The 71,597-nt window shown below is 39.4% G+C and overlaps 3 protein-coding genes and 1 long non-coding RNA gene across 7 annotated transcripts in view; 3 read left to right on the top strand and 1 right to left on the bottom strand.

The window, feature by feature from the left end:
- The window catches only part of KIF6 (kinesin family member 6), a 170,137-nt gene extending 150,498 nt beyond the window's left edge, over positions 1-19,639 (top strand). For 3 of the 4 annotated variants that reach the window (XM_035323279.1, XM_035323277.1, XM_035323276.1), the window contains 6 exons: positions 2,279-2,363; positions 3,142-3,277; positions 5,119-5,213; positions 13,400-13,489; positions 15,551-15,657; positions 19,101-19,639. In XM_035323279.1, coding sequence (XP_035179170.1) covers positions 2,279-2,363; positions 3,142-3,277; positions 5,119-5,213; positions 13,400-13,489; positions 15,551-15,657; positions 19,101-19,117 — 530 coding nt within the window. In that variant the 3' untranslated portion in view covers positions 19,118-19,639. Of the gene's footprint in view, positions 1-2,278; positions 2,364-3,139; positions 3,278-5,118; positions 5,214-13,399; positions 13,490-15,550; positions 15,658-19,100 lie in introns of those variants that run through there. The other variant, XM_035323278.1, reaches the window with a different exon arrangement.
- Positions 4,820-21,982, bottom strand: LOC118165289. Its single transcript, XR_004749964.1, has 3 exons — positions 21,970-21,982; positions 19,515-19,753; positions 4,820-4,829 (listed from the first exon to the last, which is right to left on the bottom strand). It is a non-coding gene; the product is annotated as an uncharacterized LOC118165289 (long non-coding RNA).
- A 4,851-nt stretch (positions 21,983-26,833) lies between these two features.
- On the top strand, positions 26,834-39,659 carry LOC118164808 (potassium channel subfamily K member 16-like). Its single transcript, XM_035322563.1, has 5 exons — positions 26,834-27,298; positions 31,324-31,438; positions 31,977-32,143; positions 34,430-34,595; positions 35,997-39,659. Exons 1-5 carry the CDS (start codon positions 27,086-27,088, stop codon positions 36,218-36,220), a joined length of 885 nt encoding a protein of 294 aa, XP_035178454.1. The 5' UTR covers positions 26,834-27,085; the 3' UTR covers positions 36,221-39,659.
- A 631-nt stretch (positions 39,660-40,290) lies between these two features.
- On the top strand, positions 40,291-64,245 carry LOC118164807 (potassium channel subfamily K member 17-like). The gene is made up of 5 exons (XM_035322562.1): positions 40,291-40,629; positions 51,272-51,386; positions 59,702-59,868; positions 60,453-60,621; positions 63,181-64,245. The coding sequence occupies exons 1-5, from the start codon at positions 40,420-40,422 to the stop codon at positions 63,474-63,476; spliced, it is 957 nt and encodes a 318-aa protein (XP_035178453.1). The 5' UTR covers positions 40,291-40,419; the 3' UTR covers positions 63,477-64,245.
- The last annotated feature ends 7,352 nt before the right edge of the window (positions 64,246-71,597 follow it).

Raw genomic sequence — 71,597 nt, 5'->3', positions numbered from 1 at the left:
ATTCTGCCTGAGGCTGCCCTTTGAGATCCAGTACAAAAATATTTCTCCAAGTACTCGATGTTACGCGTGCTGAGCCCTGCTTTCCTGGAAGCAGCTGAACACCTGCCTGCTGATGGGAAGTAGCAAATGGATTCCTTGTTTTGCTTTGCTTGGGCACGTAGCTTTGCTTTGCTTTACCTAGTGAGCTGTCTTTATCTCAACCCATGAATTCTTGCACTTCTACTTTTCCAATTCTCTCCAGCATGACACCTGGGGAGAGTGAGCAAGGGGCTGTTAGCTGCATGTTGCGGTTAAACCATAACAATGTTCAAATAAATCAGGGAGGGAAAGCCACAATATTATGGTCCTGCATTGCTCTGTAATAACTAGCAGAATTTGCTGATGTTTTCAGGTAGGGAAGTTCATCCTTCAAAAACAGCATTGACATTTTAAGTTGCTTCTGTCTTCCACACTAAATTATCTCTCTTCATTATAAGGGGGTTTCACCTCCTGAACTCAGACACCCTGGCAGACTTTGTGAATAAGCAAAATGCATTTCAACATGCCCAGGAGAGTCCCTTTCAACTGCTGCTCAAGCTCAGCCTGGCTGGCTTCACACTGGAATGCATTAAGGATGCTCACATGGTCTGTGAGCATGGCTCATCTGGGAGGCAGTAACTCCCTAAATCAATTTTGGCTTGTTCCATGAGAGCACATTTCTCTCAAGCCTGGATGCTGTGTGTTCATGAAGGGCAGACCAAATGTCAGCCCTCAGGAGCTCTGCAGGGCTTGTCTTCCCTCGAGCATCTTGTGTAGCTCTGTGCTTTGCTGCTTTACGCATTCTTCCTGAGGATGACAAATCAGAAAATACCAATGCCCTGAAATCACTGGTAGGTTTACTGCTTTCCTTGAAGTTTCTGGCATGATTATTAAGGCCTTCTCATCAACTATTGTATTCAGTTATACTATATGATACAATGCCTTTTTTCTAGCATGTCCTCTGCCATGTTGTTTGTACCTCCTGACTTCTGTATTCATTTTAACATTCCAGATTATTTTTTAATCTTCTGTGGGTACCATCTCTACCAAAATGTCTTCTCCCTGTAGTTCTTTTGTAGTCTGCACATCCAGCAAAGCCTTTAGATGTATGAAACAAGAAGTGTGCATGGACTTTGTCCATCCTGGCTGTCTGTATTAACATGCTTGACCTGAGTACTCTAAATGAAATAAAACGCTTTTCAGTTTCATTTGTACTAGGCTACAGGGTGCTACAACAAAAGATTAATGGCTATAGCTGGCGTGCTGACAGGCAGAGAGGGGTCATTGCTGCCCTCTTGTTCCAGACAGATTCCATTCCTCGAAGAAAGGCTGCACTCCTTAGGCCTAATGACAGGTTGACATAGAATTTATTTTCTTGGCAGAAATAGCAGTTGGGATGGAAACGTGCATGTTTTGTACAGCAAATCTTTTGTTTCTTTCATTTTTCTTCAGTTAAAAAGGTTAAACGTTTTCTTGGGAACCTTAAACTATTCTCATTCATTCTAGAAAAAGAAACTGTTGTAATACTAGTAGGTAACTATACATTTCCTTTCACTGCTGAAATAAACCCAGTTCATACAATGCACGATGGAAAGGCTGTTTTGCCGTCTCTCAGAAGAACCATGTTGTGTTTTGCATGCTAACTAGATCTGTTACGGGACAGGGAAATCCTGAGCAGCTTTCTTAGATTAACTTTGGCTAAATTATCTTGGAGTATTTATGCAGTTCTTCTCTGCCTTGAAAAATTTCTCAGACACAGTTTCAGGCTATTTTCCTTATTCATATAAATTGTCTGAATTTATTGTTCGTCAAAATTACTTCATTTATTGTTTACCAAAGTTACATCTTCAGTGTTTGTCTTTTACTCTTCTTTATGTTTCTCTGTTTCCAGGCACTAGCACAGCTACTGTTGAATCTTCCTACTTGTCTGCATAGACAAAACTATCAGGTTAAATGCATTTATTTAGGGTTTTATGTCAAATAAAAACTTTTTAAATGGACTGGCAAAATCATTTTTGTTCATACCTAAAATAAATATTCCAAAAAAATCGAAACAATGTAAATCACTGAAGTTAATTGAGTCTTTCTTATATTAAGTAAGGCCTAAACAAAGAATTTGAAAAAACACTTCCAGAAGAGAAAAACTGCTATAGACCTCTATTTCATTACCTACCTCTTAAAAACAGCTTGTATTCTAATTTAAAGTTGTTTCTTTACAAATCAAATGCTCATTGCTTACATCTGTTCATTTCTCCTCTAGCTGTGTCTAAGCCTTCTGAAGAGCAAAATACGCTTGATCCACTGGAAGAGAAACTTCGAACCCAAATAGAGGAAGAGAAAAAAAGGTATTATTTCTGCTTAAAATCATCCTTCAGAAGATAAAGTATACCAATATTATATTACAGTTTTATACATACAGTTAACCTCAAGGTTTTCTCTGACATCTTATAAAATGTTAACTTTGTGGTTCACAGATAGTTCTTAAATTTGTGTATGTGCTCTTGGTTTGTCTGTAAGATGCCACAGTAAGTGAGTGGGAAACCTTTATGATAGGGCTAATGGTCAAAAATCAATAAAAATGACTTTATGTCCCCCTTGAGGATTAGTATTAAAACTTTGTTCTTTGAATCCAAATGTACTGTGAAACATCTTTGTAGATTCATGAATGTCTCGCCTTCCTTGACCTAAGGAAAATCTTTTGTCTATACAGGACTAAGTGTAAATAATATACAGAATATGAATTAGTCAACCAATCCTTCTGTTTGTTTTAATGTGGCTGTAGCTAAGAGGATAAAAGGAAAATAGATGCAAGGATATCATTTCTAAGTAATTTGCTATCGGTTATATTAGCTGTGACCTGTGAGGAAGCTTCTGGCTGTTTCATGCTACAGCAAATATTTGACTACACATTAGTTTCTGTTTGGAAGGGTAATCAAGGCATAGCTTGACATATTTGAACCTGTATTTAATTGTTGATCAGTATTGGTCACACTAGAACTTCAGTAACTTTTTCAATGAAATCAAATTTTTCAAGATAAGTTTCTTTTACCTACTGTCTAGTGAAGTTGTCATAAAATATAAGAAGTGTTGGAAAATCTTTAATAACCTTTCTTCTTAAATTAGTTATAAAACAATGTACAATCGCTTGAAAGGGCTGAAAGTAGAGATTGAACACCTACAGCTTCTCATGGAAAAAGCAAAGGTGAAGCTGCAAAAAGACTTTGAAGTCTGGTGGTCTGAAGAGGCGACAAATCTACAGGTATAAAGTCACTCTGTATTTCTTCTATTTTCACATAATTGTAACATCTTCAATCATTTCTTAAAGAAGTACTTAATTCACTAGATAGAAAGCAATGGCTGCAAGATAGAGCACAGGAAGTTCTGCACCAACATACGAAAGACCTTCTTCATGGTGAGGGTGACGGAGCACTGGAACAGGCTGCCCAGGGAGGTTGTGGAGTCTCCTTCTCTGGAGATATTCAAGGCCCGTCTGGACGCCTACCTGGGCAGCCTGCTCTGAGGAACCTGCTTTGGCAGGGGGGTTGGACCTGATGATCTTTCAAAGTCCCTTCCAACCCCTACAATTCTGTGATTCTGTGAAAGCAGTATGAAGGATGGGATTTGGGTTCTGATTCACCTCTGCTCATTCCAATGTAAACCAGACAAAACTAATGTGAATTATGCGTGTATGAAGCTTATAGAAACAAAGCAAAATCCTTGCTTTCTGTTCTATTTTCTGTTTTGACATCCTCCCAGACAACTTGAATAAAAGCCAAGAATGGTCCCCAAAATGCCAAAGAGTATGAAGGAACATAGAATGAATAGAAGAGATTGGAAAATAGAACCTTCTCACTCCTAGCAAAACTATGATTTCATCAGGTTTATGACGGGTATATTAGAAAATGGCAGTCATACCCGTAATGTGGACAAAACCCAACAAATGTATTATTTTTTTAAGCAATATTTCAAAGTCTCTTGTAACCTTTCAGCTTTAAGTTCCCAAATCACTAACTCTCAGCACAGAGCATATGTGCTCTTGCCCTCTAACTGAGCCCCACCACGACCATGATTGCCTGTTTAAGAACCCAGCAGAAACTGTGGTCTACTTTAATCAATTCTGTAAGAGATGTCATAGCAAGTGGTGTATGTGAAGTTCATAACACGGTGACACAGCAACACGGTTTCACAAACACAGGGGACAGTACAGAGGGTCCAGAGGGGGAAGAACCGAAACAACATAGCTTTCTTATGAGCTCCCCTTTTGACACTTTTTTTAATGACTTCCAAGCAGTGACATGGCATCTCACAGGACAGCATTGCCGTGAAATGCACATCAGCCTAATGAAAAAGACTGTTAAGGGCAATCCATCCAAATCACATTATTAACTGGAAGAAAATATTTACTCCTGGGTGAAAAGTTGTTATAAACAAATAAGTGTTTAGTCAGTATTTTATTTAATTTCATTGAGTAAAAATGGAAACTACTTTTAAGAAAATAGTCTAAAATAAATACTGAACTTAACATGAGGAACTTCATTATCCATAAAGCACCACCAAACTAGCTTAAATTCAAGCTAACATTACAAAGTACTTTTCAAATTAAAATCCCCAACCATATTAGTGGTGAAGAGAATAATGTTTTAGTGACCCTCCTGTCTAAAAATTTAGATTTTGAAAATTGCTGCAAGTAATAATTTTGAACCCACTGGAACACAATGTCCACTGTCCTTTAACAGGGGAGGTCCAGGATTTAGCTTCTCATGATTTACCAGTAGCGGATTAAAAAACTGGGGAAAAAATGGGATTGATATCTTGGATCTTGACCTATCTATACATCTGAGTTAGCTAAGAAACTCAAATCAGTGAGCATGTGCTGTTATATATTAAAAACCTGTAACTTGAGCTTAAAAATACTTGAATCAATCCTAAACAGTTTATTCTTTGTTCAGAAGTGTTTGTCCAAGTGAAGAAAATGCTGTGTGATTCAGTCTGTGTTTTTTAAATGAGTCATTGACCTGTGTTGTTATTGCTGAGACCTGTAGGCCAATATTAAGTGCTCTAAAATAATCCTGTCCTACATAATTTTGTTTTTCGATCTAGGTCCATCAGGAAAAAACAGAGTTGGTCAGCGCACTGAATAGTACAACAGTTTATCCTGAGTTTATCAAATCTTCACAGCCTCTACCAACTAACAGGTAAATTGGTTGTTTTTCTCTTCCTTACTTACTTGTAAGAAAATGTAGTTTTATTAAAACCACTGTACACCAGAATGCTTTGTTAAAATCACACTCAGAAACTATATTTCCTGCTACAAGAAAAATGACTGTGTACAAAATGAATTTTTATCATTCAGTTGCTTTGCAGTCATATTTAAGGTAGCTTATTGTAACTGAGTCCTTTTGAGTTGTTGGTCTTGGGACCCTGGAAACCTATCACCAAGGATCCCATTGGCAGATTACTAGGAAAATAAAGACTGTTATTAGTCAATTTTGCTGCACAAGGAGGCTATATGTCCTTTGAAAGGTATACAGGAGTCTGCAAATCAAAATTAATTAATTGACTTTATATATAGCCTAAATTTGTTCTTGAAAAGATGTCCTGGTGCTACACTTATGCAGCATATTGTTCCACAATGATATTGCAAAATTTACAAAAAAATTACAAAAATGTAATTGTCAGTTGTTTTGTCATCAATAGCTTCTGATTTCAAACTATCTAATTTAAATTTTCAGTAACAGATCTTTCATAGCCTTCAAGCAAGGCAGAGTATGAGAAAATGCATACCAGAATATGCAGGTTTCTATGTTCATGGACAATCTCCTTCCTTTTCACTTTCTGCCTCTCTCTCCCTCCTTCTCATCATATTGTTAATCTTTCTCTGATGTGTAGCTTTACCTATATTTTTATAACAATGCTCTACTTAAATGGTGTTTCCTGCTTTGCTAAAAACATAATATATCCTACATGCCATGAAATAATGAATACTTTTTGGTTTGCCCAAAACTAAAATACATTCTAATTTTTATCGTAAACTGTATATCTACAGTAATTTCCCCATAATCAGTGCAGAGAGAGAATGTAACAAATAATCCTCCAAGGATGTCCAAGAAGGCATTTTCAAACATCTCGAGGTGATGACAACCAACTCTAGTCTTTTCTACTGCGCTTCAATTCTTCTTCTGCGTTCTCTAAAGATTTAGACGCTATTTGCTTTGCAAATGGCTGACATGGTTTAAGACCTAATTTGAGCTGTTCATTTCTGGTTTTAGGCTGAAGGTTTCTAGTCCCACAGCAAAGCTAATGGAACATAATGTGAGAGCATTTTAAGTCTAGCTCAGCACAAAGCCAGCCAAGTTAGCTCAAACAATCCATGACTGTCATTTGAACTACTCTCTTTAACTTCATAATGAATTCAACTAAGGACTTCTTGCACAACCTCTTTGCCTTGTTGTTCTTGGGAACAACAACTTCTCATTGGTGTACTGCTGCATTGCTCAGGTCAGTGATACCTTCCGCAGTTTAAGCTAGAACTAAAAAAAAGCATATGATAATGCCTCAGGAGCTTTTCAGTGCAATGGAAGACTGGCTTCCATGAGTGGAGGTTTCTTCTTCCCACATCCTCACTCAATCTCAGACACAAAATTGCATAATTGGTTCTTGTATAATTTTGTTTTAAACTTTTCCTTCAAATGCCTTTATCGTTTGTTTTTATTACTGGGGGACAGATCTCAGAAAAGGGTATCTGGTATTTGGTATAGAATGGGGGAAGATGTCTCGTGTCTTTAAACTGCCAAGCTTATTTCAGAGTCCTGTACTGTCCCACATGGTCTCTTAGAAAAACTCTCATGTTCTTTAAGCAGTTTTTCTGTGTTTAAGTAATAGAAGAGTTCAGTGATACCAACTGACTGATCCTTACATAGGCATTACAGACCCAGAGCATTCATCTTCTTGAACTGAAATTGTAGAAGGAGTCAGGAAGTATATAGTTTTGTTTTCCCATATCTAATACAATTTTTATCAGCGTTCTTGCAATGATCCTTCAAAGCTAACTGATCTTCCCTTCTTACAGTTCCAGAGAACCAATCTTATTTTATTATTTTAAACATATTTTACAAGGATATATTTCCAATTATGATGTATATGGAATTAGAAATACTATTTCTGCTTTTTGTGAGGCAGAGCTGCAGGCTTAACATCCCACTGTGCACGAAATTTTACTTTTCCCCCTACTTGAGGCAATAACAGAGTAGTAGTTTCCAATTTCACAGGCTCTAAGTGTATAAAACAGTAAAATATTTATTTTCCAAGGATTTCTTTGACCCCAGTTGACACAGAAACTTTACTTACCAGCTCCCATGATTATGTAGGATGAGTCTAGGCTACAATTTCTCCTCTCTGTTACAAAGTCCCAAGACACAAATGGTTCTTTGTTTCTAATTCACCTTAAATCAACAGTCTCTTTCTGAAATGATATTGCTATCTTCACCTAGCAGAATATCTGATCACAAAAGCAGAGACCAACATAAATTATATACAATATATATGTAAATAAAACCTATTTCCAAGAAGGAATTTAGTTCACAGGTGTGTTCAATAGATACAAGATCTAAAACTTAGTGGGCGGCATGTCAGAAATCTAGGATTGCTGTTGACAGAATAAGTATGCAGTAAAACTATTCAGACACACTCCTTAGTTTGAATGGATATAAATACAGACTTTAGGATTAGAAGTAATAAATTGTCTATTTCAGCACATCAAGGATACAAGTATATGTCATAATCTTTCTTGAGATTTATGTCTGTTTGAACAAAATCTTTTGATCACCTTCTAGTGCATAATTCATGTGGATTGTTATTGTATGACACACCTTGGTTATGTTAGTAAGCCTTGAGAAGGGAATGTGATAGCCTCAAATTATATTTTACATTAAATCAATTTATAACTAAAATAACAGAGAAGGGAAGCTAGTAATCCTTGTGAAGCTTAATAAGGATACACACATATGAAAGGCATTCAATGCATGCCCAAACTTGTCTCTTTTTCATTTGAGAAAAAAAAAAAAAAAAGGCTGAATTGTTAAGTGTCTAAATGAGTTTGTTATAAAAGAGTTAAACAGTGAGTATTTCTGCCTTGGTAAGCTTTGAAAGCCCTTGGATTGATCCTACTCCCACTCGAGTAAGAAGTAAAACTTCACTGATTGCAGTGACCTCAGTGCTGAAGTAGTGGGTAGGGTGACATCAGTGGGTTTTTGGATGAGAAAAAACATGGCTGCATAAGAAAGGACATTTATTGAACAGGTTAATCCTGTTACTAAATCTGATATACTTAAAATAACTGAAACCAACAGTTAGTATATATGTATAGAGGCTAATAGGCTCGTGTTCATTAACCTGTTGAGTAGATTAAACAGATTTCCAGATTATATTTATCTTTGCATATACTTCATATGAAGGTTGTAGAAATATTAAAGCTCATCTTTTCTGAAAATATTACTTTAAAAGGAGAATGACTGTGTAAAGTGGAGAAAGAATAACCGATCTTTATATTCCACACAGAAAAGTGTCTAACCAGCAATCCCAGAGTCACAGTACAAAGAGAAATGAAGAGGAATAAAATAATCAAGAATGTTGTCCAAAAGGAACACCTTTGAACCTGAAAAAGAATAGAATCATAGAATCATTAAGGTTGGAAAAGGCTTCCAAAATCATCTGATCCAACCATCCCCCTACCACCAATATCACCCACTAAACTATGTCCCTAAGTACCAGGTCCAACATTTCCTTAAACAACCCCAGCAATGGTTCACTCTGCCACCTCCCTGGGCAACCCACTCCAAATATACCCTACTTATCCATGTTATCTCTACCATCTCTACCGTAAAGCTGTGGTATTAACTGCAACTCACACTGTATATATATTTATGTCTCTTAGTGGCTTCCTGTCAAGTCTGCAAAAAGTCTTTGTTCATCCTTGTTAGCATTAGGTCAGAGGTTGGACTTGGTGATCTTGGAGGTCTCTTCCAACCTAGACTATTCTGTGATTCTGTGATTCTGTGATCCTTGTACATTATTCTCACATGTTGGCTTTCATTTAAGTGTATCAGAACCTCTTCTGTTCAAGTTACTTTTCTTGCTGAACGTTTGATTTCACTAGTGTTGAACTGTTCTTGTACTTCCCTTCAATCAAGCATCTGTTGGATACTTACTCAAATCTAAAAAATTTGGATTGTTTCCTTCTCTCAAAAGGAATCCATTCCTTTTCAATTCACTGAGATTCTAACCTCAGTCGTTCCCTTTTACTGGATCTCATTTATTCTGTTCCAGCAAACCCCATAGCATGTTCAATCTCAGACTACATGTGTCTCTTCTTCTAAAGAATCTTCACGTCACTTTAGATTCTCTTGAAGATATTTTCAGACAACGCTTAACATTCTTTGGTGACTTTTAGCATCAGTTGTTTTAGTATTATTGTCCTGGGTTGCAAAATTTACTCCCTACATTAGTGCTATGTGAAAAAATAGGAACATTTACATTTTTTTGCAGCAGTTTCTATCTTGTTTGTTTTTCATTCTTGCCAATTTTCTGCAGTGTTACATGAAGATAAAATATAATGTGGGAATAACATGTTTGATTAATGACATTTCAAAGGTTTTCAAATGTTGGTAACAATTTAGCTCAAATAATTTATCTAAGAATTTCCAAGTGAAGCCAAATTTGATTTTGTAACCAAATACAGAAGTGCTCAGATTTTAACCAGCTTTAATCTTGCTGAATATATTTTGTCTGCTTTTAAACAGAACATCTGTTCCCTTCACTTCCAAGGCTCAGATGACAGGAGAACTGCAGCTGATTTGTTTTTAACAATGCAGAGGTTGCACATCTTTGAAGTTTACGCTCATTCTCCATTTTATTCAGTGCTGTACTGGCAAATCAAGCATTCATATGGTGACACATATCGTCTTTCCAGCTTCTCCACCCTGAGTGCTAGATGGAGTTGATCAGCTCAGAGGACAGCTGCCTCTGGCTCTTAGGATCCCACAGCAAGGGAAACACTACAGCAGCATTGTGTACATCTCTCCAGCTGCTGCCCCATGCCCAATCCAGACATATGCCCCCCAACAGATGACCCAAACAGGAAAAGCAAGTCACTCACTGGGTGAAACTTCATCCACTGAGATTAAAAAATAAATAATAATAAAATAATAATAATAGTAATAATAATAAAAAGAATTGAGAAGCCTGTCAGCTATCTGTAATCTTCAGAAAAAGCATGGTTTTTACTGAAACAGTCAGGAAATGGGGATTTGAGACAACTTGAATTCAAGAAAAAAATTAAAAATATATATATTCAGAATGAAAATTGAAATTAACATTATCAAAAGAACCTGAATAATGTTAGAGATTAGGAGCCAGATAGAGAGACTGCATTTCTACAGCTCATATGTCCATCTAAATCCAAAACTGTGAGTCAGGAGTGCCAAGTTACACATTACAGAAACATTAGTTGAAAGGCACCTCTAGAGATCTCTACACCAACCTCTTGCTTGAAGGACTATTATCACACTAAATTAGGTCACCTATGGTTTTCTCTGGCTTTGTCGAGCACCCAGACTCAAGAAGTGCTGACTGCATTTGAAAATTGAGTCACCAAACACTTCTTACTTTCAGTTTTCCCTAACACCTTCAGTTTCACCACTCTGCCAATGCAAAATTTTCTCAGATTTAGCAGCTAGAAAAGTAGTTTTCATGCAAAGACATCAACGCCTGAGACTCCCGTGATGCCAAGTCCTTCAGGTTTAACGCATTGCCCCCACCCAAACCTCTCATAATGGCTTTCCATTCAATTTGGAGCAGTATTAGCAAAATTTCCCCTTTTCTCATCACTGGAAAAGCATCTAACACTCAGATTAAAGAGGAGAGTAGTGGCTTCTGAAAAGAGATTAGGAGGAAGTTGCACACCCTAAATGTTAATGAATCTGAGCATAAAAACTACTGTACAAGAAAATTGCGCTCTTTCATCCCCTTTTGATTCAACCTATCTTGCAATGCCATGGAAAAATTATCACAGCTTCAGTAGGAAGGATGCAGATTATCCCCATACAGACCATCCCTCTAACCTAAGGCTTAGAGCAATCTCTCTGATATGTAAAGAAGGCTTTGAGTTCTGCCAAGCTGAAAGACTCATTTGTTAGATTAGTACTCTTATCATTAACCTCTTACATGGAAGCAACAACTCAAGTCATTAAAAAGCTTCCTTAACTTGCAGGATAGGAGTTTGGATCCTACAGACAAATGTCTGTCTGTAACCACTCCCTAGACAGAGTAGCAGGACCATCTCTGAACACAGTAATATTAATTTCCTGATTCTGGGCATCACCTCAATCAAATTTATATATTTATATATATTTAGTTTAGTTTTTAAAAATCAGCTTCCGTGGGTGCCTTGTTCTCCCAGAGCTCTTTAAGGCAAATTTTGGTATATTGTCCTGGGTCCAGGAGTCCAATCAAAAGAAAGTGAAATCCTTAGAGGTTAAACCTTGTCAGAATTTAGTGTCTTTTTTTATTATTATTTTTTTTAATTATCCCTTTAAAAAAGTGATTTAACAATTTTGGAGAATAATTTTCATTGAAACTTAATGAATTCAGTGAATGAGACATGAGTTCAGACATATAAATAACTGCAACATAAAAATTACTTACATCAGCTGACTCACAGTATTTATAAACTTATACATTCCATTCATGGCAAATAAAAAGCAAAGAAGCTTATGGCAACAAAAAAGAATCACACTAAGTCACATTACCTTACATTTGTTGCAAGCAAAGAACACAATCATGGATGGTTACTATGGTTCAGATCATAGAATCACAGAATGGTTTGGATTGGAAGGGACCTTAAAAGATCATCTAGTTCCAACCTTTCTGCCATGGGCAGGGAAACCTCCCAATCCAACTTGGCATTGAACACTTCCAGGGATGGGGCAACCATGGCTTCTCTGGGCAACCTGTTCCATTGCCTCAGAGTAAAAAATTTCCTCCTTATATCTAATCTAAACCTACCCTCTTTCAGTTTAAAGCCATTACTCCTTGTCTTAACACTACATTCCATGACAAAGATGATGTGTGAAGATTTATTAAACCATCATACATAGGTATCTCAAGGCACAGACATAGAGCCCTTATAGAAAGTGGAATGTAAGCCCCTAGATCACTTCATTTTTAAGAACTGCCAAATCAGTGGGAAAAAAAAAAAATCAGGAAATCCTAAAGCAGAACTACGATCTGGATTTCCCAGATATTGTTAAACCACATAGTAGGTAGTAACATCACACATCCTCCTGAGCTCTTGTAATATGTAGGTATAATAAAGTCTGGAATGTTATTAACATTAAATATGATATTGCTTTACTTGAATTAGACTGAGTCTTGATGTTATTTAATCCACTTAGGCAGGTGTGAATGGTATGGGACTTGAGGAGTTAAAGAGAAACATTCAGTAAACCTAAAGCTGATCATTTGAAAATGACTTACACTCTTGGGCGCAATATCTTCTGCAAAAGTGAACCTGGCACAGTGTAATACAGTAAAATTTTAGTAATAAATTTCTTTCCTTTTTCAAGTTCTGTGCCAGAAATATCAATTCATCCACCAACAATGAACAAACTACTGCAGAGTTTGAAAAGCAAGAACTTGCCAATCCTGCCATCTACTGGAAAAATCCTAAAACTGAATAATTCAATGTTTCCACTCAGGATTGTCACCATATACAGCAGTACTTGCAAACACCCAGAGAGAGGAGAGTGTCCGTAGACATCCCATGGCAGAAGTCTGCCTTCCTAGTTGAGAGATTTCCTTGATAATGGTATCTGCAGGGACAAGAATGCACAACAACCGTTTGCAATATATTTGGCTATCATCAGCAAGTCCTCACTGAGTTTTTATCCAGTCTCCCACTGATTTCAGTAATAGTTTTGCCTGACTAAAGAAAGAATGGAAAATGAGCTAAGGCTTCACTTGGCTTATAGTCAGTTTGAGAACTAAATATATCTCTACAAACTGTATCTCCATCAGTCACATCAAAGTGCTTTACAAGCCCTGCTTAGAAAGCAAATGCTAAAAGCAAAATCTTTAAGATTTTATGTGTCATTCCTTAGTAGTCATATTCCCTACATAAACCTAATCATCCCATGGCTTCAACTGAAAGCACTCTTTCTTCCAGTAAAAAAGTCTTTTATATAGAAAAAAATATAGAGACACACACACACACACAAAATAAAATAAAATAAAAGAGGCTTGAAAAACACTTTGTGGTTACTTAGCATGTACTAACATTCCCTCTACAAGAATTATATTCTACCCTTCATTTCTGCTCTCATTACAGCTTTTCAGAGACCACAAGTGCCAGCTGTAATGAAGAGACATCTGGGAAAAACAATTCAAATAATTTTAATAACTCAACTTCAAAAACAAGGTAAGAAGTGTTATTCAGAGGAAAATGCAAGCCAGTAATACAACATCTGGATAAGCCTCTATCAGTCTCCATAAAAACAGTCTCTTTAAATCACACACACAAAAAGGTGGAAATGGCAGGTTTTCCTCCAACTTCCAAAACAACACAGGCTGTTCCACAGCTTTACACACATAGCTGCATTATCAATAGGAAAGAAGTGGGTTCTTTTTGGCCTGGGGTATTCATCCCTATGAGATCATGAATCCTCATGACTGTTTCTTCTCTTGCAAGAGAGACTGAAAGAGTAAATATAAACATTTGAAAGAAAGGGAGATCAGAGTATATTACTATCACAAAATGAAAGGTCTGTGTAGAAAATTTTAATTCTCATGATTTCGTCGTTTTGACATTTTTGTAAAATTTTGGATAAGTTTTCTTGTGTGTCCTTAAAATATTTTGACTTTCCCTCCTAGAAATTATTCTAGTATAATGAAATTACAGCAGCAGCCTCCGTGTGTCAGGCTTGGCAAAAGTTACTTGCCATGTTTTTTCAAACGACATACCGCTTTGTGAAAGCTTAGCAATTAAGCAGAAACTACTCTCTCTCTCTCTCTTTTTTTTTTTTCTTTGACAGCTCTTAGTTTTTTCAAACATGCTCATTTCCATGTTCTTTTCTCCCACCAAAACATCATACCAAATCAGTATATTTCCAGAAGTTACATTCTTATTTTGCACAGCTGTTCTGACTATTAATGCCCTTAGGAAAATATGGATAAGTTACTATTTTTCCAACTGCAGAAGTAGGAACAAACAACAAGGTGTTTTTGTTTTCTTTCATTTTCCAAAACAACACCAAAAATATGGAAGATTTCTTCCCCCAAAAAATAACATTTTAAAATTGCCTTTATGTTTAAGAAAAACAGAAGAAAGGAAGTTAAAATGGAATTTAGACAGCGCCTTCTCATATACACTGTATATTTTTTTATTTCTGTATTATTGCTAATCAAATGAACATCAATAAGATAGTACTCCTTTGTTGGTAGTTTGAGTTCTCCTTTTACATTACATAAGAGATATTTTATTGAGTTCATTTATTATTTCCACATTTTTTCCATTTTGGTTAACAAATTCAGTGACTGAGGACTTAATAGCACAAAGACAAAGATGTCAGACTTCTGTTTTGTGCTAGGCACAATTACTTTTTACTGCAATAAACAGTAAGAAACATCAGAAATAACTATAATTATAAAGGTAGGAGATATGAAAATAATTTTTCTCCCTTTAATTCCACTTGTGCTTCCATAGCACAAGTAGTTTTTATCACTGTATTTCTGATACTAACATTGATGGTTAAATTGATTGATTACATAAGGCTACATGTAATTACATGTACTATGTAATACATTGATTACATAAGGCTAAAGACACAGGACCAAATTCTTAGCTGATTAAAATAGCTTCCTTGTACTACATCATCTTATACCACCAGAGGGTCTATCCAAAAGCAGGTGTAAATCAATGATTTAACTGCATGGATACAAAGTCTCAGTCTGGACTGGAGACTTAACAGCACAAAGAAGTTGCCTCTTTCAGCAAATGTCATGAATATGTCAGCAAATGTGATTGTTTACTGCCATGTATGTATGAAAACTTAATTCCCTTACAGTAGGCAAAAATACTAATGATCTGTTCAAATAAATAGTTGCCTTTTTTTCCTGGAACAAACAAACATATGGCATGGCATGGTCGTATCATTTCTTTGGTAAACTCACTATGCAAGGCCTTTCCACTTGGTGGTAAGTCTCTAACTAAGCAGTAAAGTATTTTTAATCCTTTGTGAGAGTTTTTATAAGTGATCAGCATGTAGCCCTAGCAAATTAAAAAGCTATTAACTGATCTTAGGAGCCTACACAAGATCATTTAGATGTCCTGACTTTGACTTTACTTTGAACCATGCCCTCTCTAACATCTATACATCTCTAGTTGGAAGACAAAGTCTTCCATGTTGAAGAAGAGAGGAGATAAAGTGACAGAAAAATAACTTTACTCAGTTGGGTCCACAAATACTCTTTCTCATTTCAGGACCTCACCAAGTTCAAACACATCTATTCCTCTAACTGGAGACAGCCAGACTGATGCTGACATCCTAGCTTTTATTAAAGCAAGACAGAACATCCTGCAAAAGAAAGGTAAATCCTGCCAAAAAAATAGGAGGCCAAACAAAAATCTCCAGTAGAGCATTTAAAAGCCAAAATAGCTTTAGTCCACATTTACAGTGACACAAGTGAGAACTGATTCTGGCTTAAGTTATATATTACGTTACATTCTCAGCCATTCTAAACCCTTCAGATTCTTCACATGTATTTATTTTAGTAGCTCCATGCTGCAACCTAAAACTATGAAGGCTGCCTGTTTTAACCAACCACCATCATGCGCGTCTGTGCAGCCAGCACGGTGTATTTATTTACACTTGAAAATGCACATGAATGTGGTTTCTCAATAATTTAAATGTCTCCAAATCTTTGTTTACTATCTGGCCTGGTTTTCAGCTGTTACTAATTTAACTGTAATAATTAACAACAAATAAATATTATGCAAATGATTACATTGCACCCTACCTCATCAAGCAGACTAGCCCACTGTGTCTAACAGACTATGTTATTAATGGGTATTTCATTATATCAAGGTTTAGTAAAACTTTCTATAGATATTTGTCACCAAATCAGTTACTGAGAGGAATTGTAGCTAGGCAATAATGTTAGTTCACTCTACAGTGTGATTAGTAAAATTGGCAGGAAGCAGAAAGCACTAAATACACAATAGTGGTGCTGCAAGGTAGCCTGAAAGGAATTCATCATGATAAAGAAAAGCGATCTGTGATTTTCTTTTCCTTTTTTTTTTTTCTTTTTTTTTTTTTGGAATAATAGTTTTTAGTTGCAGCAACCAATTAGACAGAAAATGAAAGCAATAGTGGCTAGTGAAGCAATAACTTTCCATCAGCACTTGAACGCTGATGACAGCATTATTCAGCAAGCTATCAGCACCTGGCAGATGGTGTTAGCACTGTCACAAAGTGGGGTTTTGTTATCACACTGCTTATCAGGTAAAACTGTCAGGTAAACACACAGTGGCTGAAAAAACAGCCCCCTTACACTCATCCAAAGCAAACACTTAACACACTTAGGCTTAGGGTTCCCTTTTGTCTTTATTTAGAAAAGCTGTTGTCAAGTTTCTTCTGCAAATGAAATTAAGTTGAATTTATAGGCAGCTCACCAGAAGTAGGATAGAGATAAGTGTCTTACAACAAACATTTCAGGCCTTTAGAGTGTCCAGATCTGATCCATTTTGTATACAGTAATCTATCAAGCACATCTTGTCCTGTGATCATCTATCTCCTAAATCATACCATATCAGGAACATCTCTCCCAAATGCCTTTTCCATCCTGCTTGCTTTTCAACCACAAACTATTACCTAGCATCATACATCAGTTTCAAAAGGGACTAGGCATTATCAACATTGACAACTATCTGGCCTGAAGTCATGAATAGTATTCTTGCAGAACAAAGGAGGGTCAACACTTTTTAAATCCTTCTGAAGTTCATTTAGACAAGGTGGGCTACATCCTAGCCTAAGTAGCTGACAATGAATGGAGTAGCATTTGCACAGTGCTTATTCTGGTAATCCTGGTAGTGCAGAGCTGAATGGCTCAACCAGTCACTAAGCAGGGGGGAAAGAGTAAAGAGGATTCATAAACATGACCTGCATATTACAAATGCTTGGGGACCTGATATGTCATAGATATGAAACAGCTCAGTAGCAAGATCTGAGAAGGATTTGGAGTCAACCTGGCAGATTAAAGGCTTATTTTCCTGGACTAAGAGAAAGGAAAACTTTCCAGATCTGAAAGATGGAGCAGGAGCCATTGATCAAAAAGTTTGTTAATTCTGATGTAGCAAGATGAAGGGACCAGGACTGCTAAGGAAGTACTTTGCTGTTCAGCACCATGATGGAACCTGAGGATATTTATGAAGTGCTGAGGTAGATTTTCTAACTGGGAGAAGAAAATGGTCTAAGTGACTGCCTCCACTACTCCAATATTTCTAATAGTGGTACATGTTCCCTTCTCCTGTGTGCACAGCCTGGCACAATATACGGAGTAAAGAACACAACTGGGTAGAGCCACAAGGTTTCAGACTACTCACCACTTTCTCCTCTGATCTTCTATGAAATTAAAGGGACAAAAGGTTTCACATGCGGTGTATTTAACCACAAGACTTCTTGCTTCATCTCAAGCAAGCTTCTGAGCTTGTCTCAAATACTGCTTAATAGCCTCTTCTCAGCTATTCTTCTGTCCGCCATCACTTCACTCTTCCTTGACCTGTTTCTAGACTCCTAGGCTAAAAGGAGAAGAGAGTCACACTAACTTCTGTAGGGTTATATACTACAAGAAATTTCCAATAATAGTTGCATCCAAAGCAAATGAGAACTTGAGGGTCGTACTTCTTTTTTTTCTTTTTCTTTTTTTTTTTTTTTCCAGTGAGGTGGGGATGGGGACTTGGTTTTTTACTATCAGAGGTAAAGTACAGATAAGTAGGGGGGAAGAGTAGAGGAAGAGTGAATAAAGTGGGGGGGGGAGTAAATAAATAAATAAATAAAAGTATTATTGGTCTCAAACAGAACCTTTTCTCAATAAATCTCAAACATCTACAAGATAAAAGATAAAAGAGAAAGAAATTGTGCCAGAGCCACTGAGTTGAGTCAGACAGCTTTGTATAGAAGCTGTGTGCTGACTCCCAGTCCAGTGCTCTATTGTCTCCTTCCCAAACTCGATTCAGCTGAGCTGTTCAATTTCTGCATTAATATGCAAATATATGTACTCCTTTCATGATTATTACACACAGAGTGCCATGTAGGAAACAGAGTGTGAAGGCATAAGTTCAGCCAAACCAAAGTCCACTAGGTCTAAAAAATGTCAACATATTGCTTTTTCCTTTGCTCTTCCTTTATTGATCCTGACTCTTACGAACAGTTATATCAGTATCTTAGAAGCAAACTGAGGGCCCCACTTTGCATTAGCAAAAAAAATAAATAAATAAAAGAGGATAAATGTGTGCAGAAGCCAATCGAGTGGAAAATAAGTTTCATAAACAGAAAGCATGGGAATGCTCAATCTCCTTAGTGACAGTAATGTAAAGGAGATAATGAGAGGTCTCAGGGAAGATTAGCTCAGAGTTTATAGTTCGTTACCATTTGTTTTCTAACCATAGATGAATTAAAGCAGGTACATTCACAGGGGCTTGCTGAGATTGCCAAAGCGTTGTAACAACAAAATTGGAAAGCTTTTTAGAAAGGAGTACTCTGCAAATATGATTTTTTTTCCTTGCTCAGTCTTGAAGCAGAGAAATGAAAATGCAGAAGAATAGATGGTTTTGGTTTTTTATTTTTTGATTGTTTTTGGTTGGTTGGTTGGTTGTTTTTGGTTGGTTGCTTTTTTTTTTTTTTTTGGTTGTGGTGGTGGGTTTTTTTTGCCTTAAAAGTTTTAAAATACCTTATTTTTCCTTTGTGAAGTTCTTTTTAACATTGATGACACATCCTGTAATGTAATCTGAAGTATTCTTTATCTCCTTTCAGGCTTGGGGAACAAATGAAGTTCTTGTTGCAGTCCAAGATTTCCTTTTAGAATCTGTTAAAGACTGTTATTATTTACCGTCCTCTTCTGTTTAGAAACAGGTACAAATGACTACTTTAGATGTACAGATTTAACTGGTAAGAAAGTGAATAGGATTGACTTGTATTTGACAGCAAAATCCGTTTCTCAGGGGAGTGATATTAGAAAATTTGCACTCAGTATCTTCAGCTTAAATTAAAATTAAGCAAAACTAAAAAAAAACTGATTAGGAGTTTGCTGAATATGTTTGTTTATTGGGAATTTATTATCAGTTTTCTAAATACTAAAATTATCTAATGTGTTAATGCTTTCTAAAAGTTAATGTTCTTCTACATCTTTAGCCTGTGGAACTTTTATTGCTACTGATGGACTGGTACTTTTCTCCTTTGGTATATGTGTACTGGAAACTTGAGAAGAAATTCAGGTGAAATTGACCTGTTTTGTCTCTGAATTTGTATAAAGCTTTGTTACTTACATCTAGTTGGCATCTAGAGATGTCTGCGAAAATAGTAGTTACAAAATCCTACAAAATTCCTTTGGGACCTTTTTCTGATTTTTATTTTTTCCCCAATAAATAATAATTTTCATGTCATATTATTATAATACTGAGATAGTACTTTAATGTGAAAATACATTTTTATTTTAAAATAAATTCTACATTTAAAATTTTACAAAATGTTTTTTTTTTTCATTTGGACACGCTATATGTTAGTCAAAATATAAACCTTCCCAAAATAGCCGGATTTCAGACTAAACAGGACACTTGATGGTCTTACAGCAAAAATGAACAAATAATTGTAAAACATAAATTAGATGAGATGTGAAAATCTAAGTTCATTTATATATTGTGTACAACATAACTTCACTGTTGACTCAATGTTACTTTATCACATAATACCTGGTTATGCAATAACTTATTTTATGCTTCAGGCCAGAACAAGTTCAAAAATGCAATGCAAAACAGAGTCAATTCTTCTGAGATATACATACTTCAAGATTGAAACTGCTGTTTTTCATGCTATCAATAAGCTTACAGTCACCCATTTGAAAGGGTTTACATTGGTCATATAAAACACAATAATATACTGGCAGAAGTCTCATATCAGTCTCAAAGATGTATGTCCTCAAGTTGCTGACACTGATTTCAGTGGCAAAGTCATAGTTATTAAGAAGTACATCATGAATTGATGTGTTCAAACCTACAGAAGATATCCATCAAATTAACAACTAAGATGAAATCAGTAAAGAAATATTGAAGTTATACTTTTTTCTGCATTTAAATTTTTCTGTAAAAATAAGCAGTACAGCTACCATATAAATTGGTAAACTTTATGCAGCCTGTAGGATGGACAAGGTGAGATGAAAGTCAGATCTACAGTTCCTTTGAGAAAAGAAGAGAGAGTTGAGGATTTGGTCTCCCCCTTTCATAAGTCTGCTTTGCTGGAGGTTTTATTGAACTGCCCAAATTCTGCCAGGAACTTTGTCTGTCTTTATTTTTCTTCTTGCAGAGGTCATTCTATTATATATACACACTCCATTATATATACACTGAATTCATTTTTATATGGCTTCATTAAGGACCGTCATACTGCATTCATCTAACCCAGCAAGCTAAATAAGAACCAACCAGAGGTTCCAAACCATTGCTGAGTGAAGTAGCTGTCTTTTCCTCATTTCAGTAAAATCTCCATTACAGTGAATTTATTTGGAGGTGGCCAAAAGAGTATTACTGGTACAATAGCTCATTTATTTTGACACTGAAGCATTTCCAAGAGCTTTCAGTAACTGGTTAAGTATTCAGTAAGTGGATCTCAGTATTATCCTGGTGTGGTCAATATTACACTGCTGTTTCTTGATTATTACATATCCAGTCTTTTGTTCTCAGTTTGCCACACCTAAGGTGTTTGCTGGCCTGTATTTTTTGTTGGTTTGTTTGTTTTTACAATGTTGTAAAATCAATATGAAATTCAATCACTATCAGCAAAGTCATGCCTGATTTGCAGAGAGATTGCAATTCCTGATTTTGCTCTGAGATTAAGACTATACACGTAAATATATAATAAGAGCTTCAGCAAGAATGCATCCAAAATAGAAAACATAATAATAGAAAACAATGTAAACAAATACAAATGCAGAAACTTTTTCTTGCTTCTTTTGGATATTTCCATAGTATCCTGTGGACAGAAAAGTTTGTTGATTCATACATAATAGTCTTAAGAAATAAAGCCTACACTTTTTTTTGAAAAACTGTTTCTACTCTTCAAAGGTTATATTTTAGGTCCATAAGAAGATTCAGGTTGGAAGGGACATCACAAGGTCTTTAATCTCATATCTTGCTAAAAGCATCATCAGCTATGACAGCAAACCAATCTCTTGAGGGCTTTGTTCATTCTGAACTTGAAAACCTCAAAGGAAGGACACTGCACAACCTTCCTAAGCAATCTGTTTCAATGCTTGACCTCACCACAAAAATAATAATTAAAAAAAAAAATTAAAATCCTTATGTTCAGTCTGAACTTGTCTTATTCAAAGTAATGGCTATTGTCTCTCTGCCTCCCATTATGCCACGCTGTGAGAAGCCTGACTCCATCTTCTTGTTGGCCTTATAGCTGTCAGAAGGCAACTAGGCTCCCCTCTAAGCTCTTTTCTCTTCGTGAAGGGATTCATTGCTTCAAGAAAGTCTGTTTGTCCAGAGATTAACCACATTACTTGTTTTAATAATCTCTCTTTGTATCATGTCTAGATTAATTGGAAATAACCCTAGCATTTACCATGCTGAAGGAACAGTCTGTGGCCCACTTTTGTCATGGAGCTGAGTCTTGCCTAAGCCACCTTTAAAATACTGTCACAAAGCATAGAGATTCTCATACATGGCTGACTCCTGTCTATTCACAGTGATATCTAGCTGATGGTTGTTTAAATGTTTATATGGTAAATACAATATATTTATTATCTCCAACCAAAGCAAATCCAACCAGTCTTGTTTGTGGAAATTTCTTGAGGGGACAGTAGTGGTACAGTCCTGGATGTCATACAGATACTTCCAGGACTAATTCATGCCAGACATTGTGTTTCATCTCATTTCTCATTTCAAGGCATTTTCAATCTTTCCATATGGTTTATTGTAGGAGAAGATAGACATCCACTGACATCTCCTTCAACAACATAGTTTCTGGGAGGGCCAGGTTATGATGTAGATTTATAATGAAGGCTAAAGGGCCTGTTCTCATTCATGATGAATCTGCCAGGGATCTATGCCCAGTCTGGTGCCATGTTAGTGAAACCCTTGAGCTCACCAGCTTTGAGAAAATTACATAACATTATGTTGAGTTTCTTTTGCTTGGAAGATGGACACACCCAATACAATCTCCTGTTTTCATTTCTGTATTTGTTATGAAAGAGGCCTTGAAGTGGAATAATGAGGTTCACACACATTAACAGGGTAAGTATATATTGTAATATCTTCCCATGGAGAGGTTTTATTGTTCTTACCTGGTTTGATAAATTATAAGTTGCAAGTGTTTTATCTTAGTAGTATAAATTCAGAGCATTTCATCAGAATTAAGTGTTAAGCTGTTGTAAGTGCAACCTGTACCAAATATCCATCTGGTGAAATGATGACAGTAAGACGAAAATCTGGGAATGTCTTGCTAGATATAGCTTTTCTGGTAGCTCTGTGCAGAATTTGTTTGTCTTTTCAAAGTTCATTGTTAATAACCACAATAATTGTACTTCTATTTTTAGATTATTTTATAGTAATCACTTTTATTGTTGTTTAAATCAATGTTAAAAGATCTTCCGATATTATTTTCTGTTTCACTTCCTGTCATGTTTGCTTTGAAACCTCACCAATAAGGAAAACTTCATATGAAAATGCTCCATGTTTTCACCTATGTGAGTGTAAATCACTAAGTCAAAATTACTGGCTTAAATTTGGAGTGGGAGCAAAATCAGAAGTAGAAACTTGCCAGATGGCAGTGACATGCCTGAAGAAATGCACTAAGTTACTGCTATTTATAGTTAACATGGTTCTAAATAATTTCCTTAACTCTTGTCATAAATCATTCAAGGAGCAAGGCGAATTCAAAACAATTCAGTATTTCCATGTACGAGTTATTCAAGCTGTAGTGCATAACCTGAAGAAGAAAGGGCCCCTGGATCTTTGCATCCAGTTTGTCATCTAGTTCTGTTCAGAGAGGTTTCTTCCAGGAAAACTAGTCCTAAGAGTCATCCTTCATCAGATTTTTGAGGACAACAGAATCAACTAAGGTATCTTTCAAACACTGAATTACTTATTTTAGAAAAGGTTATATATATATATATATAAATTATTCTCCTACTGATCACAATGGAATTTTTTTCTGACTGTTGAAATATAGAGTGAGGAAACCATGTCAGTTATTTTAGGCCTAATTTTATTTATTATATGTACATGTTTAAGAATTGTTAGGGACTGTAACAACAAGAGGTGAAGTAATTGGAGAACTCTGAATCCTTTGATTTGCTCCATGTAATATATATAAGGTCATTCATGACCTTGATTGTAGGCCAGGGTGTCATTTTGATACCTGTCCTTTCCAGAGGGCTTAGATTTTCTCGGGGGAAAGTCTGATCCTACTGAATCAGTCATGTATTACAACAGCATTGAGGGAGGAAGGTAGGATAACTGAAGGACTAATGAAGGAGGTTACATTCAGATCTGGATTCAAAATACATTTTGTGAGAAATCATTCTTTAGCTATGAGACTAAATGCACTCTTGTGTTTAGCATTGGCAGAGAGCACTGGAACAGTAGGACTTTTGAGTAACAGTCAACTTCCAAGTTTAGCTACACTCCAGAACATTTGTTTTCTGTCAGGAATTTTTATTTCTAAAGTTTGTGGACTCAGGTTTTACTTATTTTTAATCAGAAGACCATTACAGAACCATAAGAGAAGTTAGATTAGACACGGTGCTTTGCCATCCCATCATCAAAAGGGATCTGCTAATACTATTACTTTGGTATATTATATATTAGTCTTTCTACCTGGAAGCCAAATTTCATTTCCAATGTGGTAAAGCATGCTGAGCTCACTCTTCTGGATTTAGAACTCACTCAGAAATCATGAGTTTCCTCTTTAATTCCAAATTTATATATTTGAGTTTCTTTTTACCTGCAACAAGACATAACTTCTGGGCTACCACACAGAATCTTGTTTTATTCCAATGTGGTAACCTAAAATTAGGAAAAAAAAAAAGTTTTGCAGACAGAATATTAATTTTCCATAACTTGAAATCTACAAATACATATTCCTTTAGCTTTTCATTGGTATAAGTATGGCATCATCGGTGACTTACACACAGTTACCTTTTACATTTTCAAAACATGCTATTCTATTCTTTTACCACTGTGGAACTGTGCAAATTTGTGAAAATACTTTCTTAAACATGTGCTTGTGATTTTGCTCTGCACATATCTGTAAGGTCATTCAGCTATGAAGTTGTTCATCCCTAACTGCATATTTACTCTTCAGTTTCTTGTGCGCATATAATTGATTTTTATTTATTTATTTGCTTCTGTTTGCAGAAACAGAGCTTTCTACATCATGTCCAGGACACATCTTATCACATATTGCATGTGCCTCTCAAAGTTCTCCCCAGCTGTTTATTCCCTATTAATTGATTTTTTTATTTGTTAAGTGCTTTTCAAATAGTTATGGTAAAGATGAGAGCACCTCCTTTGAAAGCTTATTAGAAATCATTTCATTTATCCAACATTGCTAATGTTGAAATAATCTAAGTAGGAATATCTAAACTTCTATTATTAGCAGTAAGCACAACTTGAAAATTTTAGTGACTTAATTTGCAAAGTTTTCAGAAAATTAAGATCCTAAATCTAAGTCTAGGCAAACATTTTTTCCTTAAGGCATAAAAATTTAGACTTTTAAGTGTGGCAGCTAGAATGCTTTATTGAACTGAACTGAACAGAGCAGAAGGGGACATAAAAAAGGTTCCGTGCTTTATTTTATCATTAATAACTGAATAGTTTAGTACCTTTAATTGTGAAATCAACTGTGGGAATCTGTCTCAGCCCAGCTATGTGCATATGTTTGCATCCATTCCAGAAAACCAGTAGGCTAGCATTCTCTTGGACCGGCAGAAGTAGGTCTTACAAACTGTAACACAACAAACATCTGGATCTCTCACCAGAGACAGCCCTGCTAGTCTTACAGGCAGTTGTGCAACATCTCAGGCTCATTTACCCATAATATTTCACAAGGCATGGAACAACAAGCTGTAGCTTTTAATTACGGAAGACAGTATCTAGGTCTTGCTAGATACTCCAGATGTAAAATTGCCAGTCACCCTCAGCACAGGCTATGAGAAGGTCTTCCATCAGTGATACGTAAATTGGATTTTTCAGTTGCTTTAGAGCAGTTTGGTTCATAATGTTGTTGTGGTTGGCAGTATCAATGCCACTGTAATTTCTAGCTACCGTGTTTCATTTCAGCTTAAAAAAAAAAAAAAAAAAAAAAAAAAAAAACATGCCAGAGCACCAAAGCTCTGCATCCTTGCATTTTGCACATCTCTACTGATTTCTTTCTGTCCACCAGTCACAGCAACAGAGTGGCACCAAACAAAGTCCAAGATGTTCTTCTGAGAGTTTTCCACAATACTTTTCACTTCCCACAGTGACAAGAGGCCTTCTGTTGCCAACCGGTCATCCTCTTCTGGGTGGGGGCTGGCTGCAGGCTAGGAGCACAGTTCAAGTGGAAGGGACAAGGATTTCCCCAATACAGATATGAAGGAAAACACTTTTTTATTATTTTTCTCTGAGCGCTACTTCTTGTTTGAAGGTAGGTGAAAAACAATTCTGAACACTAAGCAAAAGGGATATTTGTACCCAGAACATTTTAATGGGGAAGAGTTGAACAAAATTGCAGGCCTAGCCACATGGCCTTCTCACTCTGTGTGAGTGTGTGTTTTTTTTCAGAAGCAGTCTGGCATGGATGATTCTAACCATAAGGGTCTTCCTACAGAAAAATATGCAAGCCCTGCTCATTTTCAGTGTGTGATAATCATCAAGGCTCCCAGGAGTGAGTCTTGATACTTTTTTAGCTAATGATTAACCTGAAGCCCTCCATCCCCCTTATGCATTTGGAATAAAAGGATAATACAGAGACTGAATGCAGCAGGCATGAGTGATTCCTTCTCTAACTGTATGGACTAAGGGGTGTTCAAGTGTGGCATCATCTGACAAAGTCCAGGACCAGCAGGAAAGGCAGTGAGGGGCTGATCTTTTTCTGGTTAAGAAAGAAAGAGAAGCTCTGTCTTGGGACCAGGCTGAATTCAGGATGTTTGCGAGCTTCATCACGCTGCTTTCACTGGTACCAGCAATGTTTGTATGGTACAGACGGCAGCTATTGACTTTTCCATTTATTCAGCTCCATAGTCTTCTTAGTTCTGGGGAGTCTGTTGTAACTAGAGTGTTTATAGTGTTTTCTTGTACAGAAGTCTAGTGTTTAGAGTAAGGCTTTAGTTGTGAAGACTTTCAGAGCCTATTTGTGGCTCTACATTCATATGACCCTGGGTAAGTAATTAAGCCAGTTTTATTTCAGCTTCCCAGCCTACAAAACGGTACCCATCTCATAGGGTTTGTGTCAGGCTTCATTCATTTCATCGAGATCTTTGGATAAAAGTTGTTTTCGTAAGAGGAAAACACTATGATTTGCATTCTTATTAAACTATAAATGTTCTTCTTTTGTTCTGGATAGAGAAAAGATATGGAGGGATAAAATTTTCCTGTTAGTCTCATTTTGTATAGGCTAGATACCCATATTTTCTGTTAGAAAAATCTCTGGCACACTTGCTGGGAACACTGGTGTGTGATTTCAGGTTGTCTGGGGCAGTGCAGATCTCAGGACTGTAACCTTGTAAGTATTGAGCAGGGACTTGCAGCAGCAGCAGCATGCCCTTCCTCACAGTACCCAACTGGCAGAAGAGCTGGACTCCGCTGCTGGTACTGGGGTATCTCTTTTACCTCCTCCTGGGTGCTATGGTGTTCCAGCTGCTGGAAAAGCAGGCAGAGACCCACTCTCGGGACCAGTTCCAGCTGGAGAAGCTCAAGTTCCTGCAGAACTACACATGCTTGGATAGGCAAGCCCTGGAGCAGTTTGTACAGGTAAGAGGAACAGGCTCCCGTGATTTTGGCTCAAGCATTATTTTTGTTAGAAGTAATTATACTGTTTTGGCCAAACATGTCATAAATTGATCTGCTACCCACAATATTGGAGGACTAACTGTACAAGAGAAAGGCAATGGTTTCTCAAGCCCCTTCCCATACCACTTTATTTTGATCTATTCATAAACACCCAAAACAGGCAAAACTGCTAATGAACCTTCATGTTACCTTATAATAATTTCAGCTTCATGGTTTGTAGCTCCCAGAATAATGCATGGAGGTTATGCATGGGGACAAAAACCTTACAAAAAGTAGGTTGCTCTGCTAAAGTACTTCAGCCCAAACCTGCACAGATTCTGCCCTTCTTTTCTAACAGAAATCATCTATTGCACTTGAAGGCAGTCCTGCACTTCCAGGCCTCTAAACAAAAGATGAGGTCAGCCATCATAAGCTGTGTCATTTATCATTTACATTAAGTGCTAAAGAGCTCTTATTCAATATGAGTTGTCAGTTAATGACATCTTCAATTACATTTTAATCTATTCCTCAAAACAGGCTGGAGATTAATTACAAGCCCTCACTTGGTATTACTTATGGACAAATCCTGTCATTCTAGTATTGTAAGAAATGGGCAAAAATCCTTGAATTATCACTTTCTTTATGCTCAAAATTTCTCCAGACACAGACCTGGGTGCCTAAATGGTTTGAACTCTTTCTCTCACATCATTAAAACTGACAGAAACACTGAACAGGATGCAAGATTGCACTGTCTGAATCAGAGGATTTCCACCAAGGCACATGTTTCAGATCAACATAAAAACCTAGATTCTGTAAACAGGTGTAAGCAAACAGTGTGAAGTTCAGATCAAAAAGGGAATGGAAGGTGCCTGAACTCTGTCTACAAGGACAGTGTCTTGATGATGACTAATACTGTGACATGTTTTGGGGGAACATTTGGCTTTGCCCAGGAAATGACTGGAGTTTTCAAGAGCTTTCAAGCCTAAAAAATTTGCTTTTTTTCAGCTCAGCTACACCAGTTAGTGATATTACCTGCCTTTCCCTTGGCTCTGTGGTAATGACAGCAGAGAAGACCCTGAATCTCATTCTAAACCAAATTGGGATAATTTATAGGGTTAAAAGGCTTAGTTAAATCTCTGGTACCATACAAGCCCTAGGGAGGGTTCATGAATGTCCAGATCCCCCACTTTGGCTCCTGTGGAGCTTCCTTAGACTGCTGGGCCTCTCAGACAATCACATTTTGCTGCCTCTCAGCTGTTAGACACAATTTCACAATTCAGCTGTTCCAAACAAAACCGGCTGAGGGCACCAAATTATCAGCTACAATGCACCAAGCTTCAGAGTATTCAACACTTAATAGTCTTCTGCCTACAAATGACTCATGTGTCATTTATAACCCCTGTTAAGAAATCAGTGCAGCTCTTTCAAATAGTAGGGAATAGAATTCTTTCCAGACGAAATTTATAACTCTAAAACTAGTGCAGGGAAGCAATTGTCTCACTGTATATTTTATCTATATTGTTAAGGAGGCCAGTTCATAATGTCAGAAGTTCCAGCCTAAAAAGTGACAGTATTCATACTGTGGTTAGACACAGGCACTAGATTCCACTCAGATGACAAATTTGTACTTCCTTATTTCCACTTTTTTATACTTAAATCCTTTAATCTGAAAATCAACCCAAGTTTTCTATTTCCATATCCATTATCACTAGTAATAGACTTACCACTTATAATTCATTAACTTTTTACTCCATTTTGCATGAAGCAAATTCCTGCCATTCCATGTCCATAAACTACATTGGTTTTGCTAGGCTAAAACTTTCTAGTTGAGAGGTGACCCTGAGCTGGAGCTCCTAAGCCGAACAACCTGGAACTTCAGGAGAGTGCAAATGCAAACACTGCAATCTAATGTGTCTCTGGTAATCGTACTTTGGTCAGGAAATTACACCATGCTCACAGCATAACCAAGAAGCAGATTCACAGAGTGAGGAGGTACCTCTAAAGTCCCTGTTTTGAATATTGCAGTACATTTCCAACCCTAAGGCAACTGATACAAATATTGGCCAAGAGGGCTAACTTCTGGTCTTTGACCGTGAGTGACTCCAATGTGCTCTGGGAGGGGGACAGGTGCTGAATGGCAGCTCTTACTCTCCCCACATCCTAGCTTTATGCAGACTTCATCCTGTCACTGTTAATTCTAGCACGTTGCTTTTACTTACTGTCTACTTCTGCTCCCAAAGGCAACGGCTAATGCTCATCAACCATTCAGCAGGTGCTCTGTTCTCACTGCAGCCCTAACCAGTATCTGAGCTGTAGACAGAAAGGAGCTAGGAGCCATTACAACCACCCCACCTCAACCTGCTTGTTTAGGAATGGTCCACCCTGGCACCAGTCTGCCCTCTTTTTCTTGGGGTTATGCTTAAAAGCAATTGTCATGCCAAGAAATGTGGCCTTGTCAAACTGTTTCTGGAGTGTTCAACATTTAATACTGCCTCACTGCTCAATGATGGCTTTTGTGATGTGGATGAAGCTCCTCTGAAAGCGTGCATATTGAAACAGAACAGAAAGGTGCTTCTTACAGGAATGAATTGACCTGTGATTGTTTTAGACATTTCAAATGACTCACACCTCAGTAGCTTCACTGTGTTCCTTCTAAATATCAAATATAGTAAACTCTAGATGATTTGATGTGTCAAATTCTTCTCATTCTGAAGCCAGGCCTTTAATGGATAAGTTCTTTGTCACATTGAAAATAAATTATTCTGGCCTTCAATCATGAAATCACATATGATGGTGCCAAGCTGGCTTATCTGATGGACTCAAACAATGCTGTAGGATTTGTTAATGAAGAATAACATTAGCTGTTAAACTTAGGTTACCCAATCTACCAGCACAGATAATATAAGCTAATATTGCCAAACCAATGCAAAATCAGTTACCTTGTCATGGATATGTTCATCAAATAAGCAATCCTTCTGGCAGTGGTCAATATTTGAATCAAGAAAGAACATCTTTAGTCTCATGCTCATGGAACCAACTAAGGCTGGAGCTGCTGTTGAAATCTGTTCATGTCCTGCTTCAGAAAACAGTCCACTGAAGTGAAAGAGTGTGAATTCACAAGTCCTTCAGGCATTTTACAAAATGATGAAGTCTGTGACCTGAACTTCAAAATTGGTATGTAACAAAAAAGAAGATTCTTGAAACTCCAGCCCCTGAGCAGACGGCAACCTCTTTCGTACAGAGTATCCTCAGGGAGAACAAAGAAACACATTCTTCACTAAGGCAGCTAATAAGATATTTGATAGATACTTGACAGACAAATAGGAGATTTGGATTATTTATTTATTTATTTATTTGCACATAGTAGTTTTTATCATCTGATTAGAGCTATCTGGAATGGCAAAGAATATTTCATTAGCTAATCTCCAAACCAGGAGAAGCCTGGTATCAGCTGAAAATTACTGGGAAGCCATAGCCTAAAAAAAGTAATCCATCCTCACTAGTACTTACATGCTGGAAACAGAAATGAGCATGCTCCCATGCCCTTCCCCTCAGGTACAGGCATGCATTTACATGTGCCCAAATTTAAAATTGGAGTGCAATGACTATTCTAGGAAGGAAAGGAGAGAAACTGTCTGTATTTTTTATGGCATAACTTCACTTAATTTTCCCAGTTTGATGACTGCGGGGACTCCCTCCATTCCCCTCCCCTCAGCCTTCAAGTAGTTGTGGAACCATTCCTACTTCAATGGCCAGTTCTCCAGTAATAAGAGTTCAAGTTCCTGGCCAGCTATATTTCAGCGTTTTACTATGTCAGCATAAGACCTCTCTCAGGTCGTCTTAGTCATACTCTACTCTGTTATCTGCACCATTTATTGCTCTGTTTGCTCAAGATGGAAAACAGCATTTACTTCTCTGCTGTTGTTTATTTACTTTTTTCTGACATTTTTCCTGATCTGCTCTAATGTGTTGTTCCATCTTTGCTCCTTTGACCTCTTCTGCCTTAGGTCCTCATGGAAGCATGGGAAAAAGGGGTCAACCCAGAAGGAAACTCTACAAATCCCAGTAACTGGGACTTCAGCAACTCTTTCTTTTTTGCAGGAACTGTTGTCACCACTATAGGTGAGGAACTCTTTTTTTCTTATAAGTTGGAGGTTACTCCAGCTGTCCTGTAAAGTCCCCAGAAAAATAAAATTGGTGGACAGAATGCACCTATAAGACAAACCTGATTACTGTGGATTATGTTTTCTTAGCAGTTTTAAATTATACCTGCTAGGCTTGTTTATCCAGCATATTACACCTGCAAAAATGACCAAGTACCTCTTTGGCACAAGCAATACGATATTGTGCATGTGGAGCACCTCCTGAGGTTGCTTTAAAGCACTCAGTTGCACTTACTACAAAATCAGAGACCTAAAGAAAGTCGCAGTACTCGCTAAGAGTAATATTTTCCTTGTTATGTTCTGTTAGTAGTAGTGAATACACAGGGGTCTACCATAAGCTACGACAATTTGTAGGTAGATTTCCTTGTGGAAAATCACAGGCCTCCAGGTCCCTGACGCTTAATAGAAGTAAGCTTCCAAGCCTAGGAAATTGCCGTGATGGCCTGCAGCCTGACTGTGAAACCTTTTGATGTAGCTGTTTTCTTTTTTTGTTCTAGGTTATGGTAACCGGTCCCCCAGCACCGTGGCAGGACAAGTCTTCTGTGTGTTTTATGCCTTATTCGGGGTGCCGCTCAACCTGGCCTTCCTTAATCAGCTGGGGAAAGGCCTCAATGCTCATCTGATGATGCTGGAAAGATGGGTGCAAAAGCCAGGCCGTGCCCAGGTACAATGTGTATCAATCTATCTTTTTTTTCCACTGTTTCAAAACTAATAGAGACTGTTTTCTTAGATAGTAGTAAGGCTGTTAGATTGGGTTTCCTGGAGCTTGCTTACATCTTTTTGAACTGCAGCAATTACATTGTCCTCTATATCAGAAAATTGATATACTGTATTTATATATGATAGCTTTAAAGTAATTTGCTTTTGCCTGAGGGACTCCAGATTTGCCTTTTTAGACCCTGATTCAGCAAAACTGTTAAGCAAGTGTGGCCTCAATTTTGAGCCAGGTCTTTAATTTCTGGTGACTTTAGCAGAAAACGTCCACATACATGCGTTGCTGAATCAAGCTCTTATTATCTAGCCTATGCTGGCTGGTATCTATCTCAGAATCTAGGTCTACATTGTGCAAAGACAAGGTATTTTTATTGGCCTGCTAATCTGGCTGAATTACCTTCCCTGATTGTGCCAGTAATTTAGCACTTCCTTCCTTTTTTTTTTTTTTTTTTTTTTTTTTCTTGAAATGTAAATAAATCGTCCTTCTCCTTAGCTATAGTTTATTGGTGAGTCACTGAACTAGTCCAGATGTATTGGAATAAGGGAAACACTGATAATATAAAATACGTGAAGGTCAGTTGTAACAAAGTTAATGCATGTTTCTGAGTAAAAGTTCAATGTATTGACCCCTTTAGTTACCAAAAAGGGAGACTACATGTGTCTTCTTCCACCAGAAGAACTTTCATGCTACTGTAGCTAGATTAGCTAGATCTTTCCTGAATGGCAATTCTGGGATGTGATCTTTTTTTTTTTTTTTTTTTTTCTACACATGAATTAACATCTCATTTTTGGCAGAACTATGATCAGATGAAGCTTTGGACCTTTATCTGCTTCTTCACTATGAAAAGTCTCTCCCAAGAAATTGTTTCATCTTCTTTTAAACACAATTTAATCATGCCTTGGGAAATTAATTAAAATCAATTCTTCCTCATTCCTGACATACTTCCTCTACCTTATATGTTGGTACCAGAAAGCCAGGTTAAAAAGTAATATTGTAAATTTCAATATAGAGTTTTATATGATCTTTATTATCTAATTAAATGCTATCACACTTCTGGAATGAACTAAATGAGAATAGAAATCAACTATAACATGTCGTTAAGTAATTCTCAAAATGCTTCACAAATGAGGTCAGGATTATTATACAGCTGGAGAGACGTGGTACATAATGCAGAAGAGATTTGTCAAAGTCACCCAGTAGCGTCATGCCAAGTTTCCCTAGTTTTAGCTCAGCAAACTGTTTTAGATGTGGGATAATACAGAAAAAAAAAAAAAAAAAGGATACCTGGATCTTCCATTTTATAAACAAAGTGGTTTGGGTTTTCATTGTGTCACAGTAGGCACATGCATAGGAAATCCTACTCTGGTTTGAATGCCCTTGAGGGCATTTTTAAATGATTGCAATGAGTTTGCATCAGACCATACAGCACTAGTCAAAAGTTCACCAGAGCCATGACTGTGTTCCCTGGCAACCCATGAGTTTCTGATCCTCAGTCCTTAGATCAAACCACTGGGCCATTCCCCTGTCGCAACCCATCCGCAGACCTTTCTGTGTATCTATCTGGTGCAGCCACATATGCTGTAACTTAGCTGGCCTTAACGTCTCCCAAAAGGCAGTTTGTAATGAGAGACACAGATCTACCCTGTGCTGACAGAAAACAGTTCTGTTCTGGATGCTTCTAAGTTTAAAATAAAAGCAGGCAAACTGACTTCACTCAAATGTCATCCAAACATATTTTTGGCTGAGCTCTTGCAAGCCACTTTATAAATCTTTGGAAGCAGTCACAGCAAAGAGAACCCTAATTTGTTCTTGCCAATCTTTGTATCATGAGTTATGCAATACTTGGTGCTTTTCCTAAAAGACTGGATCCAAGTGATTACAAGAGCATCTCCATTTGAATGGAAATGTAAAGTGATTGTTTCATTCCTATGGTTGCTATAGTAATTTTGAAAATATAGCTTGGGTGTACTTAAAAACTTGCTGCAAAAAGCTTTAAAAAAATCTTTTTTTTTTTTTTCCTAATTCTGAGATTGTTTTGGATTTGTGGTTAGGTACAATATCTATGTGCAGGATAAATAGCAAGGTCAGCCTGCAGTGCACATAAGCATTGGTTTATCCTTTCCTGTTTGGACATTGCTCCCAGCAGGAGCAGGTTTGTGATTAAGAGCAAAACAGCAATTTCCACTAGACAGATGCTCAGTGTTATTTAGCTGCCGTCTTCCCTTTATCTTTCAGGTAGTTCAAACACTGGCAGTGGCTGTCTTCCTGACTACAGGGACCTTGCTGTTTCTGGTGTTCCCACCACTGGTTTTCAGTTACGTAGAAGGCTGGAGCTATGGAGAAGGCTTTTATTTCACCTTCATCACCCTGAGCACAATTGGATTTGGGGACTACGTAGTAGGTAATAATAAGGATGAACATGGATAAATTTTATCTGTCTACCTGCATTTTCACCTCGCTGGGAGGTGCTTTGCTGAGATTTGGTACTGCAGTATAAGCCTAAGTACAGAGAACACAGATTCCACTATAAATATGGTATGAGAAAGAGAGCTGATAGTAATGAGATAATTTATGACATGGGCGTTTTTCTCTTGGCAGCTAATCTGAAAGTCACCAAACTCATTTCATTTATGCCACTGAATAACCAATTCAACAGTGACTATGTTGAGGCTGGTATGAATGTGAACCTTGGGTGACAGGTGGAATATAAATTAAATCTCATTTTCAGTATTAAGCCATTGAGCCATGCTCTCCTAATAGTGATTTGTTTCAGCAAGTGCCAACCATTCCCAATGCAAAATCCTGCCAGATATAAAATACTACGTACTTACAGTAGGGATGAAATTGCTAACAACCACAGGACAGCTGTGGAAAAAATACAAATTAAAAACAAACAAAAACAAAAATAAACAAACAAACAAAAAACTTGTGATAGTTTGTAGTCTTCAAAGATTTAGGCTGAAGCATAGCAATAGAAACGTGAGGGGCTACCTTTCCGTCCACTTATTTGAATAGATGCTCTTAACACAGTACATATAGTATGCTTATTTTAAAAACAAACAAACAAAAAAAAAGGATCTGCTCCTTCATAAGGGGTAGTTCTCTTACCCTAGAATTCATAACTATGTCCTGAAAGGAGAGAAAAGTCCATCCCATCCTGACCATGGACACTATGAAGCTTCACAATGACCTGGATGACAGAGACTAAATGGATGGCTGCAGTGTTGTGCATCTGTATCAGCTGCACCAACTGCTCATTTTGTGGAAATACCAAACTAGGGGTTAAGATTCTCATAAACACTTACTTAAAATGGCTGCATTTCCCAAATAATATTCTCCAACTGATTTTGAACCCTGGTTACCAAAGTATGTCACACTACAAAAAGAAATCACTATATCACTGAGGTAGTAAACTGTACCTTCTGAAATCAGATGAGATCCGCTGTGTGTCCCTTGAGTAAAATTTGGCTAACATGGATTCAACAGTGTGATTCCAAGACAATGTTTGTCTTTTGTCAGCAGCTGGGAACACTCGGTTTTGTTCAGACCTAATAACTGTAGATGTGGCTATTTTTATTATATAGCCTCAATTTCTGAGATTTGGGGCCAACTGTTCAAAGCTTAACCTGAGATTTGAACAAAAAAGAAAATGAAAATAATAATAATAATTAATAAAAAATGCCTATAGATCACACAAACTTGGTAAACATGCACATCTGTGGGGGAGAGGAGGGGAGGTTATGACTATGTATGTTGTCCAAAGCAGTCAAGATTAATACGTGAAGTTTCCTGGATTTTTCAGGCACAAACCCCAACAAGCACTATATCCCACTATACAGGAGCCTAACTGCAATTTGGATTGTTTTTGGCTTGGCCTGGCTGGCCCTGGTCTTCAACGTGGGAGCTGACTTAATGGAAAAATTCCTTCAGCTGAAGTGGCACAAGCCCAACTTAAGCTTGGCAGAAGGAGACACAACCAAACTGGAAGATGAACCTGAACACCCTAGAATCCACATACCTACCTGAGCAAGGTACACAGAGTGAAGTCTTGAAAGAGCACCTTTCATCAGGGCATAAGCCAATTAAAACCTCCAGAGAAGTAGCACACACGGTAAAACTGTTCCAGGATTCATTTTGCACTTCTCACTCAACAAAGGCACCTTCTCCTGCAGTAAGCAATTGCTATCCTCTCTTTTTTTCTATTGGAATTCAGTTCTCATAGCCATTTGTATTCAAGAAATCCAGGGTGACTGCCTCCCAGCTCCCATAAGAAGTACTGTCACCAAGAATCGCCAGTGGAAAAAGTCAGGTACAGAAATCCTTCTTCATTTCCAAGCAGAAAGCAAACAAAGCCCCAGAAAAATATCATCAGCAATGGCCACCTTCTCAATGGCATCCATCCAATTAAGATTAGTTTGATACTATCTGAATTTAGCAGCTTTTATATAAAATGATAACATTTCTTTAGTTCCAGGGCCAAAATGTTTCTCTCAAATTTTATGTCTATCCAGCACTGTCTGGACTGTTACAATTCTGTTTAAAGAGAATTGTCAGCTCAGAGCAGTCATTATCGAGTTCATTTCACAACCACCCAAAACCAGCACTTTAAACTAAATCCCAATGCAAACAGATTTCCTTATTTCCAGCCAGATTACAAATATTACTAGTCTGTAATTTGCTTTGGGCCAGTTCACTGAAGAACTACCACACACTGTAGAGGACTGATGCTGTCCATTTACCTCTAAACAAGGCTGATAGGCTCTTGTGTTAAACCTGATCCTCAGTTGTGGCACACTAGCAGGGGAACAGGGAGTTTGACTTTATTGCACTTATTGCAAGACAAAAGTAGCAGCAGCCACCTCCAAAGAGGCAGAAAAGCCAAAGGAGGTCATCCAAACACCTTATAGTAGGCTTGTCACTGAGACAGAAAACTATAGTTGCACTTTGTGTTAAAGTAAACTATGAAAACTTGATTAAACAATTATTCATTCACCCAGAGTACCATACTAGATTGTTTATAACCATCACTAACACATTTTATGGATATGCTTGTAATTATGTACACACTGCTATTTGTTCAGTATGTTTGTAACTCGTATTAACCACCAACTAATTATTTTAAAACTCATTTAGAAGTGGAACTTTAATGTAAAAGTTTGAGTGAAATATGATTGGGCATGCAGACCAGCCCCAAGCTAATCTGTGGCTGGCAAGCTACAGTAATATCAAATGCCAGCCTTTCAGCAGCTACTTTGATATTTCATTTTGAGGAAGTGTCCATAAAACATGTAAATACTTGTGTGTAAGTTACAAATCTCTTCTCACATATTTTCTGTCCTAGACTTTGACTTCTAAGGAGAGTCCAACAGATGCTTGCTCTAGTGTCTGACTTAGTGCTTGCTTGCTTGCTTTCTTTGGTGTTCATTGCTGACTCCTGCATAGTGCAGCCTGGCTGTCAAATCTGAAATGCTGGCATGTAAGAATGCCAGCTGTAGTTTACTCATTTAAAAAAATGAGTTTTCCAATGCTTATCCCAATTGAGATTTCCCTGATGTCTTACTCTTACCACCTCACAGATTCTATCTGCTCGGTCTCTGCGTTGATTTTCCTCAGTCATTCCCATGAATTTCTGCAACAATTTTCTTTGTAACCTCTGTCACTGAGAGCAGACAACTCTGTCCTGTCTGGCTTTTTGGATCTTTGCAGACCTCCTGAGAAACATACTCTTTCAGGATTCTCTCTTCTTGGACATAACATTTGTATATGCACTTCATAACATCATCACCATTGCTATACTCTGTACCTGTCTTGTGACAACACTGTAAGACATTTCTGGCCTGTTTGTATGAAAGACAAAGCTAAAGTTCTACTGAATTTACAACTAGTCAGTTTCCTTCACTTCCCTTTTTCCATGCTGCCTTACTTTATCTAGTCACAGGCAGCCATTAAGCATGCGGTAGTGTAAAGGTGATGATATAAACTGTTTTACACTATGTTGCATGCCATAAAAAGTGATAATGATGTTTATGAGGGATAAAAAGCATGCATACACTACTTACGGGCAAAGTGTTTGTTAAATCTTTTTTACTTGACATCTGACCGCAGGGAGTTTGGGTTGCTTTTACTTCAGTCCACAAAATTATCCCTGTATCTGATACTGATTTACAAAATTGCAGCACAGCGGGACTATTTTCTGAAACTTTTACTCCTGCTACTTTTAGTAAGGCTGACAGTAGCTGTGGCAGTTCTCAAGCTGCCTGCCAGAAGACTCAAAATAAACAAACAAAAAACTCAAACATATGGCCATGGTGGAAAAGAGAAGAGAAAGATACTGATGGCCTCCCCTCTGTTATAGAAGTAATAGAAATTTCTTGCTCACTTTGTCAATTTTTCAAGATCCTAAGAAGATCCTAAAGGTCATGCACATTTGTAATAAAGCTTATTTTGAGCTACACACTAGCAGCACTGGCCCAGTTTTTGTGCATGGATGGATCAAGTGCTTCTAAGTACTATTCCTCTAACAAAAAGCTGGTCAACAATTATCAACTGACCAGCTAAGAAAAATAATGTGGAAGAATTGTGCAGTCATGACAGCTTACAAGGAGCCAGAGAAGTGCACAAAGGGACTCTTAATAACCTGTTTTACCAGTGCAACCCTGTGCAGAATGGAGCCCACACAACCAGCTACGAGATGCTCAGCCTGGCCGTGTGGAAGACAGCACTTCTGAAGGACGTGAACTCAGCTCTGCAGCCTGTGGCAGAAGCAATGTCCCAGCAATGTCTACATCCCATCTGTGAAGTGGAGAAGCAGCATGCTGTCCTGAGCAGCTATCATGAGCAGCCCAGAGCAGGGCAAGAACCTTCTTCCAGGTTCACACTTACCCTTTAACCTCACTCAGCAAGCCCTTCCTCATCCCCCCAAAATTTGGTACCTTCCAGACAACACCAGAACATCATCTGCAAATATTTGAGCCAGTCTCTCTGGAGATTTAAAATAGAAGGCTGACACACACATATCCTCCTCGGGTGTACAGCACTTCATTTCTGATTGCAAAGTGACATTGCAAAGTGCCATTTCTGAGAATTCTAGGGAATATCAGCCAGTCAGTTTGTTAAAATATTACAAGGTTCTTCAAAGATTTGTTGTGAATTTTAATCTCTTCCTCCCTAAATTTCTGCTAGCAAGCACATGCTTGATGCCCTGGGTTTGCATGCAGTCTTGCTTGTAGTTACAAACCCTGTGCCTCACGAGTAATTTGTTTTACATAATTTGAGTGCAAGCCTTAAATGCTCTATGATTAGTCAGCAATGTTTCAACAGGGTTATATTTAGTAGTGTGCTTTGTACAAACTGTCTGATTTTAATGTGGTTATAATGTGAAAGTGCAGCTCAGGTGTCTATTCTGTATCTTAAATGAAAGAAAACTGAGTGTGTACATTTTTGAATATCTTTTCTTCCTGTGATATACTATTGATGACTTTTTTTTCAGTTTAAACATTCAGTAAAGAATGCACTGAAAAGGCAGAGTTAAGACTGAGCAATGAGCAGCACAAGGTTGGTTGGTTGGTTGGTTTTTATGAGCGTGTAGGACGATGTCTCTAAGCAGGAATTGGGCTAGCATAGCATCGCCAGTTTCATGCTGGCAGAACCTCGCATGTGCGATTCTGCATCTTGTCAGCAAAAGCACGAGATTATGCTCATTAGCCTAAAGCATCTCCCCAAAAAAACATGTTAGCACATTACCAGAACTGCTCTGTGGTACAACGCCTGCTTGAACGCTGCCTTATTTGTAAGGGCACTGAGCAAGGTGTAGCTCCCCTAGCAAGGTGTAACAACACCTAGCAAGAAAATCACAGGGCAGTGTAGGAAGACTTTACCATCCCACAGCACATCAAGGCACTCTGTTCAGAAATGTAGTGTGTTTAGTCCCCTCCAGCTCCCACGCTGCACTAAAACAAGTAAACTAGAAAGTTTTCACACACCCAAAGGGACTGCTGCTCTCCGAGGGAGAACCGGGCGGCAGCTCCGTTATCAGGGACCCGTTTACAGCCGGGCCGCCTTCCCTCGGGGCACAGCCGGCCTTGGGGCAGGGACCTCCGGGGCCACGGAGCTCCGAGGCCGCCCGGCGAGGAGGCGGAGGCCGGGGAGGCGCCGTGGGCCGGCCGGGCGCGGCCTCCTCCCGCCCTCGGCTTCTTCAGCCCCGCGGCGGCTCGGCGGCGGCAGCCATGGGGGCGGCGGAGGCTCGGCGGCGGCGCTGGGGGGTGCCGGTGCTGCTGGTGGCCTATGTGGGCTACGTGGGGCTGGGGGCCGGCGTGCTGCAGGCCCTGGAGAGGCCGGCCGAGGTGCAGGCAGCCCGGCGGCTCCTCCAGCAGCACTGGGAGCTGCTCGCCAACCACACCTGCCTACGGGGGGCCGCCCTGCAGCGCCTCATCCAGGTGAGCTCCTGCCCTCGCCGACATGGGCCACCAGGAGGGCCACCAAGAGGGGAGCTACCGGGGGACTTCTCTCGGCCCCGCCACCTTTGGTTGGGGTTTAGGTGGTGGGAGGAAGGTGGTGGCGATGAGGGTAGGACCTGGTGTTAATTGCAGGTGGCTCAGGCTGGCTGGTGAGGTAGTTAAGAATTGTTATATATACCCCGTGGCAGCTTCCAAGCGATGAGTTCTAACGGAAAGGCTTTGGTGTGTCAAGTTGGATTGGGTTTTTGTTAGTATCAAACCTCTCCCCCTTCATCAGTTTTCTACTGCTTAATCAAAGGGAAGTGAAAAAATCCTGGTAATGCAGCATGGATGTAACCTTAGAAAAGTTTCTGAGGATATTTGCAGGATGGCTGCAAAATACAGAGGTGGACCAAATGCAATCTCACTGAAGTACAAGTGGCTGCATCTTGCACAAAAATGAACAAAACAGGCAAAATGGCCTTTGCATTCACTCCCTCTTTGAAAAAAAAAAAAAAAAAAAAATCTATAGTATTGAAATGTCGTAAATATTTGCCCAAAGCATTCTAGTTCAGTGGGTTCTGGTAGTTGGTTACATGCTGCTTCTTTTGGTTGCTGCCTACCTCAAATAGGCACTGAAAAACAAAAAGTGGGGTGGAGGGTGCCAGCAGTGTTTGGTAGTGGCTGGAATTATGGTAGCTGGTCATCAGACCTCAGAAGACCTAAAAGATAAATATTTCCACCGCTTCATTTTATTTGTTCAGCAGATATAAACAAATAAATAAACAAAGCAGAAACACATCAAGCGGATAATCTTATCAGGAGTTTCAGTAAGACAAAACCGCTGAGAACCTGTGTCAGGCTCTCATCCTTTGTCTTTTTAGATGGTAAATCCTCCATGGCAGTCAGTAGCTGAGTGAAAGTGCAGATCGCTTCTACAGTCTTCAAGTTTGGTCCCTTGAAAGCTACTCTGGTACCTACTCATTATTTATTTTGTCTGATATGTACAGCTCCAGCTGAGGAATATAGATAGCCTTTTGAAATAATTCAGCTGGGAGGTGTGAAATGCATCAGAGCAGACCAGCCTGGCATTCCATGGAGGCAGCTCCAGACTGAGTTTCATTCAGTGCTGGCCCATGGGGCTGCAAGGGGTTTACCTCGGTGAATGAGAGTCACAAGGTGATAGTAGTAGAGAAGGCCTCTCAACTGAGAGGTAGAAAGGTCTTTCCAATGTCATTCTGATGGTTTGTCTTACTGCAAGATGATCTCTACTAATTCTTGATACTGTCTGGTAGGCAAGAGTTTAGGACAGCCACCCAAATCCCTTTAGACCAGCCACTTCTTTATTGTGCCCTGTGAGTATTTAATTGTGACCTGAGCAAGCCCTGGATGAGGACATTAAAAGAAAGTTCTGTTTCATTTTATATAGAATGTCTGTGCATACATTCTTCCTTTGAGAAGCTGTAGTCCATTTGAAGGACTTTGTGAGCTATTTTCAATAACTTTCACAGTGAGAAATTTATCTTAAATAGATAATCCACAGGATTTTTTCTTTCCTGTGCTCTTTTCTAATTTCTTGTGTGACATTGCTCGTTTACTGTAAGTGTGCTCAGGAAAAAAAAAAAAAAAATCCCTGTATAGTAAATTGCTTAATAGAGAGTTTATCAGGCAATGCATCAATAACCCTCTTCAGATAACAAATTTGTATTCTAGATACACTGCTGATTATTTGCAAATAAGAAAGACATATAAAGAGTGTGAAAACATAAAGTAATGAGTGAATTTTAATTGCTTTGACATTTACTGGCAGCTCCTTGTTATTTTCGTACAGCTTTTCATCATAGATAATTCTAAACTCTATGTTTATTTTAAAGCGCATAGTAGCCAATATGGAATAAAATCCCAGTTTGCTGAAGCAATGTACAAACATCATTTTACAGCCTGTTTATTGCTTAGTTCCTAGTTACCATCCGCAACTGGAGATCTACTCGTCCAGCCTTTGTGCAGATGGAGAGCAGCAGAGAGCTCCTGCCTTGAGGAGCTTGCATGAGAGCATGGTGTGAGGATGGGCAGGAGGAAAGGCAAGCAAACCATGCCGTGGTAGCTAAACCAGCAAATTCTCATCCTCTTATTTCAGTGGCTCAGATCTTCATGGGTCGGAAGCAATTTTCTAATTAGCAAAACAAAAGAGAGAAGGAGCCGGAGATAGCAGACCAACAACAAAAACTGAACAGCAGAGGAGAGAGCGATAGAACAGTGTGTGTGACCTATGTAGTGGTAGGTTCCTGCTTCCCACAGCTATTTTTTCTGTCTGGCTCCTCCCCTGCAGGGTTCTGCAGTTCTGCATTTTCTAAGTAACTGAGAGTAGCACGTGCAACTGGCTTATGCATAACCACTTGTCCTGGTTTCAGTTAGGACAGTTATTTTTCCTCCTAGTAGCTGGTAGGGTGCTATGTTTTGGATTAGGATGAGAAGAGTGCTGATAACATGCTGATGTTTTAATTGCTGCAGAGCACTGCTTATACTAAGCCAAGGACTTTTCAGCTCCTCGCTCTGTCCTGCCAGCGGGCAGGCTGGGGGTGCAGCAAAAGCTGGGAGGGGACAAACCCAGGACAGCTGACCCAAACTGGCCAAAGGGGTATTCCATACCATCTGACGTCATGCTAAACAATATATAGGGGTGGCTAGCCGGGCTGGGGGGGCCTGCTGCTCGGGGTTGGACTGGGCATCGGTCAGCGGGTGGTGAGCAATTGCATTGTGCATCACTTGTTTGTACATATTATTATTATTATCATTATTATTTTCTATCTTAATAAACTGTCTTTATCTCAACTCACAGGCTTCACTTTCCCGTTTCTCTCCCCCATCCCAGAGAGGGAGGGGGGAGGGTGAGCGAACGGCTGTGTGGTGTTTAGCTGCCAGTCGGGTTAAACCACAACACCACTAAAAAAAAATCCTGTATGTGTGTTACTATGTACATATATGAATATGTGTGTGCATATGGGGAAGACTGATATGCATTTTTCTTGGCTTTTATTGTTTATGCCTAGAGTAAGGACAGCATAAAGGAGAACAGAGAGACTCCAGACCCATGTCCCTCTACTGTGGACCCAGTAGCATCTGCTCAGGGAAAACACATGCTTGGGTTTGACTTACCTAAGCCTAGGCCATTCTTCTGATGCTGTAAGCAAAGTCTGTGATACAAACCCTTGTTCACCAAGGACAAAAGTAAACAGTTCCTCAAGAGACATTAGGCAACATACAAAGTGGGCAATACCTGGCTTGTAAATGTGGTTGTGGTCTTTAAGTAGCAAAATGTGAGGTCACATCAAAGGAAGCTCTAAATTACAGAGTTTGCAGAAGGTAGAAACAGATGCAATAAAGCAGATTTCAGATTATGAACCCTCAGTACAGTGAAGAACAGTAACTGGACTTCACTGGGGAGGGGAAAAGTTATCCAAGAGTTGTAGTCCAGGTAAAAATGATATTGATTCCAGATTTGAGAACCCTTTCAGAAGTGTCCAATGAGTGGGGCTGCACAGAAAGAAGGCTTTCTGCCTTGTCACACCTTGCGGAGCTGAGACCCATTCTAACCTTTGTGGGGGAGAGGTCTTAGGCACACTGCCCAGCTTGATGCACTTCTAGAGCATAAGTCTCTGTTTTACTGCCTAGGAGGAGTATACTTAGCACTACTGCAGCTGAGCTGTCCCCCGAACATGCTCTTCTTCCTGCAGCATCATCAGTGGTTGCAGACACTGATGGAGCTATAGGCACTGTGCTTTTCCACATCTCTTGCCAGAAGATTGTGCATAGTGCCAGACTTGCAGCACTGTGTTTGCTGTGTTGGCCTGTTACTGGGATGTCCTTTACATGCTGTCCTTGCCTTTTTTTTTTTCTCCTGTAACCTTATCACCTAACACAGCTGTTTCCTGTATTATATTATTCTCCCCACTTTCTATTATTGTAGATGCAAGAGGCTAATTAAGCCATGTCATTTACATAAATTGGGAAGGAAAAGATCAAAGGTGAGCTAAACTAAAAATACTCTTGCCTGGCAAGATTGAAGGTGTAGTGGAAAGGACCTAATTCTAAAGGGCGGACCATAAACTAAAAGCCTGCAGGTGGACCTAGATACTGTTATCTCCAGAGTCAACAGCTAGAATCACATGAAGTTCACGATTAAAAGAGCAACTAGCTCCCACGTGACTGGAAGATCCTCATCAATACTTTGGCTTACGCTGACATTGAACCAGCAGAGTTTTGTGCCAGCTGTCAGGAAATAAAAACCTGCAAATGCAATTTACTAAAGTCATCTTGTCCACAGATGATGTGGCACTGGTTGACCATTAAGGGGTGAGCAACAGAGATCACCAGCTAGTGATAAGGGACTGTATGGAGTAGCATTGGATCCTTGTCTTGTGGAGCAGTGATATTTTTATCAGACCCACTTTAGTCAAAATTTCCATTGGCTTGTCACAGGTGACATGGGATTGATCCTCTGTAATTGCACAGAGTATGCACATTTTGCATTCAGTGCTTACATTATCTGCTAGCCTTTGGCAGAAGTTGTTAGAGGAAAAAAATGTAGGAAATTGTTGTGTAAAGCAGGATGGGCAATAAGATGGTGGTACATTGTTGGACTTGGAAGGTAAGGAGAAAATCTACAGATGTGCCATTGTTTGTGGTGAGTTGACTCGATCTTAGGTCTTCTGGTCAATGATGTAATGTCAAGTACCTGTATTTAAAAAGGTGGATTTGGGACATCATACTAGCAGCAGATATCTAAATACTGGGGGTGCCTTCACTGGTGTAAGCTTACTGGTGTAAGCTGGGGTGCCTTCACTGGTGAAGCTAACTGGTGTAAGTTTCAACTAAACTTGGGAGTGAAGTTTCTTACTCCAGTCCCTTCTCATGCTTTTTTGGCTTCGTGGAGAACTACTTCCAAATGCAATTAGGAAATGCTTCTGTTGCCTACAAAGATATCTCAAGTTTACTGTGAACTCTGGCTAAAACGCTGTAGTTCAGGAGCACAAGGACAACAACAGTGACTGGAACCATAGTTTATAAAAGGGTCATTTGTATGACTCGTTCCATGATACTTTCCTCCAGTAAAATGTTTTTGCCCAGAAATATGAGAGAAATTTTGAGCATAGTCCCAGGAAGAGTTAGGAATTCTCATGGATATCCTTGGAATGGTCATGATCTTCCATGGCTTCATGTTCCCCCATGTCACTCTGTATCTTATTATTGGTTGTGGGGGAAAAGGGGATGGCAGAAAGGGGGGCAGCAGATAGATCAGAGTCAGTCTGATTAATCATTTATATAAAACTTTATTCTTTGCTGTGAAGATTATCGAAAGAGAAGCATAATGTTCTGGAGAAGGTAAAGATTGCAAGGAAGGTAGCGTCTCGGCTCAATTATACATGTGCATTCATTCATTATTGCTGACTTTAAGTCAGCCTTTTTTGAAAGCTGTACCCAATTCACCTGAATCAGCACAGAGGTGAAGAATGAATTTTTCAGTTGGCATTAAGGAGGTCAGAGTAAATAATGTTTTTCCCCTTTGCAGACCTTGCTGATCAGAAGCTGTGCTCCAGCTACAAGCTGGTGGTGGAGGGGCCCACGTGTGATAAGAGGGTTTAGAAAAGAGGAAGTGGATAAGCCGGGAGTTGCCCAGAACTGATAGCACAGTACACACGGTGAATGACAAAAAAAAAAAAAAAGTGGCTGAAGGCAAGAGTGACTCCACAGCAAATGGAAAATGAATAAACCTACCTTTTTCTGGGAAAGGAAAAGATGTAACTCAGAAATTTTGAAAGAGAAATACAGTCCATGGGCTGTGTGTATTAAACTTCTGGAAATACTTAAGTAGGCTACCTCATTCCTCACTTCTTCTTTTTCTCTCTTTTTTTTTTTTTTTTTTTTTTTTTCTCTGAAGAGTAAAATCTCTTTTGGAAGTGTAATTCAAACAGGTAGTTTAATTTTTGCTGGTATGACTGTAGCTACATTGAGTTTGTTGGGGCAAAGCCCTGTGGAATGGTTTTACAGGAGGAGTGAAGCATTCATTGTCAGTCATTTGTGAAAGTACAGCCCCAGAGCTGAAAAGGGCTGAAAGGCAGTCAGGATGAAGCGGTGATTTTATATATATTATATTTATATATTTATATATATATATTGTTTTTCTTTAACTGCAGTAGGGACACTTGTATTTGGATGCTCCTGGAGAAAGAACCAGTAATGGTTATTCTAATTGAATAGAGAGAAGGAAAGAAGGTTATTGCCATTCTAAAATAAGTTTGATATGTCTGAGGCACGTCAGATAAGGGAGTCAGCAGAAATCCACAGCTTCCTCATGGAGTTACCAGTGAGCTTGAATCAAAGGAGGGAATTCCCTGCAGAAGAACACAAAACTAGGCTTTAATTTGTAGTGGGATGTAATGATCTAACATAAAGGGTGCACTTGCAAGCGTTACTAAGTGTAAGATGTTCCTAAGTGCAAACTTCAGAGCTCGTGGTTGAGCAAAACCAAGGTGGAGGCCGAATGTAAGTAACCCAAAGCAAGCATATTCACAAAGGTGATGGGACAGACATCTACATTTAAACATTTAATTCATGCCTTTTTTCTAATTGCCAGCTACAATGACTCTTGACCATGCAAGTAGGCTTTGCATGGTACTATCAAGAAAAAGAGCAGCCTAGTTTCTGAGAAAATGTGGCAGCTTCCAAGGTTTCATTGACTTATGAAGACCAAGAGTCTCAAAGTTCCTCGTTTGTAAGTCCTATAGCAATTCCGTAGAAACCTCTATATGAGGTTTAATATGATACAGGATTTGTCAGCAAAGTATTTGCAGTAGACCCTGTGACCCACAAGTTATGATTATTTTAGAGGGGGGAAGTAAGTGCAGAAAAGTTACTTTCCTATGTTGTGTAGCTTGTCTGTCTGTAGAAACCAAAGCAGAACTGAGTTCTGGGTTGTTGTTTTTTTTATGACTTTTAACCACCCACTGTTTCCTTTCTATACATCTGAGTTACATGCATGACCTTTCAAGTTCGTGAAATACCAAGCCCAAACCCCACAAGTTTAAGACTGACTGTGTTCAAGCATTTGGTGACAGTGACTGTTGTATTAGGTCAGGCAGATACCACTTTTTCAAAAACTGGATTTGAAACCCTGCTTCTACTAGGTACCTTTTAATGCATCAGGCTTTAGAGAAGTCATCATATGAATGATTATCCTAATTAAGAGAAAAACAAAAATCCTTAGGATTTCTCCCCCAAATCAATGCAAAACAAAGCTGAAAATGTCTGGTTCTCAAAGCCAGGCTAAAGGGACCAAGCAGATGTCACCTAATGTATGTGATTTGATTCTTTAAGTCTTGCACCCACAGGCCAATACTTTTTTTTTCGGGTGGTTGCTTGTTTTCGTTGTTGTAGCAGAGCTATAACAGTGCTTCTTCAATGGGAAAAGCTGGGAGAACCCAGCTGTTCTACTTGATCATTTATTATCTTCGTTTCTCCTGTGTGTTCTATCAAAAATTATAAACCACTTTTTTGTGTGTGTGTGTGTGTGGAAAAAAAAGCAGTAACCAAAAGCAGATGTGATAAGCCTATGAAATTAGGGCAAGTATGCGCTGATATTTCTCTGAATCCTCAGCCTCTAGGAGTTTGCAATCCAATAGCTTGCTGTGCCAGAGGTAATATTTGTGTATTAATAGCCATCTGTGGATTTCTTTTACAAATCTGTCTATATGGGCACATCTGTAAGCTCCATCACTTCTGCTCTTCCCAGAGGAATAAATCTTTATTTTCCAACATTGTTGCTGTGCATCAGAGGTTGATTCTGAATATTGTAATAAAACAGTCTTGCTTTAAAAAAAAAAAAAAGTTAGAATTGTTTTCTCCACATTCTAAGAATCCTCCACTTTCGGGGTTGCATCAGTAGCTCTTTTATCCTGTCAGTATTCAACTTGACATTTCTCCTGGGAGTGATAGTTTATTCAAGTGGTTTGGATTTTCATTATTCAGTGATCCCTGTATCAGGTTGTGACAGTCACAATGATCCTCACAGTCAATCACGTTATCTGGATGTTTGATAACAAGATTTAACACGGAAGTACTTAGCCAGAGGCTTACTGCTGAAGGCTCTTGAAGACCTCCTGTAAGTATGTGAAGAACCTCAACCCCAGAAACAGAAGCAGGGGGCACCCTGCAGGCTCAGTGCTTGCTCTGTGCCAGTCAGTGAGTTGTGTTACCTTCTTGTAGAGATGAGTGCAGGATCATCGTGATACTCCGTGCGAGCACTTGATTCTACCTGCAGACTCTGTAGTTCCTGGCAGTAGCACCACCTTGGGGGAAGTTAACACAGCTCAGACATTTCACTGTAGTAAAATCACTGCAAAGCTAGCATGGCTGCTTACACCTGCACAGTCTCTTGTCCAAAATCATGCAGAACTGAAATGATGCAATGATGTGAAATTAAGCACTTAATGCTTTGGTTCCTTGCTTCTCACATGACATCCTGTGCAGTTTGCTGATTTCCGCTTTCTATGTGGAGAAACTTTCATTTCTCTGGGCCAATTCAGTCACAGTTTCTTATCCTCTCTGGAGTTAAGGTGTCTGAAGTTTCTGGCTTTAAAAATTTGGTATCATGTAATGTTGTCAACTTCTGAGCTTGTTCCACCAGGACATCAGTCAGGAGAATGGAAAACACACATGCTGTACACAGAGAGGCTTTTTGCATCCATCTAATCAAGCTGATGGTTTATCTGAGAGCTGGACTGTTGGCATTCCAACATGTATATACGCCTTTAGGACTAAATATATGGAACTGCTGAGATGACAGGCTGCACAAGGAAAGTTTGAGAAAATAGCAAATTTTTTGTCTTCAGATTTAATCAATAGTTCCTCACGTGGATGGGCAGGGAGAAGGGGAAAATACAGATTTGTCATCTATTTAAGTTTCTAATGTCTCCCTTGGCATATGATTTATCTGGGGAGTTATTTTGTATTTTTGGGGACCCTCGTTCCTAACTGTAGAACTGCTTATGCTGCTCTTAAACCTGAGGTCAAACATCATCAGAGACCACGGAGAACAGAGGAAGGTCAGAGCCTGCATCCTATACAGACTGACAAACCCCAGTGTAGACACTGGCTGTGGAAGAAGTGGAAATTATACGCAAACTATTCAAAATAAATCCTGCTGCTGGAGACTTCCTGATATAAAATCTTTCTCTCCTTCTCTCTTTCTTCCCCCTCCCCTCCTCCCCCTCTTTTTTTTTTTTTTTTTTAATGTGTTGCTCCACTCAAGGCAACAATTCACTGAAGGAAGCCTAACGTAATACAGCATCTGGTCCTTAGCCCCTCTCAGAGTTAGGGCTCTCTCTTCTATCTTGTGCAGAGAAAAGCAGAAGAGCATTTTGTCAGACTTTAATAGGTTATGATGCAACCCTGAATTGTTTAAATTGCCTTGAGTTATGAGTAAATGAAGATAAGCCTGAAGAGACTCTCAAATGGTGTTTCTTATTTGGAAGAAAATATATGTTGATCTCAAGATCTGTTGGTTATTCTTAGTGTGAGAACTAGTAGCTCTTGAGGAAAAAAAAAGAAAAAGGTAATGGTCCTTGTACTAAAGATGCTGCCTGGGCCTCTGGAAACTGCTTTTAATTCACAGCCATGTATAATATCAGAAATTGCTTACAGCATAGCATGTCTTTGTCAGTAAAATGGAACAAAGCTGCTTTGCTTTGCAGGCTTGAGGCACTGGTTTGCTTGATGAATGCATAAAGCACAGTTTCTTTGTAAAACTTAGAACTGGTGCAAGTCTAACCTGAGAGTGATTCCTTTTATTAGCAATGATGAAAGCTTTATCAGCAGTCTTATAGTGAGGGTAGGGACAGCGTTATCGGGTGTCTGCATGTCTTCCTCAGAGGGGATGAGTTTTATTTATTCTTGACTACACTTTGCATTCAAGGAAATCACCTCCAAAAGATTTTTGATCTGTGGGTGTGAAAAGCTTAGCGTACGTGCTGTGACTAACATTATTTTCAACACAACTAGGTTCAATGTCATTAACTTTAGTGACATGAGAATGCGTAGTCAGACATGGGCACTCTTAAAATGTCTGTTACCTTTTTTTGGCATAATTCTATATACTTTGCCATAATGGCATCTGAGTCATTTCCAGGTGGTTTGAACAGAACTGGGCATCCCACTAATCCAATCCATTTATTCAGACTTGGAGTAGTGTGGTAGGGACAAGTTGCAGAATACTAGTGGGCTGGCCATCCTGTGTAGTTTCTGTCATGTTATGCTACATGCTTTCCACCCCAGTGTACACAAGGTATCCAGCAGGTATAATTTATGTTTGCATGTTTACTTGCTGCTAAAGGTTCTGCCTTTAGAATATGCCATCTGGAAACACTTTCTTTTCCTAGGATGTATGCTGTAGGGCAGTCAATAACTATCTGGCTAGGCTTTCTCTAAGCAGCTCTTGCCCTTCAGTCTCTTCCATGTTTACCTGTATGATCCACCATGTGCACGTGCAACTTTCTCTTTTTCTGTAGATGCCCTTTGCCTTGCAGCCAGTATGCTGGATTTTGGCTTTTCTGGGTTTGTGGGATCTCATGTTATTGTCTCTTTGCAGGGTATCATCGAGGCCTACAAGAGCGGCGTAACCCTCCAGGGAAACACCACCAGCCTGGGCAGATGGGACTTCAGTGGGTCTTTCTTCTTCTCCATTTCTGCAATAACCACCATTGGTAAGAGTTCCCCGCTCACAGGGCAGCCTTAGAGGTGGGAAAGGAGCCAGAATGAGGATGTGTACTGTTGGGTACTGTCCACGCTTATGGGACTTCATACAGCTTGTCTATATCATAACACTGTATAGTTCATCTATGTCATGCAGTGGCTAAGCACGCAATAGACTAGCCCTAGAACTAAGAACGCTTTGTTATTGCCATTGCAGTAATGGCCTCTAATTAGATGCAGGGCTAATTAGTCCAGTACATATCCCTATTAAGTTACTCAATTTATTGGTCCTGAAGTAGTATCACTTCAGGGTGCTGCAACACCTATGCTTCCTGTCTCACAAAATCACAGGGTGGTTGAGGTTGGCCAGGACCTCTGGAGGTCACCTGGTCCAACCCCTGCTCGAGCACCCAGAGCAGGTTGCCCAGGACCATGTCCTGGCAGCTTTTGAAAAGCTTTGAGGAAGGAGACCCCACAACCTCTTTTCTTATATTCTTTTATCTCTTTCCCAAGCCTAGTGCTGTCTGAGAGGTTAAGAGGTGAATTGTACATTGAAATGAGCTTCTTCTGTTACAAGAAGAAGGAATAATTTTGAAAAACTCATAATATTGAATACTAAATCCTTGGAGGTGTTATTTGCGATTTATTCTTTCTTATTTGTACTTGTATTGGCGGAGGGCCTGCATGTGTACACTGAAGTCCCATAGTTGGATAAATGAAAGAACTCAGTTAAATCAAGTTCCAAGCAAATGAGTAATGTGAAGCTATGAAGGAGGAATGGAAAGGGAGGGGGAAGGTAGAGAATGGAAACAATAAAATGGTTTTAGTATCTGCACTAGGTGACACCATACCTAACAATTATTGACAGTGCATGTCACCAGTTCCCAAAACCATGAATAACTTGCCCTGACATCTTTTCTCACTATGTATTATAAAGACGTGTTCTCACACAGTATTATAAAAAACATGGAGGAAGAGGATGTGGTGAGATAGTCGTTGAATACATTTAAAAAAAAAAAGTTCTCCTGATTTACGTCACATCTGTCAGTTCTCTTCAATTTCAAATACATTATAATTTCAGCACTTTCTTTGTGCACCCACGTAGAGCATTATTTAGATTTATCTCTGATAGTTACTGAAAATGCATTGACTTCAGAACATTAAGCCCCAAAACAAGAGCTAACACAGAGGATGTTGTTTTTTTTTGCTTTGCTTAAAATAAAATTATTGTGATCTGGAGCATTTTTCTGCCCCGCTCTTTTGCATCCATTCTGTTCTGTTTGATGTGTTTTACTACCATCGGGTTGTACCAGATGATGGCAGTGGAGCCTCATCAGACAGGGCTGCAGAGGCTGTGGGTTTCCAGCATAAAGCCTGGGCAGTTCCTTCTCGCCTCCAGTACAAAGCAGCATCTGCTTAGAGCTGCTTTGCTTGCCTCCATAGTTAATCCTGACTAAATTCTAAACTGTCTAATTTAAGTTAACCACACTTAAGGAGAATCAAATTTGTCATGTTAAAATATAAGGGCTTTTTGTGATGTTGGCAGAGATCTGGACTAAACATTTCTGGCTGTTACTCTGTGAAAGCCTAAGCTGCTCTTTTTCCTTTTTTTATCTAAGTAGGCTTCTTGCCCCCATAGTTGGGGTAGTGGGGTGGGAAAACTTCATATCAGGGGGCAAAAGTACCAGATATTATAGCTGCTTGTATATGACTGTTTTAAAGCCTATACTGTGATTCTAGGGGCTTTGCTAGTAACTTTGCAGTTGTTCATCACTACACAGATAACTTTGAACTACTGAGCCTTTGATTTTTGGGTTTTGTTTCTTTGTTTTCCAATTTAAATTGTTAACTGTGTACAGGTTAGTGTTTTAACACTCTGTAGATGACAGTTTGCTGTAGAAGGGAATACCCCACAGCCTCACAGACCTTCACCTTGAGTCTAAGAAAATGATCATCTTTGCAAGTTGATGCAAGCTCTGGAGATAATAGGTGGTGCAGCCTCATTGACCCAGACATCTCCGCCTGGCTTAGGAATAAGGCTGATTTTGTGATGTCAAGCAAAGAAACAACGTCCTGCTTAAAAAACTCAGTGAAGTTCAGCAGAGTGATTCACAGTAAGAAGCTTCATGTGGAAGGCACAGCTATGTAGGAGCTGACACAGTGGAAAAGCTTTTCTTGAGAAGGTTGTGGTGAGGATTTCGTGTTCCTCTGAAGTACTCACCAGAATTCTCTTTAGGCCACAGGAAGGGATGATAGCTTCTTTCCCCATTGACATCCTCTGAGGAACACTAGCTGCTTTCCCCAATGACACAGTTTATATCCCTATGACTTGGGATGCAGTCTTCTCTATGCTATGTTATCCCTCCCTTCCATTTAAATCAGAGCCTCATCAATTTCCAGTAGTCATTAAAAGCAGTACATGAGTTTTGCTTAGAAAGGATAGTAAGGTTCTGACCTGCAGGCTGGACATACTTGGTACTCTAATCCTGAAGGCTCCAAGAAGAGATGTGTATGGAACAAAAGTGCCCCAAAGCCTACGTAATTATTGGCCAATTTCATGATTTGAATGGAACTGCATTTATAATTTTTGATCACGTAGGATTGGCAGTCCTGGCGTCTCCAATTCATTCTCCCCAGTGTTGTGCATCCTTCCTTCGTAGCTGAATTTGCTTGTCATGTCACTCCAGATCCTGTACATGATCTCATTTTCTGCAGGTTTTTCTTTAGCAATTTTCTCTCTTTAATGTTCTGGAGAATTATCTTAGTTCCTTTAGAGATGTACTATTAAACAGAATTAAAGAAAGAGAAGATAATATGCTGTTGGTTTTATCGCTCAAACATCTTTATTCCTTACTGACGGTCTCTCTTCTATGTTCTCTCTCTTCCTAGGTAGCTTGGACTACCAGGACAGAGGTTAAAGCCAGTTCAAGTTCAGAGTGGGGCACAAGATCACAGTTCCTAAAGTCATGCCACCACAGGGTGGTGTAATTTCAGAGGAAATGGAAAGGAAAGGACTGAGATTGAGGTTACCTGTGCTATAGCCTGAGAAGGAAGAATATTGTTCACTCACAGCCTGAATGTCTTGCTTTGTCTTCGGTGAGTGGATACCATTAACTAGTGCTGCCTTCCCATTTTCTGACAGCAAAACTTATTTGTATGAATTTAAACATGAAACAAAGCAGTAAAAGCAAATAAACCATCTCACAGTACAAAGGAACGTGAAGACCTTCCTTCTGTCTTCCCTCCTCTGGTTAGCAAAGCGTGAAAGCTCCCCACAGCAACCCCCTGAAGGAGCTAGCAAAGAGGCAAGAGGCAGACTGTTGATGAGTGAGGGGTGATAGAGGGTGTATAGTTTCAGATAATTAGTATGTTGCATGAGTGGTTCCTATTGGGGGGGGGAGTAACAGCCGGTTCAGGGCTGGAAAGTCCTGGTACTCCTAGCAGCATAGGGCTTTGGGCCTGCAAGAGTTTGTCTCTAAGACTTTGACCTTCTGTACTGCTGCCTAGCATGTGATGGAGCTCCTGTGGAATGGGTGCCCTTTAGCCCACCAGTTAACTACTTTAAGACATCAAGGTGTTTTAAAAGATGGAATAACAGGCTAGGGACATTTTTTACATTTAAATCCTCTGTGACGCTCCATTATGTGCAGAGGAGTTTTCCATTGAATGACACTGCCCCTTTGATGTGCTGATCTTTTTCCCCGCCCTTAGCACCAGCAGAGCTACTATACAGGCTCATCCGAGTAGGATGCAGCACAACATTCCATGGGAGGTCACTGAGGGATGTGGAGATTGCGCTCACATCCTCTGAGCTATCTCCCAAGAACTGACAAATTCAGTCTGCTTTATTGACCACGTGCCATCTTGCTCTGTTGGGACTAAGCACGCTATACAGCTTCCAATGTATACACAGTGTGAATATAACAAACAGAAGACTGCAAGACTCATCACAAGCATTGTTCTGATCTTTCACAGAGTTTTGAGTCCCAGATTCAAAGAGTCTGCAAACAATTTTTGCTGTTGCTTGGAACTGCAAAGGGCCAAAACTGCTAAGTAACTCTGCTAAAACATGTTTTCAGCCTGTTAGTTACTGGTCTCTACTTTATCATAGCACCAGATAAAATGAATGGTGATAGGCATCACCCCCATACCCACTGGTTCAGCCTACCAGGATCTAAATGAAGTTTCCTATATTGGATGCAGTTCCTGAGATTCTGTCACCACTGGCATCTTTCCCATCTAAATTGGATTTAAATATTTTTAACTCAATGGAACATTTGAATTTGTCATGAACACAACTCTCATTTAGCCTGAATTAAAACATTCAGGTTACTTCTAAAGAGTACAAGTGAAAGAAAAGTTCAGATCTTCTGAAAAGTGTTAGGGGAGGAGCTGGCAGTATACTTCTTGCCAGGAGGCTGATGGTTTGAGAGCTGCCTGAGGGTGTAAGAGAATGTGGAGTTTCCTTCTGTGCCTGGGAGAACAGGATTGAGGCTCACTGGAGATCTCCTCAGCTGCCAAGTGGAACATCTTTCTCAGAGCAGTTAAATGTGTAACGCAAAATAACGTAATCATAGCAGTGGCATCCCTCACTGGACTGCCCGACAGCCCTGTGGATCAGACACTTGTGTAAGACTTGTGTAAGGCAAGGTACCTGGCTCCCAGGCTTTGCCGAGTGTTTGAGTGTTCCAAGCAAAATACTGCCAGCAGGAGAGGCTGAGAGCCCTTCCCTACTCCTACACGAAAACATCCTGTTACCCTGAGATCCTGACACTCCTTTGGGAAGTTATGGGTTCTATCCACTCAGGTAGGAGAAAGAATTAAACCAAAATCTCCCCCAGAACATGTTTGAATGCACAAACCACTGATAAAGGTACTGGCTAGAGAAGTGACTTTTCACTGGCTTTTTTTTTGTGACAATCTAACGCTGTTTATTTCCCAGCTGAAATTTGGTGAATTTTCAGATTGTTTTCAACTGACAAAACACACTTTTTTTCTTCTTTTTTTTTTTCTTTTTCTCATTCTAAGTGCTTTCTGCTTAAGATATTCCTTTATGGCTGAGCAGTGAGAACTGGAGCCGAAAAAGCCACCCATTGTCAGTAGCAGAAAGCAGCAGTTGCATCTGCTGAACTGGGGGCTCTGCAAGTGGGATATTGTCATGTGAATTTAGAGATATTTCGCTAATACTCCATTAATCATACTTCAGTCTCTTTCCCTTAGCAAGTCCTCAGAGCCTCTGAATCTCTTATGCACAGGAATGTAGTAGGAAATGAAGCTGCATTTACTGAAGGTGTGTAACAGAAGCACATGAGTAAAAGTGGATATGATTGTTTAGAAATTAAAACTCTTATTTTGCTTCTTCTAAGGAAGTTTAAGTATAACTTTATTTCAAAATGAGAGCAGCTATACAGAAATTTTTTCCTGCTGCTTGAGTGAAAACAATTGCACTTTGATTTCTGTGTAGTTTTTGGTGAGCATCCCTCGGTGTCCCCTGGGGCAGGCATGCACGAGGTGAGATCCCAGTAGCAGGTCTGTGAGGGATGTGACACTGCTGACGCTGCAGTTTTTTTTGGTCTTTGAAGCTGGTGGAGATCTTCTGATGTATAGCCCACAGCAGTATAGAACACCAATTACCCTCAATCCCTTTATTGAAGAGAATAATTCCCATTTATCCATTCCTGCTTGAGGTTTATAATAACTGAGGTTCACATACAGCTATATTCATACCTATTTGTCTAGCCGAAAAACAAGGGTAAATCATCAGCCAGATATAAATTTCTAGCTATTTTACGTAATCTCAAGTCTCCTGTGCTGTTTGATCAAACCTTGCATCCTGTCTAAAAGGCTAATGGGATGTGGATTTTTTGGCATGTTTACAGCAGCTGCTCACCAAGTCTTCAGGAAATTGTCTTGAGCCACTGAGCCCAAGGGCACTAGATAAATCATATGCAAAGCAGGTCTGGTGTTTGGAGTGCTGGACTTCCCTGTACACATTGGATCTTCTTACATCATTGAATTTGTTCTTCTAAATTAAATGCAATGTACAGCTTAACCTTAGATGCTCTCTATTTAGTACTATGTGGGGTCCCCAGCATCCTGTGCTTTACCCAGTGACCTGAGATTACGGACCTTTCTTCCTCCCTTTCTTGAATTTTTATTATTTTTTTTCCTCTTCTGCAGAGGCTGAATAACCTGGAAAGCTATGGTAAAAAGAACTGCCCAAGCCTCTACAAAGCCTTTGTTAACTTGACATAGAAGGGGAAGAAGAAAACAACCCTTGGGAATGGCTGTCCATGGGTGTATGCGACTCGTTTTCAGGTTTCAGCCTTACAGTAAATGCAACCCTGCTCTGTCCCGTCAGTCCAGACCAACCTGCAAATCATCCTAAATATCATGAAAGAGGAAAACTAGAACCAGTCCACTGAAATGCGGCATAGTCAGTGTGACACGCATCACATAAGGCACACATCCCTCAAATTCATTTTCATGGGAACATCTGTCTGATTTACTTGCCTGCGTCTCATACCTGTTAGTATAGAAAGGGTGAAATCCAGTAGAAAGACTGTCAGCAATTACATGAGAGGGGCGAGTACATAAAAGCACAGAGTTGCTCTTAAGTGAAGAACACGGCGTTGGAATTAAGGCTGCTTTGTGGTCTTAATTTAGACCCTTTGTTTGACTGTATTTCAAAACAACCCATACTTACGTAACAGCATCCCATTCTTTCCCAGGGGCTCTCCCCCTTCCTAGGCACAGGCTGTTGGAGGCATTGCTTTGGTGCGTTACCGTGTACGTTAAAAACAGGGACTTACAAAGCATTCAAACTTAAAATTATTGGAGGGGAAGCCATCCGGATTGTAAAGTTTAGAATTTGTTGGGATAGGAAAGAGGTGAAAATACATACTAAAAAACGGTTTTCTGACAGACGTTTTTCTGGGGGTAGTTTGCTAGTCTATGTGCATAATTGTTTGTGGAGTTGCCTATGGTGAGAGATTTTGTCAGAACAAATCTCATTGCAGAATATGTAGAAGTCACAAGTTCATAGTGGCACGTCTTTCTACGTAGTTGGTCGGTGGCTTACTGCAGTCAGCATGGGATGGAGATTACTGAAGGAATGGGATCCTGTGTAGCCGACAGTGGGTGTTTGTGCCTGCTTTTCTCATGTACAGAGCCCAGCCCTTGGACCTCTTCCTCCTGGGGGCTGCTCGTTTGTCCCAGAGATACACCATCTGCAAGCACATTAGCAAGGCATCGCTGGTGGGAGCACCTCCAGGTTTCCACCAAGCCAAAAGCTGTGTGTCGCTGGGAGGTCATAGCATTATTCATGGCAAAAAGATAAGTTTATCCAGGTTATGTCAATCTTGTATATGGAGATACACAAATTGCTGAAGAGTGAAGGTGATACTGAAATCTAGTCAAGGTCTCTGAATTGGTTAAGTCACTGTTCAAGTGTTCCTCATGTGCTAGTCCTTTCCTCATCTTTAAAGCATCCTCTGAAATAGAATTAGATCTGATTTTCCTCATGGCATAAAACACCTGAAATTTTAAAAAGTGTAAGTCTACGGATTTACAGGATATTTTTAAAATAACATGTGGGGAATAAAGACAAATATTGCAGCATTGTTGTTGAAGCCATGGTTGTCTGAGCCATGATACAAGCAAAGCCATGCTTGCTAGGCAGTATCTTGCATTAGATCAATTGGTGCAATTGGAAAAAAAATACCAAACTTTCAAACTGTTTTTGTTTTTTCTTTATATCTGAAATTTAAGTATTTTACTCAGGTTAAATATATAGATTCTTTGCCTTTATTGGCTCATGGCAAACAACTTTATAATTTAAGAATAAGGAGCATTTGATACTTATGGCACAAAAAGGATTGTAAGCAAGGAGGCAGTGGTAAGTTCACTAGTCCTGTGGGACAAAGGTATTATTAAAACAGTATTGTTTTGATTCAGAGACCATCTGACAGCCATCCAGGATCATTTACCAGCAAACCCGATGCCAACAACGCTTACAAAAACTGAACTAAACGGAAGTTTTGCATTTACGTCAAATCCTAGCCAGGGCAGTGGGTAGGGGAGAGGAAATTCACTGGTAAATGGAAAAGGAACTAAATAAAATTGGCACGGGAAGAAATGTTATTTTCCAGCCTGAAGTAGGATATGACAAACAATAGATGTAGTTTACAGTTATTTATAAAAAAAAGGTCCTTTTGGAACAGTGACCTTCTCTAACTTTTATAGAAGATGGAGGGTTCACCCCCTCTAGGTGAGGAGAGCAAGCAGGGAACGTTGTAGATTTAACACCTGATTCCTCCCTGTCCAGGCTATGGGAACCTAAGCCCCAGCACTGTGGCTGGTCGAATCTTCTGCATCTTGTTTGCGCTGTTTGGGATCCCCTTGAACCTTGTCCTCCTGAATGAAATCGGGCAGGTGATGTTGTTGGGGGTTCAGCGTTGTGCCCATCGCCTAGAGGAGATGTTTCACTGGAAGGTAAGCAGTGGCTCGGTATGCTTCTCTGTGAAGCTCAGGAGACAAATAACATTGTCTGGTATTTGGGATCTTCTGACTAACAAGGACAGCCTGCCTATCTTCTTGGCCAAAAAGGCAATAATACTCAGGAATAACTGGAAATAAATAAATTTAGTTTATGACAGCCGTGGAAGGTGTCAGATAAGGACATTTACTAAATGATGGAACTTTTGTGATGAATGGCTTCCCTTACAGCAACAGAATTGCCAGAGCCATAGAGGCATTCACGGATATCCCATTCTGAGATAGCTTGTTTGTTTATCATCAGTTGTGGTTAGAATTACATATGTAGGTTATGCGGGAGCATTTGTCAGATAGGTTTTAAAATTGCATGAATCTAGGACTCATGAAAGTAATGACGAGTTTGTGTTGACTGGAAGAGCCATCCTGTTTATTCTAGTGGAATGTGCTGAATGTTTGTGTGTTTTTATGGAGTCCGACATCATATCATCTTCAACCAGAAAAAGTAGCACTACTTTCCATGCCACCTTTGAAGTCTTGTCTTTTTTCTTTTTCTTTTTCTTTTTTTTTTTCTGTTTTACTAGATAAAAGCTGCCCTGCTGATGAAGACCTGTGCACTAGTATCTGGGTTATTATTGTTCCTCCTGCTACCTCCCTTGTTGTTCTCTGACAAAGAAGGCTGGACTTACGAAGAGGGTTTCTACTATTCCTTCATTACTCTCAGCACTATTGGGTTTGGAGATTATGTGATTGGTGAGTAGTTCCAATTTCATTGCTTTCACCTACTCAGCATCAAAGTGAAAATCATGGTTTATCAAATTTTCTCATTGGCAGTATTACACCGTTAGCAATGCACACACCTGATGATAAATCTGTTGTGGTAGGTAGGTATTGGACAGGTTGGAGAAGACATGATTTCTGAGATAGAAATGCCACATGTGAAAGCACAAAGCAATCATTTCCATGTCAATAAGTAATCTTCCAGCATTCAGGTGATCTATCTCTTGAATGAGTACAATGCCAGCCCGGAGTGCTGTTTTTAATCACAGCAGTTGCTGATGGTGCACTTGGTGCACACCAATGCACCAGCGGTGTTCAGTTTTAAGCAGACACTACTCTTCATTACCATCATCAGACAGTGAACGTTTCCCCTGTCAAAACCCCAGACAACTGCTTTCTAAAAGGCAACTTAAGTCACTTAGGTGTAGACTGTCAGGCACCAGGCACAGTCTAGTTTTGGTTGCCAAAACACTCTGTCAGAGGAAATGGGCTTGGACCCATGCCTGATGCATTTGCTGAAACCCAGGACACACCTTTTTGATAAAGACTTTCTCATTAACAAGAAATTGATTATAGAAACACATGCACCCTTGAATCCCTGGGAGACATAAAGATGTAAACACCTTACTATGGATTCTTTATTTTCATTTCTTCATAGTGCTTGCTCGGTGCTTAGACAAATCAGTGGCATTACCATAGAACTTGTCTATAATGTGTCAAAGTTATGACTAGAGCTTGTGTAGACAAGCTTTTATCTACCTTGAATCAAGTTATCTTGGGTAAGGGTATCCAAGTGGAGCTTAACAGAAGCTAGCCACTTCAGCATTTTATAGACACTTCTGAACTCTGCACTGCAGCAGGTTTATTTCTCTCAGTTCCTGATAACTACTTTTGAAGTTCTTCTCTAGTACACCTTCTCAGTTCCAGGCATACCTTCACCTTTGTGGTACCTTAGTAACTAGCATACCAGCATAGATACACTAGGTTCATATGGGAATAAGTGAATACATGTCTGTGACCTGTGGCATGTAGAGGCCAGACCATTTTGGCCTTACAATCTTGTGTTTGTAGTTTATGTCTCTACATAAAAATAAGCAAGGCCAGCATGAGTTCATGCATTAGTTTGTGACTGTCACAGTGTTCACAGTGTTTCCATGTTATTGTGATTCCTGGCACTGTTCTGGGCCAGGTAAATTCTGAGGGATATCACATGCTAGGAGTGATGCCCAGATGTTCCCTTCAGACACAGCTGCAGTTTTGGGTGTTGAATCTAAGACTCCTTCTGGCAGAAATTCACCTTGATATAGAAAAGCAGCCCAAAGAGTAGTTAGCACAGAAGTGGTTGGTAGTTCGCAAACATTCATCAGTGGCTAGTGACAACCTCAAAATGCCTTGCAGTTCCATTATACTGAAAATACATACAATGTATATAGAATGTGTACGACGTATTATGTACTGTATAACAATACCAAGTGCAAATAATTTAATGTGGCTTCACTGACCAGTTACTGCTTTATCATAATCTTGTAGACCATAACAGTTCATGGACTGCAATTTGGGACCTGCTGGTCTGTGCAGGCAATGACAGGATAGGATTACTACATAGGACCAGTCACAGGTGATAAACACCTAAATAATACCTGCCTCTGTGGATGTCCTGTTTCAACCCAGCCCTATGTGTGAGTTTCATTGCAACTTGGGACAGGGTGTGACTTTCAGGAGTACAGAGGCACCATGTCGTACGTGTTAACTCCTCATGCTCTGTCCCAAAAGAATCAGGTGCTTTGTAGTATCTGCCATGCTGCAGGTATTCAGCTATAAAGTGATAAAAAATTTTAAGGTAAGGAAAATAAATAACAAGACTTGACAAGCAGTAGAGAAAAAGCCAATGCAGAGATTCTGCTGCCTCTAGTTTGTACCTTGTATCTTTCAGTAGTTTTTAATGTGCCCCAGACTGCAGCCCAGGTACTCTGTAAGACTAAGATCACTCCTCATTCCTTTCCTTTGTCTGTATTATTATTTTTAATATTACTACGGACACTAGCTTAGCCAAAAATATGACTGCTCCAAGAGGATCACAAACTACTTAACTGGGCAATCAGGCAGAGGTAACATAATTTCAAGCTGTCTTCCAAGGCTCAGTTGTTGCTACAGGTTTTAGTACTGTTTGGGTCATTACCTCTCTTAGAGACTCAGTAACTCACATCTGGCTTAACAAGGTATGTACACCAGTACATAAAACCTGCTTACCTCTCGGCTTGCTGAGAGCCCCTGTTACATACTACTATAATGTTGTAAAGCTGAGTGATAAATGAAGAAAAGAAACTATGAACCTAAATATGTGAACAACTTCTTTTTAGTATAGCTCTAATTTTGAATTTTTTTTATGGGTAATCTTGACAGTTCCTAGGTCTATATAGGAATCACTAATATTAGGTCATATTTCTGTCCCCTGTCTCTGCTTTTTATGAAATGCCTCCTTTGAGGTAGTCTTGACTCAATGTAGAAATGTTTTGGGTGATTCTGTTGTAGGGATGAACCCAGACCGCACCTATCCAGGCTGGTACAAGAATGTAATCTCTCTTTGGATCCTCTTTGGGATGGCCTGGCTAGCACTGGTCATCAAATTTTGCATCAACTTACTGGAGAGCTCCAGTGACTTCTGTCAGTGTAACAAGAAGAGCACAGAGTTGGCAGAAGACTTAATGGATGATGGCAAAAACAGTATGACAGGACTTCACGACGTGGAGAGCTGCAATGACAAAGGCACAGAAACAAAAGGACCAGATGAATGTCACATCCACACAGCTTCTGCAGTAGCACTTTAGAGAAGAAACATACTGTTGGTGTCTCTTATATTTCAGTGCACCAGAGATCACTGCTTAGAAATGTGGGAATGGAGCTGTCCTGATGTTCACATGGGGATGCAAACCTGCTTGTTGAGTCTGACATGCTTCTATTCTGAATTGAACAATGGTAACAAAATATTTCTTTTACAGCACCACCAAGAATTACCAACAGGTCTGTTAACCAAAAGCAGGTTTACATAGATAATACCTACCCTCCCATCTCAATATATGAGGTAATTTTTTACATCTGTACCCAGCACTACCCTTTGTCCGTTTCTTTGCGTGCAAAGTTCTTGAAGCCTTCAATTGTATGAATGGCATTTTGCAAATACCTCAACTGGAAAAGGAAGTGTCATTTAATACAGGAAGCAAATGTTATGTTGTCAAAAGGCACAGTGGAGAATCTTATTTTAAAGAACCTGGAAGTAACTGAAAGTGTCCTTCATCACCTATGTGCTTGTGCTTGCCAAAGGTGGTAATGTATTTCTGCTGCCTGATCATTAGTAGGTGGATGGCAATGAGGCAGAGCATGTAGAAGTGCCTAATAGTAATTGAATGTTCAATTTTCTTAGGGAAACTTCTACATGCAATAGCTTATTTGGATGCATTTATTCTTTTTCTTGTGTTGGAAACCAGAAAAGGAGAACTAGAGGCAGTTCTAAGTGCCCATGTTTCCAGTTTTATTGCCAATGTTAGCAAGGGCAACTTTAATCTAGAAACACACTGAAGCATCTTTAACATTGATCAAGAGATACTATTCTGGTGAGGTTTCACATGGCATAAATGAATAGTGTATCTGCTTGCTGAAGTCTTTATATAAGCACAACTGTTGTTTGATCTGTGGAATGCCAGACCTGCTCATTTGGCCCTTCTGTCAATCACAAACTGGAACTCTTTGATTTTAAATACCACTAAGTTCTCAGAAATCTTCTGATAAGTTATGCCATTTTAGAAGAACCAACAAGTCTAGCTCCTGTTTATATACCCATATCTATTCTTCTTGTTTTCTTATTCCCGTTGTGCTACTTGCATCCTAGAGCATTAACTTTTGAAAATTGACCATAGCAGTAAACCAGAAGGAAGCAGTTGTGTGAGCCTTAAGCTTCTGCATTGGACTTACATTCCACACAGAGAGAAAAAAGTGGTTAGAAAGCACAACCTGTTGGGGTACAGGGTTCAAGATTTAGAAATATACATAGCTGGATTCCCAGCAATGCAGTGAATGAAAAGTGTACGGTCTTCAGAAAGACAAGTTCTGGAATGTGTATCATGAAAAAAATAGTTCCCTGAGTAGGCCAGTCTGAGTGTCGGTATGTGGTAGAACTGATTATAGAAGAAAATGCAGGAAAGGAATCTGTTAGATCGAATTTGGTCTGTCAGCCTTTGGTCAGCCTTTTCGTCATCAGCCTTTTGCTGACTCTGTAGTGATAAATACGCTCTCAAGTACTGTTTCAGTAGGCAACAGAGATACGAAAGGGAGGTAGTGGAAATCTCAGATTGTAGTTGGAAAATCAATGCAAAATAAATACAACTGATTTTTTTGAACACTGTGTAATTCATTAACAGCCTTCTGCATGATCTTTTTGGTTTCTCCTATGTTTTGTCTTGTTTATTTTCAGTGACAGATACACAATGTAGTTTTTAATAATGTTAATATTGGGTTGGCCCTCATTAAGGCCAAAGTGTATTTTTTAAACCTAGGTGAATCGAGATCACACAGCATAAAATATGATGCCCTTTTATGCATATCTTTTGCACCTTCTTCCAGGTGCAAAACTCAGCAAATAAATTTGTGTCATAAAAACCAGATGCCTAGAAGGTGGTAGGAGTTTCTACTGTCAAACGAGGGGAATGACTATGGTAAATCTATTCCAAGTTTAATTTGAAATGTCATAGACTCTGGGGATTTCTCCCAGCTCTGCACTTCTATAAGAAGGCTTGGCTTGAAAGCGGTTCTTCTCTTCGATTTGAACATCCATTATATTAATGTAATGTGCTTTAACACCCATATATTTGTAGTTTGTGGGTGAGGCATTCACAAGTTCTTTAGAGATTTAAGCACCACCAAAGTGCACACAGTTGCCTTAGGACAGCTAACACTCAATTCTGAGAGCTAAAAGGAAGAGGAATTCTAGGAGTAGTCCCAAAAAAGGAAAAACAGTAATTCTTCATAAATCTCCATGCTTCCACTGTGCGTCAGGGTTCATCAACAAACCTAAGCATGTGGCTGGATCTCAAAGTGACTCAATATCTGCTCCAGCAAACACTGCTGATTCACTTCCTTCCACAGCTGCCCAGCAGCTCTTCACCAGCACAGTCGTGCCACTAACTCTCTGATACAGCATACTTAATGGGAGGCTTATATGAACTGCTTATTGATCTTCCAGAGCTGCAAGTTGCCTGTTTGTGTCCCAGATCACCTAAAAATACAAAATTAATGGGCCAAACACCACCTCTGCTTGAGTTCTCTGACACCAAATTAGTATGTTGTCATTTATGAATATCCTTTTATTGACAGTTTGGCAGCTAGCTTTTGATACAAACAATAGATATTATTGTATCTGAGTCCTCACGAACTGCTGTGCCTCTAGCCTTTCTGTTCTTTATAAAGCTGTGCTGTGGTTAAGTGACATGGATGAATTTGATCCCAGAGGGATGAGGAGAAAATGGAGTTTTGCAATATCACAAAAACATCATCACCACTGTGTCTACTCTACTAAAATATGAAAGGTTATCTGCTCAAGGGTAAAATAAAGAAAACAAAAGCATGGTGCTGTTATCATTGTTGTCACAGCTGACTTGCAGTCTTCTGTAATCTGCATTGGAAAATTACAGATGCTCCTTGATTTTTTTTTTTTTTTTTTTAATGTCTCTTCCTGTTCAGATAAACGTGCAGTTTCCATTAGTGATTTCAGGCTAGACTTTCACTGTTACTATTCTTCACAGGTCAATTCTTCTCTGTTATCCTCTGTTTTTCCTTGGGAAGAATAGGGGCTGCAAACAGGTTTGGTTAGTAATAGCAGTTGTAAATATTTATGTAACATCAGTGTCCAGAGACTTTTTCACAATCACATAGAGCATAATGCGCTTCTGACCTTTATACAGTTTCCCAGGAAATGAATCCCTTAAAGCAAGAAAATAGGCCTCTCTTTAGCTCCCCAACTCAAAGGACAAGTCCTGGCTTCAGCCTCTGTTTCTCATGCTGGCTCTTTCAGCTAGTCCAAAAGAGATGTTTACCCCTTGGGGAGAGATACGTCCAGAAATATGTAATAAGATGTTACGGCAACATAGTACAGACTGCTCAGCACTGTGCAGTTTTTAATAATCTAATTGGCTACAGTATTATAAGATCCCTGTATTAGAACAAAAAAGGCAAAACCTTTTTCCATATTGGTCTTTGAGTTAAAAAATAAAAATCCAGGACGTCATTTTCTCACAGTGGTAGGCTGATGAGATCTTATCTTAATGACTGATATCTTATCTTACAGATGATATCCCAGCTTTGTTTAGAGCTGAAACTGTTTAGCCTGGAAAAGAGAAGACTCAGGGGCATCTAATCAATGTGCACAAATTTCTGAAGATAGGGTGCAAAGAGGATGGAGCCAGGCTCTTCTCAGTGATGGGATAGGAGGCAATGGGCACAAACTTGAAGCACAAGAGGTTCCATCTAAACATCAGGAAACACGTCTTTACTGTGAGGGTGATTGAACACTGGCACAAGTTGTTCAGAAAGGTGGTAGATTCTCTATCCCTGGAGATGCTCAGAAGTCACCTAAATATGGCCCTGGGCAACTGGCTGTACATGACCCTGCTTGAGCAGGGTGTGTTGGACCAGATGAGTTCCAGAAGTTCCTTCCAACCTCAACCATTCTGCATTCAAGGTCAAGCCACCATTCTCCTCATAGTCCATGGTTTGCCACTGCCTTCAGATTATCTCCATAAACATACAGATTGCACTCACAGCAGACTTGATAGGCCCAGAGAAGAAATAAATCTTTCCAATCTGAGTAAGTTTGGTGGGGTGGTCTATTCAAGCATGTTTTTTGTTTTTGTTTTTTCATAGAAATTTGCAGAATTTTGCTTTATCTCTGTAGGTATCAACCAAGATTTAGATCCCATTTCTGTGGGCTATTTGTAGAGCCTAATTCTTTTGCAGAGATCTCACAGACAACAGCTTTATAGGAAGGGTGGCACAGAGCAGATGCACTTAGTTGGGGTGGGAGGGGGTCTCTTACATATGTTTAGAGTGCATTGTGCTGTTCCAGAAACATTCAATTTGTTGTAGCCTTTCAGGATTGTTCTATATCAGCCTACAGGTTCCAGCAAAAGGATTCAATGCTTCTTCTCTGACATGCTTCAGGTAAGGTAAATTGTACCTTGCTTTGATTTACACTTTCTAAATTAGAGGCTTACATTAGTACAGATGGCTACTTACAACAACATTTTAATGTAAATATGTTTTATAATATGAACTTGGTACCTGTCTCCATAAATAAATATTCTGGCAGATAGAAGAGGGGAATTAAAAAAAAAAAAAGTCTCTTTCAATACTGTTCCTTAGGGAATGGCTTAGGGAAACGTGCTTGGTAGCATCTCCCCCTTGCAGTAATCCTGGCTGTGTGTGAGGTACCATCAGAGCAGATCATTTTTGTGGTTATTATTGAGCACCTTTTGGGGTTTAGATGTTCTTTTTTTTTTTTTTTTTTTACTCTTTAATATAAATATTTCAAAACTTGAAGTTAAAAGGGAATTGGAGTCCAAACATCTAGGCAACTGTCACTGTCATGCTATGTGCAAAAATTCAAAAGTTTATCAGAAAAATTGGCGATTACAATGGAACAATATTCGTGGCATTAAAAGTTACTGTCTTTCAGGACTGTGATTGAAACCTTTTTTGTCTTGTTTTATTTTGTTTTCTGAGATAAACCGATAGCATATGTAAAGGTAGTTACCACAAGTTTCCAAAATCTCTAATTGATGAGGAATTTACTAAGTAATAGGCTTTAAAATAAGGGAGAATTGTTCCTTAGAAGCCAACGAAGGTAAGTCAATACTTTAATGGAACATAATTAGTTTGGGTACACCCAAAATAATGCCCCATCTCAGATGTCACTTAATAAGGAGGCTTGAGCATCATCACCATTTGGACAAGAGGACTCTTGAAGTCTTATAGCACTATCAAGCCCAGAGATTAAAAAATCCTGAGTCAGACTTCTGCTCTCTGAATTTTGAACTGTTACTGCAATGCACAATAGGTTGTTTGTGTGTTTGTGAGAAGCAAATAAAAAAAAAAAATGGTGCTGCCAGTGTTCCCAGTTACATTAAGGTCACAATAATTCGTACAACACATTCCTAACATGGCTCCAAACCCAATGCCAGAAAAAAAAAAAAAAAAAAAAAAGATAATTTCTAATGGCATCCTCTTCAACAGCATTTCTTCTTCAACCTTGCTTCTGGTCTTTCTTCTGCCTAATCGGTTTTGCTCCTGAGTGAGTTCCCTTACCACTCCCAGGCTAAAATCAGCCCGGCTCCTTTTGCTTTTCCTGTGTGTGCTCCAACCCTTCTCCTGTGCTAGAAAGAAGAGTGTGCAGCAGAGTCCTCTTCTGTGTTACGCTAGGACCAGCATTGCATAAAAAAAACAAAGAAAGGTGAGAAGCAGAGGATTTGCAGGATTTCCCACTCCCACTCTCTTCTCTCCATGAAGTTAACTTCAGGATCCTGACTCTGGAGAGGGTTGAGATCTCCCCGTTTATCTGCAGCAGCTCTGAGCTGCTTGTCTTCTCCATGAGGGGAGCCAGACAGTCCCAGTTATCATTGTTTCAGGTTGGTTGCAGTTTTCTGGAAAGCTGAAGCTTTTGGCGTTGGCTGCAGGCGTTTCAAACTCATTTAATTTACAGAGATTCCGAAGGAATTGGCAACACTTGAGAGCTTCATTAAAGTCTGAAGGAAGGTGGTGGTGATGTATTCACACAAGTTTGTCTTCTTCTGAGACAGCATTAGTTGCAGTAATCCAGGAAGTACTGCACTGCAGAGAGTGATCTGGGGAACGGAGCAGGGAATAGTCTCCCTGGGGACCTCTCTTGAAATCCAGCAATTCTGGATGTATTTGCAATTTGTTCCACGATACTGTTGCCTCTTGAACTGAGAACTGAATGTTTCAGCTAAACAATAAGATGAAGGCATGAGGATTGAATATGAGGATGTCTTCCAATGTGACAAAATATAATACTGGTAACTAGTAGCCACAAAAGAGTGTATTGAGTAGTTTTCCCCTTATGACACTGGACTTTGGAAAATTTGAGACCTATCACAGATTTTTTGCATGGTCTCACAAATATGGATACTTACCACTCTGTCTGCATCACACCCTATAAAACTTTGCGTTCTCAGGGTAACAGTCAGATATTCCCTGCTGTGCATGGAGTAGCTAACAGTGGAATTCGCTGAAGCCAGAAAATAATAGAGTTAACTAAGCCAATCTATATATATTTATATATTAAATATATATATATATATATATAAAATACTATGTGGACAGGACCCAGTCTTACTCTAGCATCATAAAGTGCCGTTAATCTGGATTATGTCCAGATGTTAAATGCAACGTTGGTGCTTTGATTTGAAAAAAATGAAAAAGTGATTTGGGGGTCATATGGGGGAAGCAGGGGCCCATTTTCAAGCCAGCGCCCTGCCTCAAGTAGGGCAGCCAGCAGTACAACGTGAATCCATCTGCCAAAGGTTCATGGGCAGGCCACCTCAGCCACTCTTGAAGCTGTTTCACTGTTCATAAATTATTAACCTGGCTGTAAGGTGGGGAATTATTACCTACCCTCTCCACTGCTTGGTGAATCACTACATGCCTAAATCCTTATGCATATTTAGCCCTTAGGGAATGACTGTAATAGGAAGACAAAGAATAGTCCAGTGCTTGGATAGCAGTAGCCAGAAGCGTAAGGAATTGCTCTCACAGATATCGTTGTCTTGTTAGCTCTCGGGCACTGTAAAAGCTGGAATTAGGTGGGCTCATCGCAGCATGGAGGGAGCCCTTACCCTGAGAAAGGTATGCATGTTCTCCATTTAACATAAGTGAATGCTTGCATATATAACCAGAGGCCTCCCTTGTCCTAGCAAGGAATTGTCCATGCAAGCTGGCAAAATAATACAGCTAGAACGAGCAAAATGTTGCATGCAGAATTGACTGTCTGACTCTGACAGGCCCCCGTTTCCACACAGTGCTCAGCCATGATTCCTTCGGCAGAGGTGGGCACCTGTGTGTGGCTTTTCTGTCTGTGGAAACCAGAGACATCTTAAAAACAGCCAGCAGCCAAAAGGTTGGGGAAGTCACTTAGGTCAAGGAGACACAAGTTCATATTTCTTTGTGATTAAAATCAAGGGACTGAAACCTGTATCACAGCTAAGGCCCCAGGCTAGGCAGAAGTTAGTCTTTCTCAACCTCCTGAGCTAAATACTCATTGCAGAGATAGAAGAGAGAGAGGCAGTGGTTGACTCTAGAGCTCACTTGTGCAGGTCTGGGGATGTGAAAATGCAGTGCCTAGGATCCAGTGAATGTAAAATAGCTGCACCATATGGAACAAGTGTACCTGCAGAGCTTGAAAAGGATGCTTTGGGGTACCCAGCAGTTTAGGAGGCGCAGAGGCTTGGCCCCAAATCCCAGGTGAGTACCTGCTGAGTAGCTAATAGCAATTTTGAGAAGGTGTCTAGCCTCTAAACAGGGGGACTGAGGCACCTCTGGAGGGGTTGCCACTGGAGGGCCCTAAGGATGTGATGTAGAACTGCAGAGCGTGTTCGAGCTCTGCTGCATCTGGTTAAATTACATCAGACCTGAGTGATCTGTTTTAAAGAATGTAGCTCTACATACAGCTGGAACAACCGTGCAATGGCATTACACAAATAAATGACGTGCTGGAAAAAAAAAAAAAAAAAAAAAAAAAAAAAAAAAAAGTCAAACTGTGCAGTCTCTGGGCGGGTGAGCAGGTTTCGCACCTATAATCTTCCACACCACTTGCTTTGCAACAAGAGGGAGCTGTCAGAGACTGCCAATAGGAGCTGCATCTCCCAGCCTTGCCTTCCCTTATCATA

Source organism: Oxyura jamaicensis, chromosome 3 (genome assembly GCF_011077185.1).
Source record: "Oxyura jamaicensis isolate SHBP4307 breed ruddy duck chromosome 3, BPBGC_Ojam_1.0, whole genome shotgun sequence".
In the NCBI taxonomy this organism is placed as follows: Eukaryota; Metazoa; Chordata; class Aves; order Anseriformes; family Anatidae; genus Oxyura; species Oxyura jamaicensis.
The sequence above is the reverse complement of the archived record's forward strand: the minus strand, read 5'-3'. Positions and strand labels throughout refer to the sequence as shown.

Excerpts from the sequence above, each read along its gene's own strand:
- LOC118164808 (XM_035322563.1), top strand. The coding sequence starts at position 27,086 with ATGCCCTTCCTCACAGTACCCAACTGGCAGAAGAGCTGGACTCCGCTG. Across the intron at positions 31,439-31,976 it reads AACTGTTGTCACCACTATAG|GTTATGGTAACCGGTCCCCC; the intron begins GTGAGGAACTCT and ends TTTTTGTTCTAG. Across the intron at positions 32,144-34,429 it reads AAAAGCCAGGCCGTGCCCAG|GTAGTTCAAACACTGGCAGT; the intron begins GTACAATGTGTA and ends TTTATCTTTCAG.
- LOC118164807 (XM_035322562.1), top strand. The coding sequence starts at position 40,420 with ATGGGGGCGGCGGAGGCTCGGCGGCGGCGCTGGGGGGTGCCGGTGCTG. Across the intron at positions 51,387-59,701 it reads TTCTGCAATAACCACCATTG|GCTATGGGAACCTAAGCCCC; the intron begins GTAAGAGTTCCC and ends CTCCCTGTCCAG. Across the intron at positions 59,869-60,452 it reads AGGAGATGTTTCACTGGAAG|ATAAAAGCTGCCCTGCTGAT; the intron begins GTAAGCAGTGGC and ends CTGTTTTACTAG.